Source organism: Elgaria multicarinata, chromosome 3 (assembly GCF_023053635.1).
Source record: "Elgaria multicarinata webbii isolate HBS135686 ecotype San Diego chromosome 3, rElgMul1.1.pri, whole genome shotgun sequence".
Classification (NCBI taxonomy): domain Eukaryota; kingdom Metazoa; phylum Chordata; class Lepidosauria; order Squamata; family Anguidae; genus Elgaria; species Elgaria multicarinata.
Genome location: NC_086173.1, coordinates 16,294,869 through 16,355,816, shown reverse-complemented (window position 1 = coordinate 16,355,816; position 60,948 = coordinate 16,294,869). Strand labels below are relative to the sequence as shown.

Sequence of the window (60,948 nt, the reverse complement as noted above, 5' to 3'; positions counted from 1 at the left end):
TAATAATAATAATAATAATAATAATAATAATAATAATAATAATAGATCCAATAAACATTTCGACGCTATAAAACCTTTTCTTTGTAAAAGAAAGCATGCGCAATAAGCATGCGCAACACATTTCATTAGGATGTGCACCCAGGGAATTTTAATTTTTTAAAACGTGAACATCTGTTGAATACTCAGTCGTAAAGGACATTTTTTTATTCATTTATTTATTAAACACTGTAGACACTGATGACCTACTACATGTTCGGCTTGCCTGACTGTGTGAGGGCCACTGCAGGTGAGGAGAGGACTGAGGAGATGCTTATTGCTTGAGACATTAGTGTGTGCCTGGCCACACCCAGCACACCCCTTGCGCACACCTATGCTCCGAACCTGAGACTTGGCTGGTGAGCTGAAAGTGGTACCTGGTAGAGAAGGAAGTAGACCCTGTCATGACTTGGGGCTCATCTACACCAAGCAGGATATTCCACCATGAAATTTATTTATTTATTTATTTAGTTATTTATTTATTATATTTATATACCGCTCCCATAGCCAGGGCTCTCTGGGCGGTTTACAGAAATTCTAAAATTGAGATAAAAACAAGAATACAAAATTTAAAACTCTAAAACACAGTACATACACACATAGAGCATTAAAAACCAATTAAAAACTAAACATGTGGGTAATTAGGATGTGCCACCATATGCCCGGGCAAAGAGGAAAGTCTTAACCTGGTGCCAGAAAGATAGTAGTGTTGGTGCCAGGCGAGCCTCATCAGGGAGATCATTCCACAGTCTGGGGGCCACCACCAAAAAGGCCCTATCCCTCGTTGCCACATTCCGAGCCTCTCTTGGAGTAGGCACCCGGAGGAGGACCTTAGATGTTGAACGTAGTGACCGGGTATATTCACGTCGGGAGAGGCATTCCGTCAGGGATTGTGGTCCCAAGCCGTGTAAGGCTTTATAGGTCAAAACCAGCACCTTGAATTGGGCTCAGAAACATACAGGCAGCCAGTGCAAGCGGACCAGAACAGGTGTTATATGGTCAAACCTTCTGGTTCCCAAAATCAGTCTGGCCGCTGCATTTTGCAGGAGCTGCAGCTTCCGAACCTGAAAGTGGTCGGTATGAAAATGGTATATAAAAGGCAGGAGCCACACCAATGCTTTATAGTGGTACTGAAGTGCACTGCAGGATCTACACTACAGCTCTATAGTGGTACTGAAGTGCACTGACAACTATTGGGCCCCCATGACACATCTACACCAAGCAGGATTTAACACAATGAATGCTGTATGGTATGTGCCAATGGGCCCCAACAGTTGTCAGTGCACTTCAATACCGCTATAAAGCAGTAGTGTGGCTCCTGCCTTTTATATACCGCTTTCATACTGATTTCATAGTGGAATATCCTGCTTGGTGTAGATGAGCATTGGTGTGTGTATGTGTGTGTGTGCGTGTGTGTGTGTGTGTGTGAGAGAGAGAGAGAGAGAGAGCAAGCTGCTGCTTAATCTGATTTATTTTCACTACTAGACTACGGGCCTCGTTCCTATCTCTTTTCAAGACATATTTATAACATCTAATTGGCATCTGCCTCTCAATTGCTCTGTCCCCCAGGAAGAGAAAGATACTGAGACAGGAAGAACATGTTGCACCATTAGGCAGCGTGAGGCAGTTGGTATTAGGTGGCATGAAAGGGCAGTAAATTGTTAGTTATTTAATTTATTGTAATTTTCCTGCCAGTAAATCCTACACTTGTAGGATTTTATATTTTACTGCCAGAAAGAGGCACTTGTGGAATTTTTTGCCTCAGGTGCCAAAATAATTTGGCCAGCTTTGGGTACTCTCCACCTTGACTCGAGGGATGCATATGGGCCAATTGCTGCTCTGCCTGAGGATTTTGGGTCATACTTAACAGTTCAAAATGAAAACCACCAATCGTGTGGAGAAAGTAGCCAGAGCGGATTTTTCTTTCACTGTTACAATGATACTATGACTTAGGAATCACTTCATGAAATCTTAGGAATCTAATGATACTAGAACTTCAGAATCAACTCAAGAAATTCATGGAAAGGAGATTCAGGACAGACAAAATAAATAACTTTTTTCACACAGCAGCTCTTATGTTGGTGCTGCCAAGCAAACGTGTTTTTATTTTAATTCCCAGGTGTTTTTATGTTTGTTTGGATTTTTTTAAAAAAGAAAATGTGCTTTTATCTGATATTTGTATTCTACCTTGTTTTTGTAAACCACCCTGGATGTATTGCTGAAGGATGACATATAAATCTTTGCAATCAATGACTGAATAAAGAAAACACACTGAGGGAATTTGCTGACACATGGTGTGGCCATTGTCAGTTAGATGGTTTGGTTTTAAATTCAGGAGTGGACAACTTGTGGCCCTCCAGATGTTTTGGCCTAGAACTCCCATCAGCCCTGGTCAGCATAGCCTATGGTGAGGGATGATGGGAGTTGTAGGCAAAAACATCTGGAAGGTCTGAATGACTTGCTCCTGGTTTAAATGGAAGTAAACAAGATTGGTACAGGATAGGTTTACCTAGGGTGACCATATGAAAAGGAGGACAGGGCTCCTGTATCTTTAACAGTTGCATTGAAAAGGGAATTTCTGCAGGTGTCATTTCTGCAGGTGTCTGCAGGAGAACCTGGTGAAATTTCCTCTTCATCACTACAGTTAAAGCTGCATATGTCCTGCCCTCTTTTCAATCTGGTCACTCTAGTATAGCTCCTGTAGCTTTAACTGTGGTGATGAAGAGGAAATTTCACCAGGTTCTCCATATATACAAATGACACATGCTGAAATTCCCTTTTCAATGCAACTGTTAAAGATACAGGAGCCTTGTCCTCCTTTTCATATGGTCACCCTACCTGTGACTATTTAAAAACAAACAAATTGTAGCTTCTTTGTATAAGTCTGAATACAATTTCTGGAGCCAACATGAATGTCCCATCTGTGGTGTTAATTATATTCTATGATGGTGTCCCATTCACACATGCCAGTCATCACCTGACATTGCAATCATCTGTGTATTTATACCCTCTGCCTATATATCCACGTACTTGTCTTGTCTAATTTTGTCTGATTGGCTGATGCAAACATGCCATCTAGTGTCCATGGCTTGCAAAACACCTGCCTCTGTTCTTGACTGTACAAATTTCTCCCTCTCCATCCTTTCCTAAGAAGGGCCGTGTCTGGCCTAGCAGTTCTCGAATGCCCTGCTCATTGTTTATCAGCTCACTCTTCTTCTAGACCAGACATCATGGCCATGGAGGATAGGGCCGTCTGTCACTGGGTATTAGCTAGGGTGACCATATGGAAAGAAGGACGGGGCTCCTGTATCTTTAACAGTTGTACAGAAAAGGGAATTATGCAGCACCTGGTGTAATTCCCTCTTCATCACAACAGTTAAAGCTGCAGGAGCCATGCTTTCTTTTGTATCTGGTCAAGAGGGCAGGTCTCCTGCAGCTCTAACTGTTGGGATGAAGAGGGAATTTCACCAGGTGCTGCATGCATACAAATGACACCTGCTAAAATTCCCTTTGCTATACAACTGTTAAAGATACAGTAGCCCTGTCCTCCTTTTCATAGGGTCACCCTAGTATTAGCCATGACAAGGCAAGTGGAACCTCCACAATTAGAATCAGTCTACTCTGATTGCTGGATGCTGTGATCCATTGCCTTCATGCTGTCCTGCTTGTTTACCATTCATATCTGTTGCTGAAGCTAGACTGTTGCCCTAGATAAGGGGTGAGCAAATCAAGGGGTCCAGGAGCCAATTTCCACCCACAGACCTCCTCACAGTTGCCACACGCCTGGCACTGCTGCTGCCACACCACCAAAATTCAGTGTCATGACAGTGGCTAAAAAATCTGTGGATTGCCACCAAATTTCAACAGCAAACTGCAACAGAGGCTGAAAGGGGACAAATCACTGGGGGTTGTTTTGCTGATGTTTGTGGTACAGTGGGGGCAGCAGAGGCCACTCTAGATGCCAGGGCAGGTTCACAAGTCCCGTGGGCTGCATGGGCCTACCCCTGCGCTGGATGGACCTTGCAGGCCGGTAAAAAAACAAATGAGTTTTGGGGAGAACTTTTAGACTACTCTTTAAGGTGCCACAAAACTCTTAGGCTGCAATCCTATGCACGTGGGATGCTGGGAATTGTGGGACTTTTTCTGTCTAAACATGCATAGGATTGCTCCTTTTGTTGTATTTGCTGCAATACACTAATATGGCTAGCCCTCTGGAAAATATTAAAAGTTGCAATGTCCAGCTCAATGCAACACAGGTGTTCCACACACACACACACACACACACACACTTCCAGTTCTGAAATCGGCTGAAAAGTAATAGCGATGGCTAAAAAGTAACAGACACTTAACTTTCTAATATCTCTGCTTCTATAGGGCCAAATTATCCCCCTCCCCTTTTTTGTAAATTAGCTTTTCAGACATTGAAATAAGACTTCCCCAACCCAGAGGTGTTGGACTACAACTCCCATCATCCCGAGCATGGCCAATAGAAGGCACCTGGTTGGGGAAAGTAGCTTTAAACATGGAAACAGTTAATCAGGTCATTTGTTTCTCGTTATTATCAGCACAATAATCATGGGGAGTGGGGTGGGAACTCTTAATATTTCTAAATTTAATCTTGTACATTTCCTTTGCTCTACCAGCAGTAACACCTGTTGATGTTAGCAATAACTGTCATTGTCTCCTGGCAAAGAATCTTGTCCATCTCAGTGCTTTGTTTGGGCACAAGACACAGTCAAGCATGGTACCCCCATACTGATAATAACCAATGTGGGTAGAAATGAATGAGGGACTGGGAAGGGGGAGGTATATCTCACAATAAGTTTTGAGCCACTCTCAACACTTTAAAGTGTGGCATGTGCAAAAACAAACTGTGCTAGTGTCTTGTGCAAAAACAAACTGCCGGGCTGCATGCAATTTTATGCTGTCTTGTAGAGACCACTCTCCTGGAAGCATGGATGTATGATTTGGGGTGGGGTGGGGTGGCTCAGAATTTATTTATTTATTGCATTTATATACTGCCCCATAGCCGAAGCTCTCTGGGCGGTTTTTGTTGTTTATTTGTTCAGTCGCTTCCGACTCTTCGTGACTTCATGGACCAGCCCACGCCAGAGCTTTCTGTCGGCCGTTGCCACCCCTAGCTCCCCCAAGGTCAAGTCTGTCACCTCCAGAATATCATCCCTCCATCTTGCCCTTGGTTGGCTCCTCTTCCTTTTGCCTTCCACTTTCCCTAGCATCAGCCTCTTCTCCAGGGTATCCTGTCTTCTCATTATGTGGCCGGGGTACTTCAGTTTTGCCTTTAACACCATTCCCTCAAGTGAGCAGTCTGGCTTTATTTCCTGGAGTATGGACTGGTTTGATCTTCTCGCAGTCCAAGGCACTCTCAGAATTTTCCTCCAACACCACAGTTCAAAAGCGTCTATCTTCCTTCGCTCAGCTTTCCTTATGGTCCAGCTCTCGCAGCCATAGGTTACTACGGGGAATACCATTGCTTTAACTGTGTGGACCTTTGTTGTCAGTGTGGTGTCTCTGCTCTTAACTATTTTATCAAGATTTGTCATTGCTCTCCTCCCAAGAAGTTCATTTCTATATACATTGGCTGTTATTGGCATGGGGGGCCGACATGCTTGACAGTGTTTTACACTATCAATGGGTCACTTCCTGTTTGGCTGGGGCATGGCTCTTGCCCTTCTCAATGCCTGGGAAGAGGCCTCAGCAGCCAGCTTGTGCTTGTGAAGACCCCACAGGGGGGTGGCCTGCGGGAGCTGCCACCCTTATCTGTTGCACTAGTGTCCTGCTTGTGGGTCCCTGGTTGACAGCTGGTTGGCCACTGTGTGAACAGAGTGCTGGGCTAGATGCACCCTTGGTCTGGTCCAGCATCAGGGCTCTTCTTATGTTATTATAAACATATAGCGAGGGAGACTGGAGCAGGCAGAGACCAGTGGAGCCTGCTTCAGTTGGACACCCCCGCCCCCCAGGGCTAACATCTTCACCCTGTGGGGAAGAAGAAAGAGCTGTTGGTTTGCCCCTCCATTGGGAGATGAGAGGACGGAGCAGGGCCTTCCCACTAGCCTAAACAGTCCCCTTAATTTCTTTTTATTTTCTCTCTCTTCCTTCCCCATCCCCTTTTCCTTGTGTGTCGTGTCTTTTTTAGAATGTAAGTCTGAGGGCAGGGACTGTCTTCTTTACTGATAAATTGTAAGCCACTCTGAGAACCTTTTTGGCTGAGGTGCGGGATAAAAAATACTCTAAATAAATAAATAATCTGCCCTGTAGAAAGGGTAGCCTGACAACTGGGGATGACCTCCCCCCCCCCCCCATTTAGCATTGAGCTAGACATTGTAACTGTTAGGATGTTCTTTTTTATGCTATAGAATTCAACAACACTGTGGCTTATGGAGTGGTTCACAACCAAGACAGGAAGGGAACAGCCCCCTCCCATTGTTGTCCCCAGGTAATATTAATACTAATATGCATTATAGTGTTCAAGGTCCTTCACATGTAATCTTGTAATCCTCACAACAACTGTGTAAGGCAGGTCTGTATTACTATGTCCATATTGCAGATAGGGGAGGGTAGCACTGAGGCACAGATTGGCTCAGCTAAGGCCCCCAGTGACTTGGTGGCAGAGGCGGCGTTGGAACGGAGGGCTTCCTCCTGATTGGTAGATCAGTCTCCGGCCGCATCATTACGCTAGGTCAGCCCTCATTATTCATATTGAGAGATATACTGCGCCCGCCCTTGGAGGTTCTACTTTAGCGATCGTGCCCGCAACTAATTCCCTTTGCTGTTCACTTCCTAGGCAGCAGCTCTGGATACTCCAGAGCTAGTGTCTCTCTTGGGTTGATTTCCGGCCGTTCTTGAGAGACCACATGTCTGCCTGTTATTTCCTTACAAGGCAGGGCCGTAGAGATGCTTTAAAGGGAGACGGATGAGGCGGGTGGAGCAAGCCAGCGCGCCAGGCGTGGAGGGGTGGGTTGGGCTGGTCTGGCTGATTGACTGGCTTGAAAGGAGGGGGCTTGCGGATGGGGAGGGGGCTCCCTGCCTCTAGCATGGGCTAACTCCGGAGGGTGCTCAGGACCGTCAGCAGTAGCAGCAGCAGCAGCAGGTAGGAAAGGGAAGGAGGCGGTGCTGGGGGAGAGCAGGGTATGGGGAGATGTGTGGGGGCAGGGGGGTGAGTAGGCGAAGTGGGGCTCCTCGTTGTAGTCCCCTGCCTGCGTGTGCCCACGCGGACATCAACACACAGACACACGCGTGCAGGCACGCACATACACACGACCCACTCACCCCACCCCGCGACTCGCATGCATCACCACCAGCAAACTGGGAACCGCGCAGGATGCGGACGCCCGAGGAATGTAAACGAATCCGGATTGCAGTGAAGGAAGCACGCTGGGTAGTGGCGGCGGCGGCGGTGGTGGATGAGGGGGGTGAAACTTGGAGAGGTAGGGGCGCCTGGGCTGGGAAAAGCGGGGCGGTGTGTGTGTGAGAGCGAGCGAGCGGTGTTTCACAGCCCTGCGGTTGCCTGGTGCTGCTGTGTTTATGCTCATAGCAGGGAGCTTCCTCGTCCATAAGAGAAGGCGGTGTGTCGCGTTCACACGGTAATCAAAGAGCCCTATTGGAGGCTGATGTTTATGTATGTGCTAAAAAAAAAACTTGGGTATGTGCATGCGTGCAAGACAGAGCAATCATTCCGGGGGGTGGGGTGGGGTGGGGTGTGAAGACGGGAAAGTGAGCGGGGCTGCAATCCTAAACACGCTTGCTAGGAAGTAAGTGACATTGAGTTCAATGAGACTTCGGAGTAAAATGCTTCAGGATTGCGCTGCCAATTAAGTTTCTGTGGACCTGTGAGTTCGATCCAGCCGAGAAACCTGGTTGTTGATGGCCAAATAATGTGTACCTCTAATTCGCTGGGGGTAAATAATGGGTATTTCATTTTCTGTCCACAAAGGTGGGGTGTCTTCCTGTTGTGTTTTGGATCTGTGGAAGGACTACAAATCATTCTTCTTTGCTGTCCATCCAAACAGGTGGATGGATACATCATCGGGTGAAGAGGGTGTGCAAATCTATAATATTTAATTAATCCGTTTGTTGTTGCTGAGTGCACGCTGGGCTTGCGCGTTGTGCTTCTGAAGCGGATCTCATGCTATGCCTTTTCTCTACTAGCTTCATGAGTTTCTGCTTGCTTTATCAGTCTGAGCTTGTATCAATCCATCCATATATTCTTTTCTGGTTCCATACCCTTCCATTACTCTGAATCCTCTCTGTCCATCCATCAGTTTCTCCAGCCATTTTCTTGACTTCCCACATGGTTTGTCCCCTTTCCCGTTACAATGACTACATGCTTATCTTCATCTCCTATTTTTTAGAAAATCATGCCTCCCTCCTTTAGCTAATCCTCCATCATCTTAAATCTACCCCTCTTTCTGCCCCAACTCTCACCCTTCTGTTTATTCCAAATCATCCATCCATCTGCAAATTTTCCCTCCACACATGCCCCCCTTCTCATGCCTTCATTCTTCCCCATTCATGCCTATTTATATCACTCATGCCACCATATCTATCTATGCAGCATCAGGTCGTATTGCCACAAAACAAGACTGTACACAGACACTTCCACTTTTCTGTTGCATGCAGAAACTTACTATTTACACCACGTATTCAAATGTACATACAATACACATCCATACTGGTACATTTTTGAAATGGCATAAATGGACAGACATACATGCAGTCTTATTTCTGCAGTAGATGCTAGCGCATCTGCATTCATCAAATATTGCTGCTGCATTATAATTTTCACATACAGCTCCTCATTCCACACACTCTCAACGCATTGACATGTCACACAGCATACAAACAAACTACATCTCTATAAATGACACACAATGTTGTGTATTTCACAGATTGTATGTATTCACACACAGTTGCCCAGTATCCAAGCAGCCTTCATACCAAAGGAATAAATATTACATTTCCCTAGCACATAACATCACCATTCATAAAAAGAAACAAGACCAGCTGAATTCACTCCCACCCCCCACCCCGCCCCAGCTATATGACACACTGGTCCTCTCACATAGGTACTGTCTGTGAACAATACACATTCAGTCACAGCCAACCACACAACCAACAGGTAATTGAGTTCAAAGGTTTATAATGACGACAACACCAGTATTATGTAGTGTAATGGATATTTATTATTATTTATTTATTTAAAACATTTATAACCCGCCCTATATCATTAAGATCTCCGAGAGGCATACAGATAAAAACATATAGTATAAAACAATAAATATGCACAGTTAAAAACAAATTAAACCATGATCCAAGTTAAAACAATATATAATTTAAAAGCAGTTAAAACAATGTGCCAGTGTGTTTAACCATCAAAGGCTTTGTTAAAAAGCCATGTTTTTACTTGGTGTCAAAATGCAATCAATGTTGGCGCCAATCAGGCCTCCAAGGGGAGGGCATTCCGCAGTCGGGGTGCCACAACAGAGAAAGCCCTCTCCCTTGTCCCAACATAGCATATATATTGCATTGGTGGGATGCGGAGGAGATAGAGCAGCCTTCCCTCACCTGGTGCCCTCTGTATGTTTTGAATTTCAGTCATCATCAGCCCCGGCCAGCATGGCCAATGGTCAGGAATGCTGGGAGATGCAATTTAAAAAAACAACCATCTGGAAGGTACCAGGTTGGGGAATGCTGGACTTTGAGGGGGAAGAACACCTGCCATGAATCTTGAAGGTGGTTTTGGGCAAGCTATTTCCTCACAGGCTTGTGACGATAAAAAAGGGGTAAGAAGGACTCCGTTATGTTGCCCTGAGCAACTTGAAGAAAGGTACAAAGGTTGCAAGTAAATAAGTGGATAATAAATAAATAAATAAGTAAGTAGCCTCATTATTAAACCTTCTGGTCAGCAACTAGTAGCCTAGTGGGCTATTTTCCAAAGGGCTGGTAGGCTGAGGCCTCAACCCATATTCTCTACTGACCGGGCAACAAAAGCTTTTGTTGTGGATAGTACTTTTCTCCACTCCTCTGGATGGGCAACTGAGGAGGCCACATGGCCTCTCTCAAGGTACTACCGAGGGGTCAACATATATCTACTGCCAGTCACTCATGCACACTGACCATCTGAGGTACAAAATTAGCCACATACAGTTTTATTTCTCTCTCACCATTATGTGAGTGTGTCTATGTATATAGATATATATGAACACTCTACCCTGTACCTGTTTGCATTCTCTTCCCCTCCTTATTGTTTTATTATGATTTTATTAGATTGTAAGCCTATGTGGCAGGGTCTTGCTATTTACTGTTTTACTCTGTACAGCACCATGTACACTGATGGTGCTATATAAATAATAATAATAATAATAATAATAATAATACATTCCATAGGTGATAAATATACCCAGGCAATGAGTGGGCACCACCTTTGAGTGCAATGCACCAAAGTGGTTCAGTAGTAATAGTAGAAGACATTTCATAATAATTCAGAGCCTTTGCTTTTTCTGAATTATGCCAGTTGCGTTGTGAGATCGGGAGGAACCCCGAACGGGAGAACCAGTGCATGACACATTTCATCTCCTGCTTGATCAAAGTCAGGCTACTCTCTGTCAGGGGTGAAAACCAAGTTTTGTCCTCATTGCAACACTCCCTCCGTTCCCCCAAGTGCAGCTTTTTTCTTCACTTCTGTGGGGGAAAGTAAAAGCGAAGCCCTCAAGGATGTGGGTTGTCTCTTGCCTCTCTTGATGACAGTCATGGACAAATAGATGAGGTGGCAGGAGATATGTGTGATCGTTTCTCCTGCTGCTTTCAAAAGCAGTTGAAAAGCAGTTGTGGGATGGTAGTCTGGATCAGGGCCATGGTGCTGGAGGTAGGGTGTTTTAATCTCAACAACCCCCCACCCCAAGCATTTTACTGATAAAAATTGTCCTCTTTGAACAGGCATTTTGAGCAGGCACTATTAGGTGGAGTGAGGCAACTGCTTCAGGCGGAAGATGCTGCGGAGGGGGCAATGGCAGTGGCAGCTCCCTAACCATTCCCCTCTGCTGGAGGAGAGAGCTGTGTATGCTGTGCACCCCCTAAGCTGGGTGGATTTTATTTAAATCAGTTTAGATCATGATTTAAATCACTACTCAGAAAGACTCGATTTAATCATTTGACTCCCCCCCCCCCGCAAAAAAAGTGCACTCTTCCTCGCTATATTTTACACAACTCAGAGTTACCAAAGACTCATTCTTGCTGGTATAATCTTAATATTTACAACCAGATGAAGGTTTCATTTTTAGAATAGCAACTTTTCAGATCAGTTTTACAGTTATATATAAAAAATACTGATTTGGTTATACTATTAGAAACACATCATAGATAATGATGAAATTATTGCGAGGTGAACTATTTCCAGTTTAATAGGTTAATCATTCATATTTGGACAACTTTTCTGCTGTACTTTATTGGAAGGAGAAAAATAATCTTACAGAAACCTCTGGCAGAGCATGACATTATGAATGGATTAATGGAATTCATTTACCAAAAAATTTAAACAGCCTCATGCTACGTAAGTAAAAACTAATCCTTATTTCATGATGAATAACCTTTGGACTATGATGTATCTTAAATATAAAACTATCTTTAGATAGATTTTTCCTCAAAAAGCATTTTGTTAAAAAAATCAATTTAAATTTAAAAAATCCTATTTAAATTTAAAAAATCTGATTTAAATAAAAAAAATCTGATTTAATTTTTTTTTTAAAAAAACCATTGATTTTTATCCACCCTGCCCCTAAGCTAGCCTGCTGCCCTCAGGTGCAGCGGAGAATGCTGTTCTGTCACCAGTGTTGAAGTGAGATTCAACTTCCAGTCCAACTAGATTTTGGGTGAGCAAGATTTGTCTCATGAACCAAGCTTGCGAACAGCCTCCTCCAACCTGGCACCCTCCAGATGTGTTGGCCAACAACTCCCATCATCCCCAGCCAGCAGATACTGTGCTTTCTGTGGATGACGGGGATTGCAGGCCAACACACAGTTCGGGAAGACTGCTAGTGGGTTTTGCATAGGAAAACCTCTCACTGGAGTGTAGGTGAGCAATATAAGTAGAATTAATGTCATCCGAATTAACATCTTCTAGCATTGAAATGGAATTGGATTGGCCCTGATCAAGCTTCTGTGCAATCCCAAATGTATATGGATGGATTGAGATTTGCAGGGACAATGGGTTTTTTTTTTATTCTTAATGGGCTTTTTATGTCCTTACAAACCTTATTTGTTTATGTACATTATGTATTTATGTATTTATTGCATTTTTATACTGCCCAGTAGCAGAAGCTCCCTGGGTGGTTCACAAAAATTAAAACCATTCGAAGTATAAAACAAACAGTATAAAAACATGATATAAAATACAATATAAAAGCACAACCAGGATAAAATCAGCAGCAGTGCAGAAATACAAATTTAAAACAGCAAAGTTAAAATTAAGTGTATAGACTGTTAAAATGCTGAGAGAATAAAAAGGTCTTCACCTGGCGTCTGAAAGAATATAGTGTAGATGCCGGGTGAACCTACTTAGGGAGCTCATTCCACAGCCGAGGTGCCACAGCAGAGAAGGCCCTCCTCCTGGTAGCCACCTGCTTCACTTCCTTTGGCAGGGGCTCACGGAGAAGGACTCCTGAGGATGACCTTAGGGTCCCGGCAGGTACATATGGGAGGAAGCATTCCTTCAGATAGCCTGGCCCCAAGCCGTTTAGGGCTTTAAATGTTAATACCAGCACTTTGTATCAGACCTGGACTGGCAGCCAGTGAAGTTGGAAAAGGACTGACGTGATGTGGTCTCCTTGGCCACATCACATACATATGCCCCTCCCTATTTCTAGGTCTCAGGGCAGGTTACACAAATATTAAATCTTCCAGTAGAGGTGCCAATTTTCTTCCCCCCCCTTAGAACTAAGAAAAATAAGTACCAAAAGAGAGAGAGAGAGAGAGAGAGAAGGAGAGAGAAGATAACACATATTTTATACATGAGCTTTAACCATTTCTGCAATGTTCTGTATTTTGGGGGGCCTTTCCATTCTTCAGACAGTGGTTTGGAGACTTGGTATATTATCCCCAGACCATCTGTGCCCTAACTAGTGGTCAGACTCTGTAAAAAAAAACACACACAACAAAGTTGGTGCCAGTTATCAAATGTATATGCTCAGTCATTCCATTATGTACACCTTCATTATTTATTATTGTTGTTGTTGTTGTTATTATTATTATTACAATTTATATACTGTTTACCATATCTAAAAATATCTCTTAAGGTTGCAAGACTTCTTTCTTGTGGTTTATAAAACAAAAAATTAAAATACATAATAATAAATAGAAAAACTCATCAGTTAAATTGTTTAAAATATTTAAAACCAAAACTAAAAACATGCTAAGTACTAAAATAACTGGGCAGCACAATACTTCAGGGATGGGTCTTTAACTGATGACTAAAATATGCCAGACTTGGTATCTCCTGAATACGGGGTTGGGGGGCATTTCAAATGGCGATGGTACATCGCAAAGAAGGTCCATTTCCAGGTGCAGTCAGTTGGCAACCTGCAGGTTGCAGTTCAGCCAGCAAGGACTCCTCTGATGATCTTAGCTATCGCACAGGTCTATACCTGGGAAAGTGATTGACGTGTTATATACCCAAATACACACACAATCACAAAAGACAGATATAATACAAAAGTGTGGAATATCGTTTTTTTCTTGTTGCTTGAAAACCTATTTCTTTCCACTGGAAACTACAGACAAGTGTTTTAATATACCTGGCCAGGCCAGTTTTTCATGTTTTTTTCTGTTCCACATTCCGATGCAAGTTCTCATCCAGCTCCCATTCATTTTGATGGGGATTGTGCAGGTTTTGACCCTGATTCCAACCTCTCTTATTCTGGAAAATAATAAAAGGATAGGAAACCATATCTCCTGATAATTATTTCCTTTCCTGTCTTATGCGTAAACAGCAAGCCACTGTTAAACATTAAGGGCACAATCCTATGCATGTTTAGACAGGAAAAAGTCCTCCAATTCCCAGTATGGCTGGCTGGAGAATGCTGGGAGTTGCAAGTCTTTTTTCTGACTAAACAACATGCATAGGATTGTGTCCAAATGCATAAATTGCCTCTGTACTATTATCTTTCTCTTTTGTGTATATCTGGGATATTATGTTGTGTATACCACAATACATTTGTATATATAATATACACAATTGTAGCTGTTGTTAGCATACACAACATTATTCCTCCTTTTTTATGCATACACATTTATATATGTTAGTGCTGGTGGAGGGCGGTGGGAAGGAAGTCAAAGTACTACATTTATACAGTACTTTTTCTCTCTCTCATTTGGAACTTTAGAATAGGGGGCTGAACAGACCAGAAACAAACACATAAAAAACTCTGTCTGCTCCTGTGTCTTTTAACAGTAGCTAGATCTGTACAAATCAGTAAGCAAAATATTTCACAGGATACAGATAAACATGACTGCTTGCTGATGACTGCAGGAACTAAAAGTTGGCAGTCCTAGCTGGTTGTGGCATGTTGATACACAGGGATGTGGGCAGCGAGGAGAGACGTTCTGATGGTGAGCTTTTCAAGGCCAAATGCCCATCTTTTTTTGTTGCTGCTGCTGCTACATGACCATACCTGAAATGAATCCCAATGGCAGAATTCTATTGGTGTACCTTTAGAACCGAAAGTTTGGGAACCTGTGCCCTTGTATATAACACATGCATCGCCCACTGCTTAGTGTATTAAAGGAGAGGTACAGGCACCTGATTTCAATATGTCTGTGTAAAGACGGGGGATGCAGGATTCAATATAGGTTTATAAAATCTAAAAAGAAGTGTATTTTAATTATTTATTATTATTATTTATTACACTTATATACCACCCCCATAGCCAGAGCTCTCTGGGCGGTTTACAGAAATTCTAAAATTGAGATAAAAACAAGTATACAAAATTTAAAATTTTAAAATAGAACATACACACAAAGCATTAAAAACCGTTAAAAAACTAAACGTGGGTGATTAAGATGTGTCGCCATATGCCTGGGCAAAGAGGAAAGTCTTAACCTGGCGCTGGAAAGATAGCAGCGTGGTGCCAGGTGAGCCTCGTCAGGGAGATCTTCCATAGCCTGGGGGCCTCCACCGAAAAGGCCCTGTCCCTCGTTGCCACACTCCGAGCCTCTCTCAGAGTAGGCACCCGGAGGAGGACCTTAGATGTTGAACCCATGTTGTGGTTTTAAGAACCCATGTTGTGGTTTTGTTTGTTTTCTCACAATGTTGCCAGTCACCTTTTTAAGGGTTAATTTAAGGGAAGAGATTTGTGCCTTTGGGACTTAGGCCTAAGCAGGATATAGCACTATGAAAGTGGTATGAAAGTGGTGTATGGTATGTGTCAATGGGCCTCAACAGTTGTCAGTGCACTTCAGTACCAGTACCAGTACTAACATTCAAAGCCCTAAATGGCTTGGGGCCAGGTTATTTGAAGGAACGCCTCCTCCCATATGTACCTGCCCGGACCTTAAGATCATCCACAGGGGTCCTTCTCCGCGAGCCCCTGCCAAAGGAAGTGAGGCAGGTGGCTACTAGGAGGAGGGCTTTCTCTGCTGTGGCACCCTGGCTGTGGAATGAGCTCACCAGAGAGGTTCACTTAGCTGAAGACCTTTTTATTTTCTCAGTATTTTAACACCTAATTTAACTTAAATTTAAACTTTGCTGTTTTAATTTCCGTATTTTAATCTATATCAATTTCTGCTGTGTGGTTTTATCCTGGTTGTGGTTTTATATTGTATTTTGTATTTGTGTTTTTAGATTGTTGGTTTTTTTATTATGCTTTTCATGGTTTTAATTTTTGTGGACCGCCCAGAGAACTTCAGCTATTGGGTGGTATAAAAATGTAATAAATAAATAAAGCAGTAGTGTGGCTCCTGCCTCTTATATACCAGATTATATAAAATATAATCTGGTATAGATTAGGCCTTTGTTCTCAGGTATGCCTAGGATTGTGTTGTCTATTGTTTATAACGGAGTCTTGCATGCAGCGTTCTGGGCTTTCAAGTTGACCACTTTGAGAAGACATAAGTCTTTTGAGGGACACAAGGCCAAGACCTAAATCCTTTCACAGTAGCCCGCATGCAATGGCCATTTCTGCAGCTTCTCCTCCCTCCGTCCCGATCTTTCGCCTCTGTGTTGACAACTGAAGGGCCAGGTTCCATCCCTAGAGAGCAACGTTTGGCCTTTTTTGCTGGTCCCTAATGTAGAGCTTTGGGTTTTCCAGAGAAATAGGTGTTCAGATGAATAAGCATATGTCTGTGTGCATGTCTGAAAATGGTGCTCCTGGAGCAGGTGGGAGGGATCTAGGGAGTCTGGAAGCCACACATCCTCTGACACAAAGCTCTGATATTGAGCATGTTGGTTTGTAAGGGACAAAATCCATTCTGCAAATGGTCAGAGGCACTCTGTTATTCACATGTTCCAGAGCTGACCCCTTGAAAATAACTTCTTGGGTTATGATGGTTTCTCTGACTGCCCACTGTTTCTTTTATACCAGCCATCAGTTTTGCTCTAAGGCCAAAGCAGCTTGGTTGTAATTGGTTGTTGTGGCCCTAATGGAGAATGAGGCCTCCATGGACTGCAGCTTCTGGGGACAGCAGCTGCAATGGCAAAGAGCCCAGGGGTGGCCGTTTCTGGTCACTTCATGGAAAGACTTGCAAAGCTAACCAAGATGGTTGTGAACAGAGGTGGCCTTAGCCCAGGAGAACTGGGACAGCCACCTCAAGCACTGGATTTTGAGATGTCATTACATTAAGAATTTTGAGCAGAATGGGTTATAGGGTGGCCACCTGTCCTTTTTTACAGAGGACACTCCTCTATTTGAAGGGCTCTTTTCTCTATTTGAAGGGGGCCTCTCTTTGAAGGGCTGACTCCAGTTTAAAGACAAAAAAACCCCCATCAGAACTGATGTCTGTCCATAGTGAGCACCTAGGAAGCAGATTGAATTGGCAGGAACACAGTTCACCTGCTCAAAGTAGTACGGTGAAATGAACTGAATTTCTACGTAAGTAATAATTATTTTAAAATTGGCATCTATTTATATGTAAATCAGCACATGCAAATTTTATACAAATTGGCACCCTCTTTTGTCCTATTTTTTGTGACGCATTTCCTCTTGTTTTGGTGATTCATATGTGGCCACCCTAATGGGGAGACAGCTGGATCTGATCCAGGAGCCACAATACCATCTGGAAATCCTCCTGTCTCATTCATTTCATGAATGCTTGAACAGAAGAACAAACGGCCTGATGTTTTGTATCCTCATATTAGTGTGCATGTGTGTGTGTTACTGTTTGGATTTTTCACTTCAGGCTCCAAAATCTCGTAGTCCAGGCCTGTGTGGAACCCTAAATTTTGATGATTGTTCGGTATCTTGTGACACAGAGAGGCACAAGCAGGAAGTTTCTGGTTCTTTGAACCGTGGGAATGGGCTGACCCCATCTCCATGACCCTTGTGAATGTGTGTGTGTATGTGCATGTGTGACATTTTTCTCCTCCTCCCAACATTTCTGTCCCCAGCTCTTTCTGCACTGCCCTGCTCACTGCTGTCCACGATGCCGCTCGGGAAAGGCTGGAAGAAAAAGGTTGAGGACATCACCAGTGTCTATGACATCAAGGAGAAGCTGGGCGCGTGAGTGAACGGAAAAAAGCACGGCAAGAGACCTGTGTGGGCACTGTTTGCCCTGTGGGTCCTGCTTGGGTCCTGAGTCTCCCCTCCCCTCCATCCTTTGATTACAAAAGCTCCTTTGCTCTCCATGCTCTGGGTTACCCTACCTCTGTCAGTGCTTCTCTTCTGCAGCCTGAACTGCTTTCCTGTTTCTCCTTCCACCTTAACATCTCTCTCTCTCTCTTCCTCCCTCCCTCCCTCCTTCCAACCTCATCTCTAAACCAAATTCAATCTGACGGGACTCCTGTAATAAGGCCAAACTGTGATTTCTCCCCCGCCCTCCCACCGAGAACCACTTGAATATTAGGCAATGGGCAACTGGTTAAAAACTGCATGCAACCTTCCCCGACCGGTTGCCCTCCTGATGTGCCTGACTGCAGCTCCCAACCTCCTCAATGACCTGGTTGGGGATGATGGGAGTTGTAGTTGGAACATATCTGGAGTCCCAGGAAGGCTGCATTAACATAAAACGCTTTTCCAGGGTGACAGGTGTAGCAACGTGACCCCCGAATCTGCCAACCTCAGCCTGGATTCCCTCTGCTTTTCTCAACCCAGCCCCCCCACCCCGTGTGTGTCCCCCCCCCTGCTCCTGCTGCACCAGCAGTTGAACGTGCTGCTCTGCAGGGTGCATCTTCTGCAGAGAGACCCCAGGAATGCTGCAGCCTGCTTCGCTTCATTTGCATGCTGGCATCCCATTGGCTGAGGGGGGCTCCCAGACATGTCTGACGTGTGTGTGCGTGGGACAATAATAGACCAGGAGCCCAGGGAGTTTGGGGAGGGGGGGGCTACGGAGGAGTTAACCCTTTCCAAACTGAGCCCACAAATGTTTTGTTCTTTTAACTGGGAAAAGGGCAGGCAGGTGGAGTAGAATTGGATGGCGGTGTCAGGAGGGGCATGGAACCTGGGTTGTGTGATGGTACGCCGGAGTACGACTCCCCCGAAACTTCTGCTGAAGCATAAATAGAGATTCACACATGTGCCTTTGTCAGCTCTTTTCTCTGTAGCAGCAAGCGATCACGCCTGACGTATGCAAATGGGCCTCATCTGGCATGCACATGCATTGTCACCTGATGGCAGTTTAAATACTTTGTGTTGGAGAGAACTCACATGTTTATAGCTAAGGATCATCAAGGCGTGCCTAGGCATGTGTGAATCAGCTCTAAGGTGGAGTGTGGATAGAACAGGAATGGAAATCAGGGAGCTCCTGCCTTCCATGAGCACTTGTAGTAAATCTCAGAAAGTTGAGCTATTTTTGCATTTTGGTAACAGTTGGATCATCCATCCTATCTCCCCCCCACCCAATTGATTTTTTTTTGTATTAAATAAAGACATTTTAATGGCTGGCTTTTCTGGCCTTTGTTCATTTGTCCCAAGATCTTTTGCGCTGGGCACAAACTCTTGTTATTGGTTTGCAAAGAGCTTCCAGAAATATCATCATGTCAAGAATGCCACACATTGCAAACGCTTTACTAGTGGCAACATTAGGGTGACCATATGAAAAGGAGGACAGGGCTCCTGTATCTTTAACAGTTGCATAGAAAAGGGAATTTCAGCAGGTGTAATTTGTGTATATGGAGAACCTGGTGAAATTCCCTCTTCATCACCACAGTTAAAGCTACAGGAGCTATACTAGAGTGACCAGATTGAAAAGAGGGCAGGGCTCCTGCAGCTTTAACTGTTGTGATGAAGAGGGAATTTCACCAGGTTCTCCATATATACAAATGACACCTGCTGAAATTCCCCTTTCTATGCAACTGTTAAAGATACAGGAGCCCTGTCCTCCTTTTCATATGGTCACCCTAGGCAACATAATCTTTTCCTCTTGTCCCTCCCACTTCTTGCTTAACATCCAGCCTGAGAAAGGAATTTCATGCAGCTCAAAGGCTAATTGGGCTGCAATTCTGCACCCACTTTCCTGGAAGTAAGCCCCACTGAACTCACTGGGACTCACCTCTGAATAAGCATGCAGAGGATTGTGTTTTAACTTGCTACTGCAACTGTTTTTTTAGGATTTGTCTAATGGGCCATAATGGCAGCCTGTATCTTTAGTGAAATTCTAGTATCCAATATGCGTGTGTAGGTATGTGAATGCATGTGTGTGTTCATCTACTCCCTCCTTGACCCTTCTGCTGCCTTTCTCTGACAGAGGAGCCTTTTCAGAGGTAGTCTTGGCACAGGAGCATGGATCCCAGCGCCTTGTAGCCCTTAAATGTATTCCTAAGAAAGCCCTGCGGGGAAAGGAAGCAGCCGTGGAGAATGAAATTGCTGTACTCAAAAAGTGAGTCATTGTATCTATGTGTTTGTGTTCCTTTTTTCAGAGTCTAAAATGAGTCCCAGGGCTCTGTCCCAGAACTTCTTTTCAATATCAGGGCTCCGCTTGGTTCAAATGTTGTTGTTTTTGTTAAATGTACCCAGCATGTACAGAAGACCCGAATCATCAGAGTTCAGTCCTCACAGATTAGCTGCAAAAGGGGATGGGGCTCCTGTGGTTGCATAGTAGAAGAGGGAATTGCAGCAGGTATAGCTTGTCATGCAAGCATCAGGTCACCCGGTTGCAGATCTGGGATTGGGGGGCAAAATCTTCCTCTTTTGAGCCAGAGCATGTAGTAGTTTACACACACACACACACACACACACACACACACACACACACACTGATGTCTTTCCAGTTTTCTTTTTAGCAATTATACACAATTATACACAGATAAGTCACCTGGGGTTGAAGCGGGAGCACAAGGGGGTCTCCTTTAGAGGGAAAGGTAGTGGATTTGGCATCCTGCAGTCTTATTTATTACATTTATATCCTACCCTTCCTCCAAGGCGCTTAGGGTGTTGTACAGGTTCTCCCCATTACCTCCTCACCACAACCCTAGGGGGCAGGCAGGGCTGGCTCACGACATTTTGCTGCCTGCGGCAAAGGACAACATGGCACCCCTTCCCACCCCATGTACAGAAGCCAACTGGATTGGCAGCTGAATCTGACTTCGACACTGGCTATGGGGCAGCATCCTCCATTGCACATGAGGGCAGTAAGCGGGACATGTGGTACACACAGTTCTGTCCTCTAATGCCTTGCTTCCTGCCCCCTCCCCGGCTTCTGCTGCCTGGTGCAAGCACCTCCCTTGCTTAAGGATAGGGCTGGCCCTGGAGGTAGGTTAGTGACTGACCCGAACTACTGAGCTTCATGGCTGAGTGTGGACGTGATCCTGCGTCTCCCCAGTACTAGTCCAACCTTTACACCACACTGGCTCTCAGTCTTGTACTAGTCCAACCTTTACACCACACGAGCCTCTTTCAGAGCCCAGGAATTTTTGACTGCGCTCCGTTCCTCCCTCTCTTAATTTCTGTTAATCTCGCTGGTGTTGCAGGATTCAGCATGAGAACATTGTGGCTCTGGAGGACATTTACGAGAGCCCCACTCATCTGTACCTGGCCATGCAGCTGTGAGTAGCAGCCCCTCGTGCATCGGATCTGATCCTGCGTTTCAGGTCTGGGGTGGGGGATTGCTCTTTGGAAATGGTTAGTCCTTTCTGGGAAGACTCGGAACTGCCCATGCATCAGTTTGTCTTGTACAGCACAACTGCGTGCATGGTGCTAAGCAAAAAATACATAAAAATAAGGATAGGTCCCTGCATCCAATGAGCTTACAGTCTAAACAGTAGGGGAGGCAAGAAGGGAAGAATGGGAGATGAAAGGGCAGAGGGAGCAAATGGAGCTACCGATACTTAGGCCTTGTCATGGTTGGGGTGAGTGCTAAATGCTTCATGCAAAAGGAAGGATCTGGAGGAAGAGAGGCACTTCTACAGATCCTCCAGTTGGAGGATCCCAGCTAATTGGGATCACCATTAAATCAATTTAAACCAGGCTTTGCTCTTACTATCTGGGAAGGTCAGGCAACTCAGCAAAAGAAAGAGAATTTTTACGAGAAAAGAATAGAACAACTTTGGCAGAAGCTTATAGGACTCTCTGGGACTCCTGAAAAGAAGTAGGGCTGTAAAACAATATAAAATAACACAAAATAAAACGGAAGAGATAAGGAAAAATGATATACATCCTAGAAAGAAAAGTGGGGCAATCTATGTGAGATGGACAGGGCTGGGGGAGGGAACAGGGTAAAGGAATAAAAGCTGAAGCTTGAAAAGAAAGTAATTTTGCTATAATTTCTGGCTGAAAAAAGTTTATTGTATTTTGTATGTTTGTTTGTATATATATATATTGGAATCCTAATAAAATTATATTTAAAAAAAAGAAAGAGAATTTTTAGGGCTGTATCAAGGAAAGCTTAGAGGGTCCACCAGTCAGGGAGCTAGGCAAGAATTTCATCACCTCTCTTCAGCAAGAATAGAACAACAGGCAAGAAATCCCTAATTCCGCCAGATGCAACGAAGTCCAGTGCCATCTAGGCAGGATCTACACTGCTGTTTTAAAACGATTTATAACAGTAGTGACAACTGTTGGGGCCCAGGACACACGCCCTAGACAGTTTTCAAGCTGTTTTCAAAGTGTCGTATCCTGCTTGGTGTAGATCTGGCCCTAGTGAGTGAACTGCATAATGGTGCCATCCATATGAGGTGGCTATTAGGACCCCTGGCTTCTCTTTCCAGTTTGAGAAAAAGGGTCCTGTCTAACTGTTGGGTTAGTCTGGGGGCTGAGGCAGCTTCAGGATGTAAGCCAGCTGTCTCCGGCCTGCAGAGTGACAGGAGGGGAGCTCTTTGACCGCATCATTGAGCGGGGCTACTACACGGAAAAGGACGCCAGCCAGCTCATCCGGCAGGTGTTGGAGGCCGTGAACTACCTGCATGATCTGGGCATCGTTCATCGGGATCTCAAGGTGAGAGCGCAAAGGGCACAGGCATGATTTGGGGGGTGTCCTCTGTCACGATAAGTGAAGGAGTGAAGTCCACAGACAATGACCTTGAGGAGAAGGTGCTCTGATGCTTTGCTCGGAGAACCCTAGGTTTAGGATATTAAGAAGAAAGCAGGAGCAGGCCACCAGGGGCTTTCAAGATGTTTTAGACTACAGCTTAGTGCTCTCCAGGTATGTTGGACTACAACTCCTGGAGTCGAAGGGTATCAAGGGTTACTAGTCCTGATAGCTATGTGCTACCTCCAGCAGCAGAGGCAGTAAGCCTATATACACCAGTTGCTGGGGAATGTGGGTGAGTGTGTGCTATGGCATTCGTGTCATGCTCTTAGATTCCTAGTCAACAACTGGTTGGCCACTGTGTGGACCAACTAGATGGACCTTTAGTCTGATCCAGCAGGGCTCCTCTTATGTTCTTAATCATCTATCCACACATCTGGACAGCCCCAGTTTGGGGAAGGCTACCCTAAAACTAGAAAAGCATTTATTCTCCCCCAGTCACCAAAACTCAGCACACAGATGGTTGGAACACTCACTTACTGAGATAAACATGAAATCCCTCTCTGAAAATCCAACATCTGTAATCCAGGTGCCTATCTGTATAGCACCACCCCTGTTTTCCAGATTATGGTCACCTGGCTGAATTTAGAACTATAAGAGGGAGCAAGTAGACGACTGTCATTCCATAAAGTCAGCTACAAATGCTTGGAAAATATTACACCAATATATATCCTAGGTATAAAAGCCAGATCCTGCGTTACATCTCTTTATCACATGCTAGCATGATGAAGATATGAAAGTAAGGGTGGAGCTCACCTCCTATAGCAGCCTGGCAACATCTAGAACTTAAACATAATATTGCTAAGAAATTCAGCCCAGATGCGCTGAAGGCCTCAGATCATTATCAGATAGCACAGGCAGTGACAGACTTAACTAAGACCAACAAATCCTGTATAGCTTGGTTTGAGATACTGAGGATTACATGGAATATGGAGTTATAATCTAAACTGAAGCTTTCTCATGGGAAAGCAACCTTGACATCTGTCAAACCATCTAACATAGATCTCAGGCTGTGGTTTATACAGCAAGAGAATTTATACAGGGCGTGTAGGATGCCAGGATGATAGAGATATCTGAACATCTCGTAAGATAAGTGTTGGAGGTGTAAAGGTTTGAATAGCTAAGCTCGTTCCTGTGTTGCCCAATCGTGATGAAGCCTTTCTGACTTGAGGCCTAACCAGGATCAACGTGGCCCAGGAAACCCCACTCAGGGCAGGATGGGGGAAGTGTTTACTGTTTGTATTGCACTGAAAAATGGGGTGCGGTGGGTAGGAGAAATCTAAGAAGAAAAATATATATGATGTGGGTAAATCCATTCTGTTTGGCTCCCCCAACAGCCTGAAAACCTTCTGTATGCCACTCCATTTGAAGATGCCAAAATTATGATTACAGACTTTGGGTTGTCCAAGATTGAGGCTGATGGGATCATGTCCACAGCTTGTGGCACCCCTGGCTATGTGGGTGAGTGTGAGACTGGTGAAGGATGACCACATTGTAGGCGGGGGAGGCAGGCAGGTAAGATGGGTGGTGCTTCTCTTATAACAACCCTCCTCAAGTAAGTGGCAGAGGGGAGAACCTACTTCTTTTAGTCTCCTTGAATGTAATTAAGGCAAATTGGGGGGAAATGGCTTGGCTGGCTACTACCTTTCCAGGGCTAAGAAAATGTAGACAAAAGAAGTTCCTTCTGAACCCTGAAGTATAGACATGGTTGTGGTGGGATGGTGAGGTAAGGGAGGACAAAGCCTAAAACATAGAGCATTGTTGCACTGAAAGGCTTCCCAGTAACATTGTCCAATACAAGGGTGTGGATGTATATTCAGAGTCGAGCATACTTTGTGCTAAACATGCACACCGCGTACACCACCAACATAAGGCTTAGCAGCGGGCTGTCTTCTCAGGTATTGTCAGCAGAGGAGAAGGTTGGGCTGAATTTAATCTAAAGAGAGGGGTGCCAGGTCTCAGACCTGGGTGGGAGCCCTACTGTCTGTCCTGGAAGGAAGCCCTGTTCCTTAATGAGCAGTGTGGAGGGACAAGGTTGCAGTTGCTCAGTAGAAAGGGAACGGCACTCTATACGGACTCAGAGGCACGTCGCTTTAGAGCAAAGGGGGGCTTAGCCACAGATGGGCTGGTCTTCAGTGGGTGTGGTTAAGAGGAGGGGTGGGGCTACATGACCAGCAGTACCATCCGAGAGAATTGTGGGTGGGTGTCCTGTGGCGGTGTACTATGCTGTGATACGTGGAACTGGATTTGGGGGTTTGCAACGAAGCTCCCCGGTTTCCTTTCCTGCTTGGCCGTTGTGTCTTCCACAGCCCCCGAGATCCTGGAGCAGAAGCCATATGGAAAATCTGTGGACTCCTGGGCGCTTGGCGTCATCTCCTACATCTTGTGCGTATATCTCCCCTCCTCCCCTGAACAACCTGTGGCCTGTTACCCCCGGGAGCGGCCTTTAGAGGCCACTCTGCCCGTCTTTGCAGGCGTGTGTGAGAATTGACGCCTTTGCTCCACGCTGCAGGCTTTGCGGTTACCCTCCCTTCTACGATGAGAACGACTCTGAGCTTTTCAACCAGATCCTGAAAGCTGAATATGAGTTTGACTCCCCGTACTGGGATGACATCTCTGATTCGGGTGAGTAGAAGCCTGGGCATGGGAACAGATTCTCAAAACCACTCAGGTTTAGAGGCAGCAGTACTTTCTTCGTCAACCTGCACCTCCAGCCTAATTTCAAAACTCCTCCGCAACCCATCAGTTCAGACTTCTCGCATGAGCAATTTGACCCACCCCTGGCAGCCTGCTGAATGCAGAGAGAGAGGGAGAAGGTGTGGCAGAAAGAGGATGAGAAAAAGGGTTGGCCACACCCACTTTGGCTCTGCTTTGCCCACCACTGGCTTGAGCTCCACCCGCTATCACAACCATGACCCTAAAACAGATTAGCCCCGAGTATGGAGACCAGGGCATTTCTACATAAGGCCCATGAAGCTTTTATCCCGCATGTTTACTGGGGCTTCTGCTCCCGGATTCTTTGCAGGACTAAGATCGGCTTCTTTATACATGCTTTTTTCTATATGTTTCATTTCATAACCACTAGATGGTGATGCAGTATAGCACAATTGCGCAATTCCCAAGAGTTTCATTTCGCCATTTCTAAATAATACCAAACTTTCCTCGATCTAAAACAAACAAACCCAGGGAAATGGTTGCAAAGAGTGGGAGAGTCCCTGGAGGAGGATGGCATTCTATAAAGGACCCGCAAACTATCATGAGCGCTATTTCCTAGAGATAGTTTATATGACTGAATGGTCCTAAGTAGCAACAACAACCACTCCAACATGTATAGTGAGATGTCAGAAAGAAGGCTGGTTAAACTTCTTTGTAAAATGCTAGTTATCTGTGTGGACAGAGTATTTTGTATGGATACATATTCAGCTCTGTGAGACCCCTAAACAGCCATCTTCAAGCAGTTGAAATCCAGACACAGGGTCTACTATTCCAGTGAGAACTAGGCCTCTCTTCTAGTAGATGGCTTTTTGAATTCTCAGCAGCTGCAACCAGTATATTACTAATCTCCCCCCATCCCAATTTGTCTATCCTGCCACATTTAACAACAAAATGGCAGTTTGGGGAAAAAGATAGTTGGTGTAGCCAGGCCCGGCGCTGCCATAGAGGCAACTCAGGCGGCGGCCTAGAGCGCCAAGCAAACGAGGGTGCCGAATAGCACACCCGGAAGCTGCTCTCCTAGAGTGGCTTCCGGGAGCGCTGTTCCAAAGCTGCCGCCCGGGCCGCCGCCCAACCCCAGCGGAGTTGGGATTTGGAGGCGTAGGCTTCAGTATGGCGCGCCAGGAAGCCACTTCCAGGCACGCCGCTTCAAAGCCTCCGCCCCACTCCCCAACCCCAGCGTCCTGGCTTCAAAGCTGGGAGCGGGAGGGAGCGGGCGTGAGCGGGTGGTGAGTGGGCGAGTGAGGGGGGAGCGGAGAGCGGGCGAGTGAGAAGGGGCGGTGAACGAGCGAGCGGGCGGGTTGGCTGGCTGGGTGAGGAGGGGGGCGGTGAGCGGGCGGGCGGGCAAGCGAGTGAGGGGGGCGGGAGTGAGCAAACGGGCGGGTGAGCAAGCGAGGGGGGGCAGGAGTGAGCAAGCGAGCAGGGGGGCAGGGCGGAGGCTTCAGAACGCGCCTGCTTAGGGCGCAATATAGTCTGGCGCCGGCCCTGGGTGTAGCTATGTCAAGGATAGCACTTGTGTCGTCTGCAGTCACCAGGGAAACGCGCCCTTTGATTTAACTGTGAGGCTTGTGTCTTTGTTTCCACACAGCCAAAGATTTTATCCGGCACCTTCTAGAACGTGACCCTGAGAAGCGATTCACCTGTGAACAGGCCCTGCAGCATCCCTGGTGAGTCCTTTTGTGGAGCTCTTGTTGGGAAGGGGAAATTTTTTTAAAAAACTTTGCCTCCTGCTGGGAGTTCGATGTTAACTATGAAAAGCATATACTCCTTGTGGCGGAGATATAGAAATATGCTGCATTAGAAAAAGTACAAGTAAATTTTGTTTGTATTTCATGATCCAAACAGCCTATGTTTTGAATATAATGTTTCATACTATATGAACAACTTTGGGAAAGGGAATTTCATGATGCAGCCGTGAGGAGGGGTTGCTTAAATCCTATTTCTCATCTCTAGTTATCCCCTTCTCATGGCTTTTGATCCAAAGGACTAAAAACTTATTTTTACCCATGTAATGGTGGTGGAAGAACCACTTGAGACAATCTGGGGTGGAGAAACTCACTCTCTCTCTCTCTCTCTCTGTATGTGAGTCGGGGTGGGAGGTTAAGCACACCCTTCACCCTACAGTTTCTCTACTCAAAATTTCCCTTCTCAAAGCTTTCTTTCTTTCTTTCTTTCTTTCTTTCTTTCTTTCTTTCTTTCTTTCTTTCTTTCTTTCTTTCATGTTGAGGCTTTGTTAGACCTGTTTGTGCATAACATGAAAGAGGAAGGGAATTTCTAAGTTGCTCTGCCTTTGTTTTCTAGTTAACTAGGGTGACCATATGGAAAGGAGGACAGGGCTCCTGCATTTTTAACAGTTGTATAGAAAAGGGAATTTCAGCAGGTGTCATTGGTATGCATGCAGCACCTGGTGAGATTCCCTCTTCATCACAACAGGTAAAGCTGCAGGAGCCCTGCCCTCTTTTGTATCTGGTCACTCTAGTATAGCTCCTGCAGCTTTAACTGTTGTGATGAAGAGGGAATCTCACCAGGTGCTGCATGCGTACAAATGACACCTGCTGAAATTCCCTTTTCGATACGACTATTAAAGACGCAGGAGCACTGTCCTCCTTTCCACAAAGACACCCTAAGTTAACACAAATGATTCCACATCTCTCTGTATTCTGCTGGATCCTCAGACACCTTCTGCAGATCTAACGTTAAATACTTTGATTGGTTTCTAAAAGCTATCTTACCAGGGATGGAATATGTGGCAAAATAGCACAGTAAAAACCTTAACAATTGACTTAGGACAAAGATCACTCCTCCATCTCCACTCCGCATTGGTCAATGTCTGCAGTGCCTCCACACTTCACACGTGTGCCATGCTAAACACAGGTGGCACACCAATGCACTGAGGCTTCCACGTGCACATCTGAAGAAAATAATGCAATAGAAGACTTGCCCCTCCCTCTTGTGTATTTCAGGATCTCTGGGGATACAGCTCTGGACAAAGATATCCATGGCTCTGTGTGTGAACAGATTCAGAAGAACTTTGCTCGTAGCCAGTGGAAGGTAAGAGAGAAGGTTTAAGTGCTGCACCTTTTTTTTTACAGTGCTAACTTTTAAAGAGAGTGGAACTGGAGCTCAAGTCTACCCATATTCTCTAGTCTGGATGGATGGTGAGAAAGAGACTGGTTTGGATAATCAGCTGATTGTACAAACCCAGCCACTGTCATTCTAGGCCATTCTCTTATTGCTGAGAATGAGACACTCCATTCCGTGTAACAATGTACAAGTAGGGCTTGCCTTCCCTCCAGGATACTCCGTTTAACTCCCACTCCCAGCTGCCTTTTCTGTTCTTCTTTTCCAGCTGACACTCAGTATTCTGTGGCTGAACCACGGAATACTTACCCCCCTAAGATGTGTGGGTTTTTTTGTATTTGTGCAAGCATTGGAGTACCCCTGAGCAGGCTGGCACCTCCTTCTTATTTTTCGGTGTCACTATTCGGCTCTTGTTCTGTTGGCACTCACCACTTGTGTTTGCTGTTAGAAGGAGCGTTGACATTGTAGTGTTGAGCCCCTGGCTCAATTTATCCACATTTTAGGGGGCATCATCCACATTTTAGGCAAGTGGATAAAGTTTGCCTTTCGGTATAAACAACTGTTCTGCTAACCATGAGATTGGGCAAGGCAGGAAGGGAGAGTGATGGTTAAGGCTGCCAACTTCTTCTTTTACTGGCTCAGTTTCTGCACCTTTAATTGTTGTGCGGACTGACACTTAGGAAAAGGATCACCTGCTTAATTTCTATTTCATCCTCATGCCAGGAAAAGCTTTAGCTGCTACATTTCTTTATGCAGTGTCTTCATCCCAACTTTGGGTCTTTTGGTTATTTGCTGGTATGGAGTTCCCTGACCCAGAGTGACCTGATCTCCCTTCTTTCTTCACTTTCCCACTTTCCCATCACAACAGTTAAACCCTAGATTTGTCAGCTTTACAGCTGGCCTCTGTAGATGAGCCTTTAACAGCAGTTTGATGTGTGGATGTTTAACCAGAGAAAATGCTTACCGCCACATTGAACATTTTCACTTGCTGATTTCTGCAGCTCAGGCTGCTCTAAAAGGCGCAAGAGCAGGACAGGCAGTTTTCCGTCCAGTTGGCAACCTTATCCACATATCTGTCCTTGCAGCGAGCAATCAATGCCACATCCTTCTTGCGCCACATCACCAAGCTGGGACCTGGTGCAGAGGGCGAAGAAATTGGAGAGGCTACGTCCGGAGGACAGCATGGGAAATGGTGACCAGAGAGGTGGGTGTGACAGAGAGCCGCGTTGCCAGGCCGGGACCGCTGGGATCTCAGGGTGCTTCCAGGTGGAAGGGTCCCAGAGCTAACAACCACGAAGCACTGTGCTGCTAGTCCGTCTTCTCTTACTTAATGGATTTTCCGCAGTAAGAAAAGAGATGGGAAAATGTTGGGAAAATATAGGAGGGTTACGGGTAGAGCACATTCTTTCGAACCCTATAAAAACCATGAACAAGGCGGGACACTGGCACTATAAAAGCCAGGTCTGGTGCTATATAAATAAATAATAATAATAATCTTTACTGACCTTGTACCTTTAACAGCAGCTTGTCATCCAGAAAGTAACCAGATAGAGTTTCCCCCCGCATGGAGATAAAGGGAAAAGCTTTTTCAAGCTACTGTTCAGGGCACAGCATCAGAAGATATGCATCAGGATGGCCACGTCTTCAGGAGGGAGATTTATTTGTGTTCTGGTTCCACACCCTGCTTCCCATCTCCCAGCCAAAGACTGGTTAAGGACAGCCTTGGACACATACCGAACTGGCCCCTTATTTTCGTGGGTTTCTAAAACTGGGCAAGGAAAATGTGAAATCTAAATCACAATTCATATTCATATATTTCATTACTATCTAGCTAGGGTGGGGAACCCCTTTCAGCCCGAGGTCTGAAGAAGCTTTCAGGGGCTGCAGTGCTGGGCGGGGCCAAAGACAAAAGGGGGCGGGGCTAAGATACCAAGGCTATTTTAGCTTAAAGCTCTTATTGCCAGTAGCTAAGCCTTGGGAGAGGCATTTCAACCTCTCAGAATGGGAAAAAACAATGTGCAAAAGTTAGGAAAGCCACAAATTATTGGTGGTTGGGGGGAAAAGGGGTTGTGGCCAGGAAAAGGGGTGTTGCAACCTAGGGAAGCCCAGAGGGCTGGGTTTGGACCCCAGGCCTAATGTTCCCCACCCTTGAGATATATAGTCAACCTTGTTTTTCAGATGCACATCGTTTATATTGGTGGGCACATGTATGCAGGCTTCCATGTTCTCTGGGACTTAGGGATACAGTGAATGAACCCATTGCAGCCTAGATTGAGGGAGCCTTTGGTGGCTTTCATGAATGCAGATCCACTGGTCAGTTATACAGTGGATACCTGCCCATGCTGCGCAGGGCCTGCTGAAAGATAGACTAGAGCAATTACTGTGTGGATTTACGGTTGGTGTCTGACAAGACTCCTGTAAGGTCGTCCAGGCAACAGGGTTCCAAGAGATAGAGGCCTCCCTAGGTAGTTTCTTCAGCTTCCTGCTGCATTGCATTTATGGCTGTGGATGGCAGAGTTAAAGCCCAAGAGGGGAAAATGAGGCAGCGGTGATGGTGGTGGCCATAGTGTAAACTGTTATAGGAGAGGACCTGTTAGGTGGGGGTGGCCCAAGAGCCATGCCACCACATTCAGCACCAGCAAAAAAAAAAAAACTGCCAGCAATTTTCTTGAAAGAAGCTGAATTTGGCCATTTTATCCTTCTGTAGTGGTTTGCTGCAGAAAATGGCTGTGTTGTTCTGCCGCTGCTATGAATTTCAGTGACATGGCAGCTGTGGGGGCTAGCAGGAGCCCCATGTTCCCTGCGGGCCCCGTGTCCCCCCCCCCCGCTATAAGACAACGTGGCTCAGCTGGATTGTGCAGAGAGATCCGGTTCACCCTACAGGCCGTCCCCTGCCCCGTGCACCTGTCGCTCCTGGTGACTGCTGACACCCCAGCCCTGGCTGCCCATGCACTGCCCATGCACAGCATCACAAGGAAAAGAGGGTAGCCGGGACTGAGGCACTGGCAGCGTATAGAGATGGGCATGGCAAATGGCAGTGGGAGGGGAAATTGGCCAACGCTCAGTGGATTTGAGGAGGCCTGCCCAGGAGCAGGGCCTCAGGAGGTGGAGCTGGTTTACCATGGGAATTCCGCAAGGGTTGGGCTTGTTTCCACAGCAACCTCCTGTCTTTAACCCGTTTCTTGCCCTCCACAGGTGCCCGAAGAGCCGGGGCCGCTGCCCTTTGCATGAGCTACCCTCCTGCATGCGGCTTCACAGCCACGACGCTGCGCCAGCATTCTCGCCCAAGGGGTGGGAGTGTCCTTTCATTTCCTGTTCCCCTGTCTGGGGATATCTCTGCTCTGAGGGGATCCGGGAGTTAAATCAAGTCAACAGCTGTCCAGCCTGCTTTTAGCAGGGCCCAAAGTTACCCTGCCTTGGACCAAAATTCAATCCCACCCTTGAGGCTGGTGGGACCCGTCACAATCCTGCTGCGTTACTCACCTCACTTCCGTCCTTGTCAGCTGCAGAGGCCAGCAAAAGCGCTGGAGGATCCGGGGAGAAATGTTGTGGTGGGAAGGTTAGAACACACACACACACACACACACACACGTCCCTTCCCCTCTCAATTATCCTGTTGGGGGTAATTCCAAAATCGATCTGAGATTATCTTTCTCCTCCCTTTGGGAGTAACAAAATGGGACGAATGGAATCTGGAATACAGAAGAAGCAGCCATCCGCAGAGCTGAGAGGCCGTGTGGAGTACCGACTGTGAGATAGCTAGTGACAGCTGGGTTAGGGTCAAGGTGCCGTTGGGTAGACATTTTGGGAACCTTGGGATTTGGGTTTCAGAAGGGGTATTTGGCTTGGTTTTGCCAAACTCCCCATAGGTGAAGACAATTGCAACCTTTCAAGAGTGGTGGGAGTGGTTTGAGAGCACTGCTGCTGCCCTCCAGTTAAACTTACTTTTCTTTCTGTCCTGCGGTGCAATTTTGGGGGGGGGGATACGTTACTTTTTTTCAGCGTAGTTCAATTTGAACCAGGAAAAGTGTTAGCAGTGGGAAACATGTATTAGTTAGTACTCATAATCTCTCTCTCTCTCTCTCTCTCCCTCTCTCTCTCTCACGCACGCACGCACGCACACACACACACTCCGCCCCCAATCCTGGAGCAGTTTTGCATCCATTTTAAAAACGGTCTTTGTTTTGTATGGGTAAGTTGAAGGAAGAAAAGTTCTCGACATAGACACTTATGCACTGCTTATAAAAATAGCAAAAAATATAATTCTGAAGTCTGCTTCGTCAACAAGACGTGGGGCCAGCAAAGAGTTTAGATTGACCCGTCTTCTTGGCATGGGAAGCAATTGTCCATTCCAGCATTTGACTTGCTAGTATATATGTATATTATATGAGTTGTGAAGCTGGGTCTACACTCTGGGGAAAGAACCTGCTCTTACGAGGCTGCAACTATTTTTACCTCGGGTTGGTTGGGTGTTTTATTGTAATGGCTCAGCTGACGTAGAGAAGGTCTTGTCAGAATTCTAGGGGAATGAAAGAGCCAATAGAGGCTTATTAGGGGATGGCCTGGACTGGATGGGTTAGGTTGGCCTTCCCCAACTGGCCTCCAGAGGTGTTGGATTGAAACTCCCATAATTCCCAGCCAGTAGGACTGGGAATGATGGGAGTTGCAGTCCAACGCCTCTGGAAGGCATTTGGCTGGGGAAAGCTGGGTTAGCTGTTCTGCTTCAGTTAATGTCAGAGCCATCACTACTGTACACCTCTCCCCATAGTAGAAGTGAACTGACCCATATAAGACAGTTCTACCATCCAGTCTGAAAGAGATTTGCTTCTCTGAAGTGGAACCCAGGGATGTACTACGAAGGGTGTAGGCTAACCCGTGTATTTCCCCCCCTCTTCCAAAAAAGGCCCTTGCTGGGGAAGGGCAGTAGCCCTTCCCAGAATACCAAACCCTCCACCACCTGCCCTTATTTTTCTTCCTCCTGTCGGACTGAACATTTGCTTTGCTGTGTTGCTCGGAGCTGGAGATTTTCTTGTGGTTCTCGTGGGCCTGATGGGGGTTGTTTCCTTTATGCTTCCCCCTCCCCCACATGTGTCAATAAACAAATGGAAACAGTAATACCGTGTGGGGATGGTTGCTGGGCATGACTGTGGCATTCTTTAATTCTCCCACCCCCAGCTTATAAAACAGGGCTGTTGAACCTCCGTGGGGGCTGAGTGGGGGTGGGGCAAATCCAAACTGCCCGGTGTTCCAATATGGCCCTTACAGCGTTTCCCAAATGGCCACAGGTCTTCCTCTGGCTCCACCCTCTTTCTCCTGATAGCCAATCGTTTCACGGTTTCCTGGCTTTTGCATGGTTTTTCCTGATTCTAAAGAGCTGAAATGCCTCTCCGTTGGCAGTAAGAGCTTTAAGCTACAATATGCCTGCATTTTGGCCCCGCCCCTTTGGCCCCACCTTTTGTCTTTGGCCCTGCCCACCACTGGATTATGACCCCCAGACAGCTTCCCTGAAATTGAATTCGGCCCTCGGTCTGAAAGAGGTTCTGCACCCATATTATAAGATCAAAGGGCCAAGATGGACAGTTCTATCAAATTGTTTACATTTCTTTCTCTTGTGGTTCAGAATGTAATAGGCCTTTGACCACTCCCAAGAGCTCCATTGGGCAACACTGTGCAGACGCAATGGTGTTGGAGAAGAACAATTTCTTCACTGGCATCATTGCCATGGAGTAGACATTCAGATGGGCCCTAGCTCATGTTCGGCCAGACTTGCTCCTGAGTTTTCTGCATATTGTATTAGTTGCCGTCCCACCCATTTCATCACTGCCAGCCCCCTGGAAAAGCCATTTGGCTCTACTTAGTGGGAGAGAACATTTGGGAGCAATCTTGTCAACTGCCCAGGGCCATTTCCACACTCCAGAAGTCAACCGGGTTTCAACAGAATTGCCTGCGGAGGTGACTTGAAAAGCCCCAAGAGCTCTCAGAAAACCATTCAGGTCTATCAGCCCCTCTGGGGCAGAACTTCTTCATCAGTCTCCTGCCCCTGCAGAGGCTCCAAGTCCTGGTAAGTCAGGCCCCCCCACCAGGTAGTGCTCTGGTAGTGAATGACAACGGAGCTACAGAAAGTTCCTCCACCCCTAGATCACCACCATCCCACTCAACATAGGAAACTAGATCCAACGTGTGCCTTGTTGAATGAATGGGACCAGATGCCAGTTGGGATGCGTTCGCCATGGAGGCCATAAAGTTCTGAGTCAGCATTTGGCTAACCCCCAGCACAACAAGCTGGGGAGGGGGATTCCAGCAACCCCCTCCCTTGAGACAACTCTGGTGAGCTCAGGAAGGGAGACTGTTGCGCATGCAGGGTTGGCGGTACATCAACAGAATCCCTATTCTGTCCAAAACACCCACCTTCAGATGCACACAGCACTGGAAGTCTGCAGGATGGGGCACCTGGACAGTGGGATAAAACCACACTAGACCACTGCAACTCTGCGCTCCCACCCCAGGTCTTGCCTGCTGCAGCATGGAGAACCCAAGCAGGCAAAGGTGGAGAGGTTTACACTTCCAGTCTTGTCCAACCAGGTCTCGGTGATACAAGCCAGATCGGCACGCTCATCCTGACCCCCGTCTTGATGCCTGGCATGAGGTGCCTGGCTCCTGCACTTGTGTTCCTTCCCGGCATCTCCATGGGAAGAAATGCAAGTGCGAACTTTCTCCATGGCGCTGAGGGGGAAAGGAACGAGGGGGCAGGAACAAGGCAGCCAGGGGCAGCCAGGAGGACGAGGAAGGTGCCCGAACCACCTCTCCTCCCTCTGACCTCCCTGCAGTTGCGCAGATACAGATAATTTTTAAAAAGGGGGGAGAATGGGCCCTGTTCCTCTCCCCCCATTTTAATTTTTAAACCCTCCCCCTGTTTTTTAATTTATTATTTTCCATGGAGGCACAGGGCTCTCCCCTTCCCTGTCCAGCCCATGGCGACCGATCAGGGGGCGCCATGGGCTGCCACAAGCCCCCGTTGCCCAAAAAGTTGGGGTAAGTGCCCGACTTTTTTTGCAGCAGAGTTTCCGGGGTTTGCCCCCGGATGGCTTTGCAATGGCGGCTGCGTCATATAGATGACGTGCCGCTACTGCGAAGCCACCCCGGGGCAAGCCCTTTGTGTAGACATGCCCCAGGATGACGTCTTGGATGGTGGTTCTTTTGCCACTCATTGACCCGGCACACAGCAGCAGCAGCACCTTCTTCAAGTTGTTGCCAAGGGCCACTCTGGTGCTCTGAAATGGGAGATCGTGTGGGAACAGCCGGCACCCTGTTGCATCACGGTCTCCCCATGACAGCTGCCGCCCCGCACCCGTATCTCCTCCCATCCTCTGCTGTTACAATGGCCGCTCCTTGTTCCCTTCCATGCCCTTTTTTTGAAATCCATCTCTCCTGCCAGCAGGCAATAATCGCAGCTCTGATAAAAATAGAACAAGCAGGCCAATGTTAAAAAAAAGAAGCCAGCCGTTGCTTCCTCCGTGCCCTCTCCAACACGTGGGGCGGCCCTTCCGCTCCCCGCAAGTGGCTCCCTCAAACACAATCTGTTATCTCTGTTATCGCAGCCATTCTTCTGCCAGCTCTGAAAGGCTGGCCGGTGACACTGTCGTGGGGGACAAAGGCTGACAGAACAGCAGCAGCTTGGCTAAACCTGCCCAGTGTTTTCCTAGCTGAAGTGAGATTTGAAACGGAGGCTGCATTTGGCTTCTGGTCTTGGATGTTCTTTTGCACCAGCCCTTATAATACAGCAACCCGTTAAGGAACAGACCATTTAGAGGAATGTCTGAAACATGCCTGCAATTTGTCAGCAGTGAGTAAGCGCACCTCACATCAGCAGTTTCCTCCTACACCCCCAGAAGCAGAGAGAGGTTGTAAACTGGTCATCTTGTGGAAGAATCCTTCACGGTGGGATTGTATGCCTGTTTACTCAGAAGCAAGCCCCACTCTCTCCAATGGAGCAGGCTCCTGTGGGCAGACTTCCACCACCTGGCCCTCTCCAGATCTGTTGGTCTACCCAGAATCCCCAACCACCTGCCATCCTGGTGCCCTCCAGATGTGTTGGTCTATAATGCCTATAACCCCCAGCTAGTAGCCACCCTGGGCCCTTCAGATGTGCTGGGGGGTACATCCATTGGCCATGCTGCTGGGAGTTGTAGTTTGGCACACCTGGAGAGCATCAGGTTGAAGAAAGCTACTCTTCCTCAGCCTGCACCCTCAGCGTAAGCTACAGGCAAAGCAAATCCCTCACCTTGGGACCTTGGAAACCCCAGTAATCCCAATTACATAAATTCAAAATGACTCATCTGGAAGGCAAACGCCATGTGATATTAAACTCGCCACAGTGGCTACTCTTTTCAAAAGTGAGAATAGTCTCCACTGGGGACCCCAATCAGAATTGGGAGCGTGCTTTAACCCTTTCCACCTCTGCTGTGGTCCTGATGAAAACTGCCTCCCTGTGAAGCTGCTATTGACATCAATGACAGCTTCTTTCTCCTACCAAATAGTTGGAGGCAGGGATGGGGCTGGTGGGTGGCTGGGAGGGGAGAAAAAGCAGCACCTCTCTTTCAAACAGCCTGGGAGAAAACAAACCACCCAGTCCTAAAGCAACTTGTGAAAGCATTCAGTGTACATTGTTGAAAGGAATTATATCTATCAAATCACTCCAAAACCCAGTTAAAGGCTGCGGTTCGATTCAAGCAGTTCTCTGCTTTCAGTTCAGTCATTTTGTTTGGGTAGCGTTGAGACTGAGGATGGAAAGCCAAAGTACACACTGTGGGCAGAAATATGGTGCCATTTTACCACTATTTAATTGCCTAAAGTGTACGCATTCTCTCTCTCTCTCTCTCTCCCTCCCTGCTGCCCTCTCATCAATAGTTAGCGTTTGTATATCTAGAAACTCCCCCTGTGCCTCTGCTCAGACCTGAGGTGAGGGAATGATCCACGTCAGTTTTTCATTTGCAATACTGATTTAAAGAGAACAAGCTGAACGATGACAAAAACAGACATTACAAGGGATACTCAGAAATAAAGCCCCACTCCCTAGGACAGTCTTCCCCAACCTGGTCCCCTCCAGATGTGTTGGACTACAACTCCCATCAATCTCAGCCAGCATGGCTATTGGCTGCCTTCACAACACACTAGTAGTGCCAGCCACTGGTGGCTCCTGTTTTAGTGAATCCCCTCTGAGTTTCAGTCAGAGCCTGTGAAAACATGAAAGGAGCTATTCGGAATACTGAATCCTATCCCCAAAATATATCCGGCACCTTCGGAAGCTCCTTTTGAGTTCTGACTGAAACCCAGAGGGGATTCACAGCTGAATCAGGGCCACCAGCTGAAGTCGGAGCCACCAGCCTCCACTGATACAAGGTTTGGCCTACTTCTCAAGGAAGTGATAAACTTGTCTCTGGGTTGTACCACCTGAGCTATAGGTAGGGAGATTTGATGACTGAATATTCCTGCACGATAGCATCAAATTAAATTTAAAACAGCAACTAGCATGGCAGGAAGAAGGTGAAATTAGAACCCTTCTCGCTGCCATCTAGTTTTCAATGCACAGGGATTTATTTACTTTTAATGTAGCAGGAGCATTCAGTCATAGGAACTCTCATGTGCAATGTTAAGTAGGACAGCCCAGACACAGGGAGAACTGGGCTGCTGTGTCTCTTCACTTATAGCACGTAGGTTTGGCCTTGCACATTATATGTGAAAAGGTCCAGTTGTTAATAAAGAAGGCAAAGTGGAACAGAGGCATTTTTAATTGGAAGGCACACTCCAGCCAATGTGGGTGGTCCCACTTGCAGTGGCTTTGGAGGAGGAGGAGGTGGAAGAGGAGGCAACTTTCTGTTTGGGAGCTGTGGTTATATAATCTCAGTTTATGCTGTCTGAGAGTTGCCGTTGTCTCTCTCTCTTTCTGTAGGTGTCCTTCAGTCAGCTTGTTCTTTTGTATTTACATACGGTTGCCAAGTTTCAACCTGGAGGGTCTCTCTGTACCTTTGCACCATTCCTTCCACCCCCATCTGTTCTCCTCCTCCACCTGCTGTGTGCTGCACCTGGCATCTTGCATTGTGTAACACAGGGAGAAGGATGGAGAATGGGAAGAGCAGGGAAAGAACAGGCAGGGGAAGCCAGCTACGGCTGTCCTACCATAGTGGTAGTTTTAAATGTGCACAGCAAATGGCCAGGTCATGACCTGGCAACCCTCCATGTATGTTTGCATTGGATTCTAAATAAATGTTTGTTTTAGCCCTACAGTGTTGGTGGCATGAATGTGTCTTTAACAGCAGCTGGAAAAGCAGACATTCAACAGATGAAGCTTTTCTCATCATCATTTCGACCCTTTCAGATGACACGCTATAATAGGGTGACCGTATGAAAAGGAGGACAGGGCTCCTGTATCTTCAACAGTTGCATAGAAAAGGGAATTTCAGCAGGTATCATTTGTATATATGGAGAAACTGGTGAAATTCCCTCTTCATCACAACAGTTAAAGGTGCAGGAGCTATACTAGAGTGACCAGATTTAAAAGAGGGCAGGGCACCTGCAGCTTTAACTGTTGTGATGAAGAGGAAATTTCACCAGGTTCCCCATATATACCAATGTGAAATTCCCTTTTCAGTACAACTGTTAAAGATACAGGAGCCCTATCCTCCTTTTCATATGGTCACCCTACGCTATAACCCACAGCGGTTAAGCATTTTGAGCTAAACACTATGGCTTAGCGTGTTGTTTGAATCATGACTTAGCGTGTCATGTGAGCCATTCCTAACCATGGTGGCTACATAACCACAGTTTAAACACACTCACTAACCACTTGCTGCAAAAGGGTTAGCAGCCTAGCCATGGCTTAGCGTGTTGTCTGAACAGGCCCTTTGTCTCTATGCCAGGAAAAGCTTCAGTTGCTAAACTGTCAGGCTGTTGTTGAAGACACATCAGCAAGGCCAGTAAAAAGAAAAACTGGCAGCCCTAATTCTTGTCTGTTCAAGAGCTCTGAAGCTAGGCAGCCTGCAGTTAGTGCAACAGCTGCAGCGTGGCGGTGATTGGAGTTTTAGTCCAAAACATCTGGAGGGCACCAGACAGGGCTGTTTGAAAGGGACAGAAACAGTGTCCCTCTTTGCTGTAGGGGGTCACTCTAACTCAGCCTTCCCCAACATGGCACCTTCCAGACGTTTTGGACTGCATGCCTCAGCATTCCTGACCATTGGCCATGCTGACTGGGGTTGATGGGAGTTGCAGTCCAAAACATCAGGAGGGCACCAGATTTGGGAAGTCCATGCTCCAATGTGACAGGATATTCCTTTATTTAGTCACACCCTGCTTTGGAGCATGAGCTGGAACTTTAGCAGATGCAGCATTTTTATGCCGAAGCTCTCTGGGCGGTTTAAAAATATATTGTGAAAACCATAGAAGGAAAAAAAAATCTTGCCACGTGCATCTTCTTACATTACAGAAGGCTTGTGATGGGAAAAATTGCACTGGGCAAAATTCCCCCTTATCTAGAGACAACAGGGCAGAACCTGGCTATTCCACGGAGAGGATGTTGTTTGCAAGGAGGGCGAACGGGAGGGCGGATTCGTTTGCCTGTGCAGTTCCCCTGTCACCCGGTAGATGGCAGGCGCGTCCCACTTCAGAGTCGCTTTCCATCTTGGCATCCCGTCCTCACTTGGTGGGTGTTTTGAGGTTGCTGCTGCCGGTGCCAGGGAGGGTTATGCAACCACTGAGGATGACGAATCCCTCCTGGCTGAATCACACCTCCCCACACACAGCATCGCAGCCTCCTAGAGCCCTCCTCCTCCTGCTCAGCCAAGTGCACAGCTGATCTTGGTGGCCCTGCTCCGTGTGCGCTCCAGGGTGCTGGGTTGACCCTGGAATCTATTTGGGATGTTCAGAAAGAGATGCTGCAGCCCCGTGTGTGTGTGAGTGAGAGAGAGAGAGAGAGAGAGAGAGAGAGAGAGAGAGAGAGAGAGAGAGAGAGAGAGAGAGAGAATGAATGGAGTGAAGGGTTCAACGCAGCAGAGAATAGAGGAGAAAGCCCTGATAAGAGAACCACAGTAGGATTTTTGCAAAAGTTCCCCATCCTCTTCTGCAGACTTTTGTATGATGGCAGGGGGAGTGGCCAAAGGTGTCCTTTATTTAAGTGGTCTTCAACTGGTCCAGACCCAAGACCCACCTCGGACTCCCAACCTGGAACATGGGACCCACTTTCACAATTGTCTCCAGCTTTGCCGCAACCCGTGTGAACTGATCTCACAACCACTTTTGGGTCGTGACCCATCAGTTGAAGACCACTGATCTATTTGAATGGCTGTCCGGTCCAAGTCCAGTTTAAAGATAAAGAACTGCTGCCCGTTGGCGCTTCGCACCTGAACAGCAGACTGAACAGGCCGACACACAGGTCACCTCCGGTCACAAGTCTTCTGCACTGTGATGAGATGTATTGCATTTCTACTGAAATCAGAATTAATTTGCGCAAGCAGATTTCGTGCAAACCAATTACCCCTCCTCCTCTCTTTTGGCAATGCATTCCCTCTTTTTGAAGATTCATGTAGGGTTGCCAGCTAATCTGGTAGGGTTGCCAACTGACCAGAAAAGCAACCAGCAGCAGCAGCTGGATTTGCTGATGTTCTTCCTTGCATGATAAGCTGCATCTGTCAAAATTCCTTCTGATATGCAACTTGGAAAAGACACCAGAGCATTATCCTCCTTTGAAACTGGCCTCCCTTTAATGGCTACTGATCAAACTGCTGCTGAAGTCACTTTCATCAAGAGCCCACTATACATTCAGATACAAGTTGAGTGAAAAGCTTCCAAACTTAGCTCTCCAAATCACTTCATGTGCCTGATAAAGTAGTCAAGGGAACCTCGAGCCACAATAAATACTGTTAAGCCTTGAAAGTGCCACATAACTCTGTTGTTTTCAATTTGAGATCTTTCTCCTTCCTGTTTTTTTTTTTTTTTTTGAAGTATCAAAGATTCAAAGTCATGTATGCTAGCGTTTACAAACATAAATAAATAAATAAATAAATCTGAAATCCAACCAGCCTTGTAAATATGAAGTCTTGTCCAACAGGACTTCCCCAATCCCCCACCCTAATTTTTGCTAGAGATGAGAAAACTCGTAGTAGGAAAGGGAAGCTACACTTCCTCTTCTCTCAAAGGAGGAAGCCAGATCTGGCTCCAGGTGGCAGGAAGGAATGTTAATCTGGGGGCAAAAACCAGAAATAATATTTTTAGAGTAGTGGAACTGTTCAGGAAGGATTCTCACTGTGTTGAGTCCAAGCATACCTTTTCTTCTGAAGGTTGAGCTCTTGGGGGGTGGGGGTGGAAGGTTGTGCCAATTTGAAAGAGCACCTGGCTGTGCTTGGTTCTGATTGGTTGTTCCCTATTTCACCAAGAAACTCCTCCCCAATCCTTAGAGTTAGAGGAGGAGATTGGCCAATCTTTTATGGCATCAGAATGAAACCCACTGGTTGTGAATAATCTTGATGTTGGTATATATTTTTTCTGGAGTTTTACTTCCCTTGATTTGAAACAGAGAGACAAATTTACAGGTCAGTGTATTTGTAAGGACACCTCCCCCCCACCCTCCGGCATACTTTTAAAACTTTTTAAAAAAGTTTCCTTTTCTTTTATAATAAGTTGATGAATGTTCATGTTATGTGTTACAAACATATTTTAAATCAGGTGGGAAACCTGTGGTCCTCTGGATGTTGTTGACTCCATCAGCCCCAGCCATCATGGACAGGGATGATGGGAGTTATAGTCCAACAACCCTTTTTTTTTAGGACTGCAGAATATCCATCTTTCCTTTAAAAGGTGAAGAGCCCGCTTGAAGCATGGACAGGGATAAATGGCAGGACTAATGACTGAGCCAGCATTTGATTCTCTGGTATGCTTGTCTGTCATTACAGTTGTGAAGCCAGGACAAAGCAGGATTTGCTCCACAGCTGAGGGACATCCTGTGAGCTCTCTTTATGCGGTGTTTGTTTTTATCATACCATATTAATATTGCGTGTGTGTACATTTCTTTTCCTAGGTTTTACAATGTATGTTTTAAATTTTGTAAGGCTGCCTTGAGGCCCAGTATTGGGCAAACGGCTGGATACTACTACTACTACTACTACTACTACTACTACTACTATTCCTCTTCCTCTTCGGAGGAGGTCAGGAAGATGTACCTGACTGATAATAAAGAAATAGTTCTTAAGCTTGATTTGTATAGAGGACAGGTATTCTTTGCTGACCAGTGCATTTTCTTACCTTAGGACCACCCATGTGGAAAGACATTCAGAAGGGCTCCTGAATCAAAATGCAACTGCTATATTTGTCCTGTGGCCATAATCCAACAAAGTTGCATGCAGATTCGTAGTGTGGGGGAGGGGCTGTGGTGGCCTGGTCCACTCAGGAAAATTCCTGCCCATGCTCCTCTGAATTTTCAGTTGTTGTTTTTAAAGTAAGTTACTAGTCCTTATGGAGATATAAGCAGGGCTGGCACTACCATTAGGCCAACTAGGCAGCCACCTAGGGCGCAGACCTCAGAGGGGCGCAGTACTGACCTTTAACAAACACAGTTTTATACAAATTAGATGTTTTAAGGAAAAAAAACATAATAAAAGGAAAATATAATAGTTCAGAAACTCTTCTTGAACAGCTGAATCGAAGTTGGCAAATTTTGGGGTAGTGGTGGTGGTGCAAGTAGCTTGCTTTGCCTAGGGCACAAAATGGTCTGGCTGGCCCTGGATATAAGGAGAGACATGGAGGCAGAATTTTACCCAATAGCTCAGGAAAAAGTATCATGCTTCCTCTTCTGGTTTTCTGACCAATGATATCATGCCACCCTGCCCTCTTTTGTATCTGGTCATTCTAATATAGCTCCTGCATCTTTAACTGTTGAGATAAAGAGGGAATTTTACCGAGTGCTGCATGCATACAAATGGCACCTGCTGAAATTCCCTTTTCAATACCACTGTTAAAGGTACAGGAGACCTGTCCTCCTTTCCCTATGGTCACCCCTATCCCTTTCATAGGTTTCAGGTCAGTTAGACTGTGAGGTAGAAACTGGTCCAAGGTGACCCATTCAGCTTTGATAGTTGAGCAGGAAATTAAACCTGGCTCAATCTCACCGGCCTGAAGATGAACTACTCGTTTCGTTCAAATACTGAATACTCTTAAATTGCTTTGGGATAGAGTGATTGGGAATGGAGAAATGGCAGGGGAAATGGGGGTGTTTAAGCCTTTCCTCACTGGGGATTTCTCTATTTCAAATATACCCCTAATGTACCACTCCAAGGCAATCCCAAACCTGTAAGAGAAACACTTGAGGTGGCCATTTGTTAGGGTGACCATATGAAAAGGAGGACAGGGCTCCTGTATCTTTAACTGTAATGTAGAAAAGGGAATTTCAGCAGGTGTCAATTGAAGAGGGTAAAATTCTCTCTTCATCAACACAGTTAAAGCTGCAGAAACCCTGCCCTCTTTTGTATCTGGCCACTCTACTATAGCTAGTGTAGCTTTAACTGTTGTGATGAAGAGGGAATTTCACCCACTTCAATTGACATCTGCTGCAATTCCCTTTTCTACATTACTGTTAAAGATACAGGAGCCCTGTCCTCCTTTTCATATGGTCACCCTACATTTGTGGACAGGAAAACTTGGGGTTGGGTGGGTACATAAGGTGCCCCATTTCCCTGCTGGTTCTCTACTCCTAAAGACACTTTACAAGAAAACAAAAAATGTGGGGTGGGGTGGGGCATTTATAATATATTTCTGTGTAATGCACTGTTTACGGCGTAGACTGTGAATCCTACTTTGCTATCAACTATAAAGCTTATTAGGTGACCTTGGAACAGATTGACCTTTTTAATTAAATGACGTTTGAACTTACAAGCTAGAAAATGGGCAGTGAAGGGGAGGGTATGCTATTCCCTGGAAATGTGGGTCCATGCAGAGGAGAGTTTGATGGACAACAATAACCACTTTTATATAGTATGGTGCAAACGTCCTTTTCAGTGTGAGGGAGCGACAGCTTTAAGGAGCAGGTCTGGATAGTGACGATCCAAATATAGAGAGGGAGGGAGGGAGGCCCAGTCCCATTTTGTATTCTGTTCCACTTAGCGCAGCTCTGATTTTGGGTTCTTCACCTTGCTCAGGGAGTCCTCTGAAGGTGCTCTCTGTAGTTGTCGATGGAGTGTCCAGCCACTCTTTCCGGCTAACCAAATACATAGAATTGTTGTAAGGAGGGGGAAAAACTCCAGAGGACACGTTTGTTTGTATATTACCCTCAGTTCCTTAGAGCAGCCTTCCCCAACCTGGTGCCCTCCAGATGTGCTGCACTGCAACTCTCATAATTCCCAACTAGCATTGCCACTGGCCATTGGAATTATGGGAAGTGGAATCCAAACCATCTGGAGGGCACCAGGTTAGGGAAGGCTGCCTGGCCAGTTCTATACCAAGCAGGATAAAACACCAAAAATGGTTTGGAAACTGTATATGGGGTGTGTCATGGGCCCCAACAGTTGTCAATACTGTTATAAACCATCTTAAAATCAGTAGTGTAGACCCTGCCCTGGAGGAAGAGCAGGATCAGACACTTGTTATGTAATCTGGCCTTAAGCCCATGCAGCCCAGGAAAGCTTCTAACACCCTACGTAACTTAGCCTTTCAAGCGCTACGGGATATTTCTGTGGGCTTCCCCACCTGTAAAATATTCACTGTCCTGTCTTGTGGAGCTTCCGCGACGACAATGATGATAAGGACTGCAAAGCACGTTGCACAATAGAATAAGGACAAGAATGGCTGTTAAGGCGACAGCAATCTCCTCTGGATAGGAAGCTGCCCTTCCTGTCCTCTGACAGGAAGAAAACCGGGTGAAAATAATCCCTCGGAAACAGCTTGCAGGAAATGGCTGCAAACAGGGGAAGGGCGGCGGTGGGAACGGAAGCTTGAGGCTGGAGAACCGTAACCGTGCATGTGGAAGAGAGAGGCCGATGCCCGTTGGGACCGCTAATCCCCCCTATAAGGCTTGCAGAACCCCCCACCCCACCCCCAGCTTCCTGTTGGAGCGCCTGTCCTGTCCCTTTAACAGGCACATGATAGGAGTACAGCTATTGTTGGCACAGAGACGTAGCCTTTTTCATAAGCTATAGCTGTTTGTGTACCCCGTTCTTTCTGTACGTAGTTCAGGGTAGTAAACATGGGATGGAGCTCAGGCAGGAGTGATTCCGCCACACGACCACCCATGGAGCTTCGTGCCCCAAAGCCAACTCAATCAGCAGGGATTAAAGGCTGGAGCTCCAGGCCCACACACTGCTGCCTTACTCTGGCTGTCTGGTGGATAAAGTTTCGCTTGCTGAATTTCTGCCTCTGGGGCAGCTTTTAAAGGCATATGAGGTATGAGGAAAAGTTATGGCTATTGGAATGGGAGAGGTGGATCAGGCCAGTAGGAAGAGATGTGTGTGTGTGTCTAGGTAGATAGATAGCCTTGCTTCCTGAGTTGTCCTTGCTTGTGTATGCCCTCAGATGCCTCCACGTTTCAGTTGTCCGTCTTCTGGCCAAGAAATCTCCTCAAGAACTGGCAGGGCTGGTCCAAGCCATTTTTCTGTCAGAGGTGAAGAATAAGATGGCACCCCCTCCCATTCCATGTACAAAAGCCAAGTGGACTGGCAGTTGAAACTTTTCCTCATCACTTCTGACAGGTTCACCGTTACACTTGAAGGCTTCAGGTTAGCCCAGGGGGTATAGGGTAGGCCATGTGCCACACAATTCTCTCCTCCGACCCCTTGCTGCTGACTCCCAGTATCTACCACCTGAGGTGGCTGCCTCACTCTGCCTGATGGTAGGGGCGGCCCTGAGTCCTGGGGCTGAGCCTCCCTAGTACTCTGAGCCTAATATACTGGGTGTACTTGCCTGATGGTGGGTCTTGATGTATCTAATTTGCAGGCTTTCTCTCCAGATATTTATGTTGTTGTTTTTTAGTGTTGGAAATTTGCCCCTTTGCAATCTGGTGGAATTGTCAGCACAGTGACATTACCTCATCCAGCCCCCCGTAAGATGTGTGTGACGACAGCGCAGGTCATGTGAACATTGTGGTGTACCCTTTCCCTTGCTCCCTGAGGAAGGAGAAGCACCGGGGGGTGGGGGGAACTGGTGCGAGGGAAAACCCAGTCTGGGCATCCCCCAGGATTAAAGCTACTTTCCCTGCTACTCCACCCTCTTCTCAGAACAGAAAAGAGACTGGTTACCAGGCAACTGAGTAGGAGAGAGAGATTATTTAAATATATATATAGATATCCAAAGACACGAAGCAGGCACAGATGGGAAGAGTGGGGAGAGCGAGAGAGCCAAGGGAGGAATCCTGCCTTAAAGCTGAACCAAACACCGGGCTGAAAAAAGGAACAGCAAATTCTATTTGAAGCTTGAAACCAAAACATGCTTCCCAATTCAAAATGGCGCAGATTTAAGGGGCAGTTGGCATGCCAGCAAGGGCCCTGAAAACAGAGGTGCTGCTTGATGTATGGCAGCCTGAAGCCATTCCATGTGCAATCTGCCTGAAGCTGAGGTTTCCATCCACTTGCCCTGCTATGCATCTACCCATCACAACTTTGGACTCCCTGCCTTTTCTCACACTCTGGTGGCTGAGGAAGTGTATCCAAGTGGGCATAAGCTTCCAAGAGCAGCTGGTTCTCTGGGAAGGGCATGGCCTTTTCAAGAAGGCCCCTCTTGAGAGAACCTGGCTGCTCTGAAGTACCAGTGCCGCCTCTAGTGGCTAGTTATGCTGTTCCCTGGCCACCAGAGGTGGGCACTGAGCGGGAGGGGGCCCCTCTGCAGAGAGTGTGGAAGGATGCCAGAGAGACAAGAGAATTTCCTTCCCAAGTTCTAGGACTCAGTCAGGCTTATGGCCAGGGTGCCTTGGCCTCACCAAAGACTCCTGAACAAACTTAGTACTCATGGAATAAGAGGAGAGGTCACTGGTTAAAGAACAGAAAGCAGGGAGTAGGAATAAATGGTAAATTCACCCAATGGAGGGAAGTAAATAGTGGGGTCCCACAGGAATCGGTATTGGGACCAATTCTATTCAACTTGTTCATAAATGATCTGGAATTAGAAGTGAGCATTGAAGTGGCCGTTTGCCAAAGGCACCAAATTATTCAAGGTGATTTAAACAAAAAGAGATTTTGAGGAGCTCTAAAAAGATCTTTCCATGCTGGGAGAGTGGGCATCCAAATGGCAGATGCGGTTCAATGTAAGCAAGTGTAAAGTGATGCACGTTGGGACAAAAAAAACCCGAACTTCAAGTATAATCTGATGGGATCTAAACTGGTGGTTTCCGACCAAGAAAGAGATCTTGGGGTTGTGGTGGACAGCTCGCTGGAAATGTCCACCCAGTGTGTGGCCGTTGTAAAGAAGGCAAACTCCATGTTAGGCATTATAAGAAGAGGAATTGAGAATAAAATGGCCAGTATCATACTGCCCTTGTACAAATCTATGGTGCGACCACATTTAGAATATTGTGTACAGTTCTGGTCACCACACCTAAAATAAGATATTGTTGAGCTGCAAAAAGTGCAGAAAAGGGCAACTACAATGATCAAAGGACTGGAGTATCTCCCTTTGAGGGAAGGTTACAACAGCTAGGATTGTTGAGCTTGGAAAAAGGAGGTTAAGGGGAGACATTTGTACATGCATAATGTACAAAATTATGTATGGTGTGGAGAATGTGGATAGGGAGACACATTTCTCCCTCTCTCGAAATACTAGAACCCGGGGTCATCCCATGAAGCTGATTGGTGGAAGATTCAGGACAGATAAAAGGAAGTATTTATTTACACAGCACATAGTTAAACTATGGAATTCACTACCACAAGTTGTGGTGATGGCCACCAATTTGGATGGCTTTAAAAGGGGGTTGGATAAATTCCTGGAGGAAAAGGTTACCAATTGGCTACTAGTCCTGATGGCTATGTGCTACCTCCAGTATCAGAGGCAGTAAACCTATATATTCCAGTTGCTGGGGAAGATGGGTGGGAGGGTGCTGTTGCACAGTGTCCTTCTAACATCTAGTCCAACCTGGTCCAACAGCTGGTTGGACTAGATGGACCATTGGTCTGATCCAGCATGGCTCTTCTTATGTTCTTAACATTTCCCAGTTATAGAAGCATCTTGTAGAAAATTGCTAATCTGTTTGAGTAACAATTCCAGCCCTGAAGAAAGTAGCATCCAACCCTCCTCCTATTGGCCCACTGGCCTCCATTACCAGTTATGTTCCTGGGCTCTGGAGCTATTTTCCATCTGGCTGCACAACACCAAAATATTAATGTTGTTGGGTCTTGGTAGCTTTATTCTGTATTGGTTATCTTTTGTACTCTGCGTAAGGAGGTTCAGGGAGAAATTGTTTTTCAGGACGCCGGGTGGGTGTGGGTGGGAGACACTCAGAAACTTCCACTTTTAAGCTCCCTCTTCTATTGATATAGAATAGTCCAGCTTTGTGGTGTAGAATAGTGTTTGGTGTTATTTGCTGCTATAAACTTTGTGAAGTGATTTGACAGGAGGGGTCTGAAGTGTGGAACATGCCAATGTTACTCCACACTATGCAACTTTATTACAACTGCTCTCATAATGGTTGCTGCTCTGAGATTCAGTTCTCTGTTGGGGTAACCCAGAACTGTTTCCCTCCCTGCACTGCTCCCAGAGTACTTTTATTCCTACTATCATTACATTGGGCAAGTACTCTGGATATGAAGAGCTTTTATCACTCATGATGCTTCCATCTTCAAAGAATTGGAAACAAGGCAGGAGTAAAGGTGCCAGTGACCATGTACACTCAGGAAGGCTAGAGCTTAAGCTGTTTAGAATTGTGCCTCTTCCTCTACTACATTTTAAGACTCTGACCATGCAAGATTCCATGACTTCAACATAGTCATCCCATCCATCCCAAACAAATTCACACTTCTTGGAATTGTTTAAAGTCCTGCTTTATTGAAGTGACTGTGTTGTCCCATGGCGATGGCAGCCCGCCTCCCTGTAAGGTCCAGAAACATTTACATTCATTTGAAAAAGAAAGAGATTTGGGATGCCAACTTTTTTTTTTAAAGAACAACCCTTCCCCAGCTGCCATAAAGAAGAAATCCATAGCTCCAACTGACAAACCTGCATTTGCATATACAGGTATCAGGGTTGTGTGCCACCTGTACAAAAATAAAATAGTGTCCAGGCAATCTAAATTTCAAGCAAAGCTTAATTCTGCAACCCACACACACTGTGCTAGTTGAGGAAATTTGCATAATTGTTCAAATTTTGCATAACGTTTTGCAATTTTTGATTGTTTTGCATAATTTATTCTGGTTCAACTAATCATAGGGAGAGGCCAGAAACTATACAGAGCACTGAAGCCCTGTCCTTTGAAATCTTATTCAGCAGCTGCTTGAGATTATTTCTGCAAGCGTTGCCCTAGGCCAAAAGGCCTAGAAAGTTGCTTAAAGAAAAGAAAAAAAGAATGAAAGATTCACTAGAAGCTGAATTTCGCAGGCAATACCACATTCTGTGCCTTTTCTGCACTCCTATGGAATTGCTGCATAGACACAGCCCAGAAGACCCACAGTTTAATAGGGGTAACAGCCTTCAACTGAGAGTGTCAGACTTGCACATATTTTAAACACCATCTGTTTTCTGACTTACATACAGGCAGCGGTTAAGTTACGGTGCAATCCTAGACATGTCAGTTCAGAAGTAAGCCTCATTAAGTTCAATGAGACTAGTCCTGGGTAACTGTGTATAGGATTGCAGCCTTAGTTAAAAGGATGAAAGAAAGAAATTAGTGCCAAGGTTCAAGCTTACTTAGAAGTCATAACCTCTAACCCAGAAACTCTGTTCCTCAGTTGCAGATGCATGGTGGGAGGCAGGCTGTGGTGTTTTGGTGGGGCAGGGAACTCACCCCACAGTACATTTACTTATTATTTCTCTGATTGTTTTCTGCACATGCTCAGAGGTGCTGTCTTCTCTGTTATTACTTCCAGTGTCCCTGGACTGAGCCCTGGTACTGAAATCGAGTTCCAGGCCTAAAGATCTGGACATAAACCTGGGCACAAATTAAGCCTTGTATGCAGGCATTATGCAGAACACTGCCTCGTACGCACATATGCAGGCATTAAGGCACACACAAACACACATTCAAAATTTGTACAAAGACACACATGAACAAAGAGCTGCTCTGCTTTCTCCACCTCTGTGCAGCAACCAATAACTCTCCTTCCTGCTCATCTTTTGGCCTCCCAGCTGGCTCCCTCATGCAAATCTGCTCCAAAGTTTCCAACCCCACAGACATTTCCCCTTTGCTTTCCTTTAATAGCTGGGTGAACTGCAGGTGGGCTGTTTTGGGGATTGGGTGGGCATCCAGCATTGTAGGGCTGATGGATGAGGTATGGTCATCATCTTACAAGCTTTTGAGCCTACATCCAGAGCTGTAGATTCCTGACCTGGCACAAAGCACTGAAGGTTTCTCAGGTGCCCCACGTTCTTGGGGTGGTTCCTGGTGGGATTAATTCCCAGAACCAGAGGTCCAATGCCTAAGAGAAAAGGGTGTAGATTTGCCATCCTTCTTCTACAGTTTCTGGTACCACCTGGCCTGGCAGAGACACCGCTCCTTAAGGCAATTCTAGAGTCTCAGGGTATCTATTCGCTGTGACATTGTTTTGATTCTGTGGTTCAACCTGGGCTCTAACACCATCGAAAAGACAGACAGCTGGGTAACCTCTCTCCTCTCAAAGTAAAGGATTCCAACCTGGCCTTGTTTTCAAAGACCCCTTTGTTCATTCAGAAGTTCTGCACCACTTTCTGAAATTGAAGGACGTAACTCTAGAGCCAGAAGTCTTACGTTGGGAGGATCCTCACAGGGGAGCTTTAAAACTTCGACTTCGTTTCTAAAATTATGGCTGTAGAATGGAGAGGGGGAGGGGGGAAACATGTGTTCTACCTAAGATGGGCCCCATTAGCAAATGGCAGGTTCCAGCCCTGACACAGCCCATTCCAAACCTTCCCATTTAAACCGGGCAATCTGGATCACTGCTCGACATGCTGTAGGCCCAGATCAAAAACACTCCAGAAAGAGCAGAGTCCAGAAAAAATGGGCAAGCTCTATCTGTACAGGACTCTTGAGCAGAGGGAGGCAGAGAAGGGTCTTTGGTTATGGGTATGGCCCTGTCAACCTAGCTGCAAGATGGCTTGGGTACGCCGCCTTGCTGTTGACGCCTCAGAGAACACAAAACGGCAGCATGAACCTTCTCTGGAAGTGGCAGTTGGTTCCGAAGGAGGCGCCTCCCTCTCTGGCATGAGGTATTCTGTTGGTCCCAAAGGGCTCTGCCACCAGGGCAGGCAGATAGAGAACCAAGGAGCAGCAGGAGGAGGACAGGAAGCCGGCAGCACCCTTTGGTCCCTCCTACTACGTGGGGTCCAACTCGAAGACACCGTCGTCAGTCGGCGAGGTGAAGAAGCAGGTCTGGCCCGCAGCAGGGCGCTGGCTGCCCCGGCTGAGCCCCAGCGACTTTTCAAAGTCCAGCAGCTGCCCCATGAAGTTGAAGTTGGGCGAGATGTTGGACTTCTTTCGCTTCACCAGGTCGTACGCGTCATTGAGGGACAGGTTGAGCTTCTGCATGAGGTAGGCGACGGTGACGGTGACTGAGCGGCTGATCCCTGCCAAGCAGTGAACCAGGATGCCACAGTTCCGAGACAGGGCCTCATCTGCAGAGATTTTTTTTTTTTAAAGAAAGGGTGAATTATATTTGCTGTCCTGCAAACTGGCTGGTGTAAGGTTGGGATATGGAAGAAAAGGAGGGCAGGAGAATGGAGGCAGAGGGTTGGGGGAAAGGACAAGGGGTGGATGGAAAGTTCACGTTAAGGGCAAGACTATGTGTATCGTGAGCTTCACAAGTGCAGAAATCAGTTACCTGAAAATCCCAGCTATCACTTCTTTTAAAAAAGAAGCAAGTTTCTAGTCCTTATGACTTGAATGTATACTCATCATCACCACCATCATCTCTTTTCTCGCTCATGGCGGGTTTTCCTTTTGCAAGGACCTAAGGGCAGCTTACACAGTCCTCCTCTCTATTTTATCCTCACAACAACCTTGTGAGCTAGATTCAGCTGAGAGTCAGTGATTGGCCCAAAGTCACCCAGTGAATTTCATGGCTGAATTGCGACTAAAATTCGGTTCTCCTAAGTCCCAGTCCAGCACTCTAACCACTACACCACACTGGCTCTCACACTAAATTATATGGTCAATGCCAGTGAAATTTTAGTAGCCAGATTGGGGCTAAACAGGATTTCAAATAATAAGAAATCTGTGCAAAATAAGAAAAAAAATGCAGATGTGCTTCATTTACTTAATTTATACAAGTCACAGAATCCATCTTTTCTTTGGGCAGAATTTGGGTTGCTGTTTTCACAGATCTATAATCCTGCTGGGTAGGAACCCAGATGGATACAACCTTGATAAAAGGGAATGGAAGAGGTTGAAACTTGTCTGATCCTGATAAAATGGGACTTTGAGTTTTCCAAATATGAAAGAGGAAAAGGCAGAGATTTGTTTGACTGGGAACTGCACGCACTGTGACAAAGTATTTCAAACTCTGCCAAAGAAATATAAAATCTAGGCTCAGAGAACGTATGCAAATGGGTTTTTTTCTGGCTACAGTTCCAGAATTCAGGCTCGCAAAGAATTTGGAAGTCTGGGGGCAAAAAGGAAGTGGGCAGCACAAGGGAGAACTGAACACTGCTGAAGAGAAGAAAAAAACATACACGTTGCCATTAGATGACCAGGATAAGAAGTTCAAGAAAGCACAGAACGTTGCAGCCATGGGACAAAGGCAGGGAGTTGCGGAGGGCACTTGCTCCTGGACCACTGGACGCCCTACTTAGCCGCCATTTGGCTGCTGAGCCTCACGGTGCCAAAACTTACTCTGCACTGGCAGGGTGGTTTTGCTGCCACGTGAGCAGCAGATTTACAGAAGCATCACATCATAGAAATAAGAAAAGAAGGTGCCATTCATCACTTAGATTCCAAGAAAAGATTGTGTCATGCATCCATTGCTGGGCAGGTGACTGAGTGGATGCAATCATGTGCCTGGGTGACAATTTCCAGACACCACCACAGAAGTAGAGCACCACAGAAATTGGGGAAGGGGAGTAAACTAATATGGATTACAGCCAGATTCAAGCTGGATCAACACTGCTGACGGAAGTAGACTTCCCTTCCCCCTCCTTCCGACGGCAGCTCCTCCAGGCCCCTGAAAATGCCACACAGAGCCAGAAGACCCTGCTGAATGGGGTGAGCTGTGGTATGTGTGGGGTGAGGAAGGACCCTCAACATTGGGTGGAGGAACCTTCCACAAACTTTGGACGGGAGACAGATCCTGGATCCAACCCCACATCTAGATTGTGTTTTTGCACCTTTTAGTCGAGAGTTCTTGGGTAGAATGCAACTAAAATCCTACTTAGAAGAGACCCATTGAAATGAATGGGACTTAAGTTAGTAGTAACTAACTTTCAATGGGTCTACCCTTAGTAGGATTTTAGTTGGATTCTATCCCTTAAGTGCAGGCTTGCGTGCGATTTTAGATTTGCTATCCCTACACCTCATGGTGGTCAGCTGACCCCTAGAAGCATAAGAAGAAGGATTTCCTTTGTGGAAATTTCATTGGCCAAGCAAAGCCAGGCCTGTTGTTTAATGACTGGCCCACTCACATTCCGAAGGGTATGTTTATTTTGCAACACATCGCCTCTTTTGAACACAGGGAGGCGGGGAATACCTCTCCTACGTTGATGGTACCAGCTACAGTTTTTGTAAACACTTGGGTTAAAAATAGTTTGATCATTTTAAACAGATAATGTGCCTGAATTAATTAGAGGCACATTTTCTTTTTAGTGAGCAAAAGATTTTTAAAATTGATTCCTCTAGCCAATTGCAGCCCTAGTTGATACCAAAGGATCAGGTTCTGCATGGGACTCAAGATTATACGACTGTATGTTCACCCTGAAGATCACTGGACCAGGTGCCTGTCTACATACCTGATCCTACTGAATGGAAACTGAAAAGGGGAAATTAGATGGTAATTAGGAAGAAGCTTAGTTCTGCATGACTCTGAGGGCCAGAACAGACATTTCTTTCGATGTCTGCCTAGGAGCTGTGTTTTCTATTCATTAGGCTCCGCCACCGTCCCATGCTAGGGTTCCAATCCAGTTTAGGAGTCTAGAGTAAAAATAAAAAAGGACATAGATGCTAGACACATAATTAAAACATTGTCCATTTTGGCCTTGATTTAAAGGAAGGTTGCAGGTCTGGGACATAAAGAAAGAGAACAGTTGTCATTTCCTAATGACAAAGGACTTGCAAGACCAGTTAGGACAACCAAATTAGTTGGTGACATGTGGCTGGAACAATGGACTACCCTTCCAACCTACCTCAGCATGTATCAGCCAGTTGTATTGTTGTGCAAATCATGTGAATACGTCCCATTTGCAACCCCAAACGCAAATGCAAGCAAGAACACAATTCTTGGGAAATTTTTCTCCGTTTCCCAAATTGCATTCATATTCAAAAATTTCTCAGTTTCCAAAATTGCATTCGCATTCACACTTGCACATAGGCACGCATGCACATTTTCCCCACTCTAAAATGCATTTTCACGCTTTCACCTATTGGGCGGGATGTGAATTTTCAATTGGGAAAATATGCACCCCATTAAAAATGTGCTGAAAGCCAACTCCTATTACTTCTTCAGCATATGATCGCCACAGGAAAAAATCCGCACATGTAGCCAGGAAGGGGGCATTGTTGCCCATTTCCCCATGACTCACCAATGAACTCGATGGCCTCGGGGAAGAACTGGGAGAGATTCTGGCTCCAGTGGTCCGAGATGGGGATTTGCTTGTAGTGGAAGTCGCCATTCTTCTCAAAGAGGTTGGGCAGGTTGGGTGTGACGTTGAGGATGTAATGGATGCCCAGCTTGGCTAGAGTGTCCATGTTGGCCGAGTCACGGGCGCTGCCCAGGTAGAGGTTGGGTAGGATCTGTACAGGGAAGGAGGGGGGGCTCGCCCCTTCAGACTCCATGCCGCTACTCAAGGGCTCTGACTCAGCATCTGAGCAGTCCGAGCTGAGACTCAGGCCACCCAGGCCCACGACGGGAGCCGCCGGGGGTCCAGGCGAACTACTGGCACTGGCTGCATCTAGGTTGGTCTCGCAAAGGTGCGGCCATTCGGCCTGGAATTTATGGAAGCCTCCTGCAGGAAGCACAAAACCGAGAGAAAACCAGTCGGTGTTAGAGGCAAGGTTACAGTGCTGACATCAAGGGTTCCCAAACCTTGTCACAGGGAATATATCCCCTACCTCTCCACCCATGTAGCCACATACTTTAGTATTCTGCTCCCAGGGAAGTCAAATTCTGTATTGAGAAAAGACGCATTCTGTGACCTGTATGAATCATTCCAGTTGGAAGTCCTTGATTTCTTTTTAAATGGGACAATTTCTTCTGCAATCATTATTTTGCAGAATTTATTCTGGTTTTGCTAGTCACAGGGAGGGGTCAAGAAGCTATATAGGGCAACAAAGTGCTGTACCTATGCCCCGGAAGCCTCATTTGGCCATTCTTCTGGCTTCTGAGGTTTTGGGAGGCATTGCCCACACACTTTCAAATGTAACTTTACAACCATAAGGCCTAGAAACTTGCTTTTTAAAAAAGAAAAGAAAGTGTATATTCCCAAAATGCTGAATCCTGCACACAAGTTGCATCTAGGGTTTTCCCCTGGCCCACGAGGCATCATCTCCACCCCATCTCACCAAACTACTTCTCCTGGCATATAAAGTACCATTCCTTAAATCAGCTCCAGATTTTTTGGTGGTGCTTGTGCAAAACACTATTAATGCCCCCCCTCACTTGGTGAGTCTACCTTTTCACCGCCACAGTCACCAGCTCTTGCTGCTCCGCCTCCTTTTCTTCATCTTTGCTACCATTTGCTTGTGTGACTGGCAGAGAGCATCTGCTGCTCCTCCTTCTCACCAGAGTGAGAGGCATGTGAACAAGCTAGCTGCAATGGTGAAGAAGAGAAGCAACAACTCCAGGGGGAATCTGTCAGTGGGCCCCCGCTGGGGGGGCGCCCCCGGCAAGTGCCCAACCGTGCCGAACTTTGATGCCAGTCCTATAGTTCTGAGCCTCAGGGCACCTGGCAACCTTATACCAACCTCTTAACCCCAGCAACAGAAGAGTAAAAAAGTGGACCAAGAGGTGGTTCCGACCCAGCTGTTGGTTTTTCCGTCAAGAAGGAGCCTTTCTTCTTGACAGCAGCTTTCCAGTTCATGACAGGGAGAAACTGCCTCTCGCTGTATCTCCATGGCCGAAAGGCAACCCCTGTTGAATTTCTGTTCAAACACACCACAGAAATGCCCAGTGTGTAGGAACACAGACGGAAGAGGTCATAAACAATTCAAAACGTCCGCATGGACTTTGCCAGGCTCCGAGTCAAGAGGAAGGGATCCCTCCACAGTGAATCTTCTTTGCACCGTTAATATTAGAAGTGCTCAGAAGTGAGTCGGTCCACCCCCACCCCCCAGCACATGAAGCCCTCCTACAGGCTACTGCCTAGAAATCTACATAGCAGTTTATCATGGGTTACATAACTACAGCTTTTGTAGCTCCTATTTTCAACGTTATTAAAGCTCAAGTTTCTAGTCTTCAGTGTTCTGGAATTGAAAGGAGGGGAACACAAGCAGCTAGGAGAGCCTTCCCCAACCTGATGCCCTCCAGAGGTGTTGGACTACAGAACCCATCCTTCCCAGCCAATGGACTGAAGTTTCCTCACAGACACAGCTATTCAAGGTGCAGGAGCCCCATCCTCTGTCCACCCTAGCCCATGCTTTGCTCAAAGATGGCAACCACCTGCAGCTGAGGGGCTACTTTATTGTGTCAAGGTTATACAGAATGGTGTATTGCAAAGCATTTGGCCCTGAATTTCCAGATTTCAACCCTGCAACCAACCAATGAAATCTAAAGCAGCCGTCCCCAATCTGGTGCCTTCCAGATGTGTCGGGCTACAACACCCAGGATTCCTAGCTTGCATGGGCAAATGGCTCAGCTGACCAGGAATTCTGGGAGTTGTAGTCCAGGTTGGTGAATGCTTGCCAGAACTGGGCAGCAGGGATCTCCTGGAAAGGAGCACAGAGTCTGACTTGTCCTGCCTGCCTCCCTCCCTGCAAGGCATGAGGATAGAATCAGGGGCTTCATATGAACTACAGTGAAGGCCAGAATGGCGCTCTCTCATGGCTTGGAGGCCACTGGAGTCCATCATTAAGACTGCCAACTGATCAAGGGGGAAACCAACCACACCTGGCTTGTTCTTGTGCTCTTAACAGCTGCAAGTTATGCAAAAACTAGCTTTATAAGCTTCTACAGCTGCCAGAGATGTTTCCCAGGGAAGGCCTGAATTGGTTGTCAATTCCCCCACCCCGCTCCCTGCAACCTTGGCAGAGCTCCTTCCTAGGCCTTTAGGGGTCAGGAGACAAGCAAGCAGCAGGCAAAGATGTTGAGAGAAAGCTCCGCTTGCTGCATTGTTGTACTTCAAGCAGCCCTTAACGTTACAGAAGCAAGGCCAAATTTTAAAAAAACGAAAAGAAAAGCAAACACTCGTAGTTTGAAAGCAGCTGCTGCCACCCCAGCGCAATGAATCGATCTCTTCCACTGCAGTTCTCCTTTCTCCTTGGCTGCCCCTTCCAGCTTTGGAGAGGGGAAACGGCTCCGTGGCAAAGAATATCATTTGCATGCAGGAAGTGTCACAAGGGCCATCGGTTGACACTCTCGAATTTGAGGAGCGGGTCTGGAGAAGTCTTGTGCCCGGGACCCCAGAGATTCACTACTTGCACTGGGGCAGGCTTGATTTAATGTTCTCAGGCAGCCTTCCCCAATCTGCTGCTCTCCAGAGGGGTTGGACTAAGATGGCTATCATGGCTTGGGATGATGGGAGCTGTAATCCAGTGTCTCTGGAGGGCTTGGTTTGGGAAAGGCCGACTTAGGGCAACTTTGCTGGCTCAGGTGGCCAGGAAAGAAGATCATAGAATCATAGAATAGTAGAGTTGGAACGGGCCTATAAGGCCATCAAGTCCAACCCCCTGCTTAATGCAGGAAATGAGATGAGACAAGCCAAACCATAGGCTACCCTAGCCCACTACACAGAGTCCCACTTTGCTTTTCAATCCACCACTAAACTGAGAGAAGCTGCAGCCCAATTTTCCGAGCCTGGTCCTCTAATCTGCCCCCTTCCTGTTGCCCACCTGCACTCCCCGCTCGGCAGACCAGCTAGGGAGGGAGCACATCCGAGGACGGAGAGGCACAGTTGAAACTGTGGTTGCCTCATCTCCCGCTTCAGCAGCAAATTGAAAAAGTTAAAAGAGGCCATCTCCGGCTTGCAATCTGGCAACCATATTCTTGGCTCTGGCCTCTGACTTCTCCCTGCTCCACCAGAGAAGAGGTGATCCAGAAGGTTGCAATAGGTAGGGTAGCCTCTGAGTTCTCTCCCTCCACAAATCCTGCTCCCCCGCACACCTACCTTGCAGGTAGTAGGCTGGACAACCTTCCTCCCGTAGCTTCTGCAGCAATGTCACCAGCACTGACGCTTCATCCTCTTCCGGATTCCCTCGTCGGGGGAGCTGAAGCGTCCCCTCGTCATACAGCAATACAATGTTATCCCTGAGGCCCTGCGGGGGCCCAGGCAATAAGGACCGGACTGAAAGATTCCCCTTACGGAGACGCCGTAGAAGCAATCCCGGAAGGGCCACACTCAGCGCTCGCTCCACGTGGGACGAATCGTAGAGCTCCCGGCTTCGGCAGTCAAGAATATGCAGGCACGGAGAAGGGGAGGCCAGCTCGGCCTGCAGCCATGACGTGGACTTGCCCAGGTCTTCCATGTGGCTACAAGCCACGTTCCAGCTGGCCAGAATCCACACACAAAGCCTGACAAGAACTCAGAGCACCATCTGAATTTCCCTAGTCACAGCAATGCAACGGGCATACACCAGAAGTGACACGTCCTCCTTTGCTTGTCTCTGCTCTTCCAGTGCCGGCTGAGGGAGACTGTAGCTGAAACTTTCCCAAAGTTCAGGAGGTGGTTTCAAACTCAGGACTACAGTTACCTCTGCGCTGGAGGAAGGTCTACATCACGTTGCTGACACACAAGGTCTCGCCCTATCCATTGCAACAAAACCGCGTTCGCTAGAAAGCTAAGAGGAGGGCACCGTGGGGCGTTACTCCGGGCGTGGAAGTCATCCTTCTGTCTCCTTGCCGTGAGAGGAACTGTTTGCAGCCTCTCAAAACCAGAGAGGAGGGTATGAAGTGGCAACTGGATTCTGGAGTTGTCTCGCGAGACAGGGGATCCTACGGAGAACTCCCCCAAATGGCTTGTTGTTGCTTCCCGGACTCTCTGCTCAGGATCTTGGCCTGCCTTGCTCTTGATATCGCTCTCTGGTGTGGCTGACACAGTGCCACTATCCAAGGAATGGCCCTTTCGCCATGTAAATCCAGCCAGCTTTGCTTCCCCGAAACAAGCCTCGTGTCGTGGCTGCCCTTGGAGTCGCTGGCAGGGCTCTGTCGGCTGAGGAGAGCTACAACGGGCAGCCCAGCCTGAAGGAACCTTTCTGTTGATCCTTCTGAGTGCCGTCTATCCAACACCGCTGGAGAGGGTGTGCTCGAGCAGAGGCCAGGGTGGAGCGGGTCTGTGGGAAGCAGGCATCCAGATCAGTCTGGGGTGCAGGGGAGTGGAAAATGAAGATGGAGGGCTCCGAGAAAGGGATTGAGACGCTTGCTCTGGGTACCGAAGGCGATGTCTCAGGGTCCCGGAGAACAGAGGGCCGTTAGCGTGGCTTTGTGATCCATCACTGGGTGAACCTGCAACAGGAAAGCAAAGGAGGAGAGTGAGGCTGGTGAAAAAGCAAGCGAGGGAGAAAGCAGGCAGCTGGGTAAGGGAAACACGGGATGTGCGTGTTCCCTTCCTGGCACCTTGCTGTCCCCCACTCCATCCTGGCCAGATGCTGACGAGAGACTTCCTGGCAACTGGAGGGAAGACGGCAGCAATTGCCAAGAGCCGGATGACAACACAGGCAGTGCGCATACGGCAAGCGCCCGGGGCTTTCGTTTCTAAGGAAAGAGGGGCAGGAGCTCAAACCTGCCGAGCAGTCCCATCTTCTGCCCCAGAGGCCTTTTGCGCCTAATCCCACATGTGTGGGGGCTGACCGAGGTCACTCGGTGGGGCAGAGGAAGCAAAGGCACTCTGCACTTGCTCAACAGCACCCTCTGCCGAGAGCCGTAGCTCAGTGCTGGAGCACCTGCTTTGCATGCAGAGGGCCCCAGGTTCAATTCCCAGCATCTCCACGTGGGA

General features: G+C 46.8%; 2 protein-coding genes across 4 annotated transcripts; one reads left to right on the top strand and one right to left on the bottom strand.

The window, feature by feature from the left end:
- The first annotated feature begins 6,886 nt into the window (after positions 1-6,886).
- On the top strand, positions 6,887-33,627 carry PNCK (pregnancy up-regulated nonubiquitous CaM kinase). Of its 3 annotated transcripts, none has more exons than XM_063119387.1 (12): positions 6,887-7,008; positions 17,648-17,759; positions 19,942-20,073; positions 21,164-21,238; positions 22,488-22,626; positions 24,057-24,180; positions 25,029-25,104; positions 25,232-25,344; positions 27,020-27,098; positions 28,395-28,482; positions 29,598-29,716; positions 31,708-33,627. In XM_063119387.1, exons 2-11 carry the CDS (start codon positions 17,683-17,685, stop codon positions 29,706-29,708), a joined length of 1,014 nt encoding a protein of 337 aa, XP_062975457.1. In that variant the 5' UTR covers positions 6,887-7,008; positions 17,648-17,682; the 3' UTR covers positions 29,709-29,716; positions 31,708-33,627. The 3 variants fall into 3 exon arrangements, with proteins under 3 accessions (XP_062975457.1, XP_062975456.1, XP_062975455.1); XM_063119386.1 differs by lacking the exon at positions 6,887-7,008 and adding an exon at positions 7,462-7,481; XM_063119385.1 differs by lacking the exon at positions 6,887-7,008 and adding an exon at positions 7,545-7,637.
- A 15,996-nt stretch (positions 33,628-49,623) lies between these two features.
- On the bottom strand, positions 49,624-59,938 carry DUSP9 (dual specificity phosphatase 9). Its single transcript, XM_063119375.1, has 3 exons — positions 59,125-59,938; positions 55,387-55,809; positions 49,624-52,272 (listed from the first exon to the last, which is right to left on the bottom strand). Exons 1-3 carry the CDS (start codon positions 59,480-59,482, stop codon positions 51,974-51,976), a joined length of 1,080 nt encoding a protein of 359 aa, XP_062975445.1. The 5' UTR covers positions 59,483-59,938; the 3' UTR covers positions 49,624-51,973.
- Between the last annotated feature and the right edge of the window lie 1,010 nt (positions 59,939-60,948).

Bases quoted from the DNA above. Each gene is read 5' to 3' on its own strand.
- PNCK (XM_063119387.1), top strand. From the start codon at position 17,683: ATGCCGCTCGGGAAAGGCTGGAAGAAAAAGGTTGAGGACATCACCAGT. The intron at 20,074-21,163 runs GTGAGTCATTGT...CTGGTGTTGCAG, and splicing joins GAAATTGCTGTACTCAAAAA to GATTCAGCATGAGAACATTG. The intron at 27,099-28,394 runs GTGAGTCCTTTT...TGTGTATTTCAG, and splicing joins CAGGCCCTGCAGCATCCCTG to GATCTCTGGGGATACAGCTC.
- DUSP9 (XM_063119375.1), bottom strand. From the start codon at position 59,482: ATGGAAGACCTGGGCAAGTCCACGTCATGGCTGCAGGCCGAGCTGGCC. The intron at 55,810-59,124 runs GTAGGTGTGCGG...TGCTTCCTGCAG, and splicing joins TCCAGCCTACTACCTGCAAG to GAGGCTTCCATAAATTCCAG. The intron at 52,273-55,386 runs GTGAGTCATGGG...AAATCTCTGCAG, and splicing joins CGAGGCCATCGAGTTCATTG to ATGAGGCCCTGTCTCGGAAC.